Source organism: Oryzias latipes, chromosome 8, assembly GCF_002234675.1.
Source record: "Oryzias latipes chromosome 8, ASM223467v1".
NCBI lineage: Eukaryota > Metazoa > Chordata > Actinopteri > Beloniformes > Adrianichthyidae > Oryzias > Oryzias latipes.
The window spans coordinates 2,972,846-3,027,966 of record NC_019866.2 but is presented as its reverse complement, the minus strand read 5'-3'; the positions used below and the strand labels follow the sequence as shown (position 1 = coordinate 3,027,966).

Genomic DNA, 55,121 nt, shown 5'->3' with positions numbered 1-55,121 from the left:
ACCATCAGTCCATCCACGCCGTTTAATGTCAAAGTTCAGACAAAGCCTGAAGGATTACGGTCAGGGAGAAACCTGTTTTCAAGCTCCATCTAAATCGACTACAAAACTTCTAACTTCTAGGTAAAATACTTTCTGACTCAAGAAAACAAAGTAGAGATTTACGCCTTAAGGCCCGTACACACCGGGACGAATATTCGCCAGCGTTTTTCGCCACGTTTTTTGTGTTCACACCCAGGCGATTTTCGCTGACGATGAGCCGAGCGAACATGCAATTTCATTCCCTGACATTAGATGGCGCTTAATGTAAAACAGAAATACTCCTGTACACAAGGTGGCGCTGCGCAAGTTTACGCTTCTTAAAGTCGCTTTTCACTCAGAAGAAGAGAACAAGTATTTACGCGATTGTCAGAATCAAACAAAGAAAACATGAATATTTCAAGCACCAGCTGCTCCAACTGGTGCTTGGTTCGGGGATATTTTAGAATGTCCGTCATTATTTCTTTGCGGCAGTGTAGACGCTACTTGCCGTCTATCTTCTTCGCTGGTATATGTGCTCAGCAAGGCAGTTTTCTGTTTGAGCGCCCCCAAGTTGTGTTTTACTGTAACTCCAGAAGCTCCAGACACCTGTGGAAAAGCGCAATTCTCATTGGTCGAATAGATTTCGACGCGACGCGTGAAAAAAAAAAACGAACCTGAGGCGTTTCTTTTTTTGACGCGTGGCGTTTTTTCGCGTTGGTGTGCACACTCTCATTGGTGCCCTTTGTTTAGTCATGAGGCGTTAAACGTCGGCGAATATCGTGCGCGAAATTCGTCTCGGTGTGTACGGGCCTTGAAGCTTCAATCTTGATATATTTCCACCTGCGTGCCACATACACGTTTGCCCATTTTGACCCCACAGACAGCCCGTAACCCCCTGTAGGGGCAGGTGTGATTACGACTTTAGGCAGGAATGCATTTTTTTAACTCTCAAGCACGGAGGTGGAAGGTTGATGATTCTAACTCATGTTGAAGCAAAAGGATGTTCAGCCAATCATTGAGTTCTGCAAATGAGCGTATATTTTGGAGAAATTTAAAGAGTCAGAATGGCATGAAAAAAGAGTTAGTGAACATAAGTAATGAAAGAATCCACATCAATTATCTATAGCGAAGTAGAGTTGGAGGACAGGAAGAGGAAAACTGGATCTTGTTGGGTCAAACTTGTTTTGCCTTGATTTTCTTTTTTTCACTGAATAAATAATGAGAAAGTTCCATTAGGTTGTTGGTTTGATGCATAATCAGGACCCACAACAGAATTTCATTTAGTTTGATAAACATCATCAAGGATTAAAAGAGGGGGCGCTAACTTGTCCATCATTTACTTTATAAATAACTTATCTCCAGCGAGGTGCTCTGCTCCGGATTTTCTTCAGGCAGATTCTTGGCGTTCCCATTTTTGGCTCCGTTGAGAAGCAGAGGAACCGTTGCCCCGGTGACGGGCTCTTTCCCTTTGCCGTCTCCAGCGTTCTCGTTGGCGGAGGACAGCTCGGTCACTCCCGGCGTCGCTCCTTTTTCGGCGAACAGCGGCTGAGAGCTTTGCGGCTGGAAACTCCCGTTTCCGTTTTGGGTGATTCTGTAGATCTCAGTCATTTCTGACACGTCCTCCTCATCTTCGTCCTCTTCGTCCCTGATGGCTCGCCGCAGGCTCTCTCTGGGCATGAGGGCCCTCCGCCTTTCCTCCTGCTGCTGGTGGTGCTCCACCGGCTCCTGGTTCTCCACCCTCCTGGTGGAGCGGCACAAGGCTTTCCGGAAACCCCTCTTGAAGTTGTCTGACAGGAAGCCGTAAACGATGGGGTTGGCGCAGCTGTTGGCGTAACCGAGCACGACAACAAAGTAGTAAAGGCCTTGGTATTCTGAGGGCAGCAGCACCAGCAGGTTGATGATGTTGAGGGCGTAGAACGGCAGCCAGCAGAAGACAAACACGGCGACCACGATCACAACCATTCGGGTCACTTTCCGCTCAGACTTCCGTCTCTTGGTGGAGGTGGCGTGGACTTTTTTGCCCGAGCTACGAATCTTGAAGACGATGAGCAGGTAGCAGAGGCAGATGATGAGGAGAGGGCAGAAAAACCCCACCGTGGACGTGTAGATGATGAAAGCAGCCCTCCAGATGTTGGCTGGCTGAGGCCAGGAGATGTTGCAGGTGCCTCCTGCCTTCTGGATGTTAGCGAAGATCACCACGGGGAGAACAACCAGAAAGGACAGCGCCCACACGGTCCCATTCACCACCTTGGCCACCTGAGGGCGCCTCCACTTCGAGGAGCGGATGGGGTGCACCACGGCGAGGTAGCGGTCGATGCTCATCACGGTCAGGCAGAAGATGCTGGTGAACTGGTTGATGGAGTCGACCGTCATCACCAGTCGGCACATGAAGGAGCCGAACGGCCACGACTGCAGGGTGTTCTGCACGGCCAGGAAGGGCAGGCCGAGCATGAAGAGCTCGTCTGCGATGGCCAAGTTCAGGATGTAGATGTTGGTGACCGACTCGATCTTTGAATAATGCAGCACAATATGAATGACCAGAGTGTTTCCACCCAGACCGATCACACAAACAACGATGTAAATGAGCGGGATGAGGACTCCCGCCACGCTGGGACCCGAGAAAAAGTCTGGGAAGGTGGAGTTGGTGGAGTTGAAGAGCGTCTCGTTCAGATCGCTTTCGTTGAAAAGCAGCAGGGCCAGAGAGAGACCAGGCGACGGGCCGGCCAAGCTGCCGTTCTCCCACGTCTCGGCCGACATCTCCACACCGGGAGGCGAGAAGTCACCCATGGATGTGAGCTTCCTGCTGCTTTGTCCTTCTGCTCCTTCAGCTCGCGCCCATCTGGTCTGTTGGAGGAAGAAAAAAGTTCTGTGATCCAACCGAACGGCTTCATCTCCAGAGTCTGCAATAAGAGAACAGGATTTCAAAGAGACTCAGTGAGCCTGAAAGTGTTTTGTTTTTCCGCGCCGCTCTGAAGCTTTTTGATCTCTGATGCAGCGGTGTTTTAAAAATGATTCTTTTTGATTCAGGGGCTGCAGTGAAAACACACGTCAAGTCATAATTTAAAAGTTTCGGGAGATTAAAAGCCTTTGTTTTTTGTGTTCATCAACTGAAGAGGACCAGGAGCGGCTTCTCTTTTTAAAAACATTTACAACCCAACTTTGTGAATAAAAATCCAGATTTTTATTCACAAAATTGTTCTTTGCAAAGAAACAAACAAAACATCTGCTTTTCATTTGTCCCTAAAGAATAAACTGCGTCCACTGCTGGATAGCTTAAATATTCAGTGAGTTAAAAGAAACAACTCTCCTGTTCCTCACAGCCAAAAACAATTTTTTAAAACATCGGAATGAATCAAGACGTTGTGGTTTTACTCTTTATGAGGAATGCAGCAGACTCACAAAAACAGGCCGTACCATCTCCCTCAGTCAAACTTGGACTTTCATAGCCGATAACTCCCCAACCCTAGAAGTTTGGAATGCCTTTGAATGAACCAGAGCACAAAAACTTAAAGACGTTTTAGTTTGAGCGAAGCGGCAGGCTGATCAAGCAGACAGGAGGTTTTGGTGAAGCTGATTCTTGTTTTGATGATCAGCTCATCTGAACTGATTAAGTAGCCTGAACTGGTAGAGAGCTGCGCTTAATCCTCCTGTTTAAGTTCTTCTCTGAGGAACAGCACTGATTTTCATGGGTAAAGTTGACCCGAGTCAAACAAAACCCATAAAAGCTCCCAAAATATTGCTTATGTCTTCATCAATACCTTCCTTATTAACCATTTTAACCAATATTTAGTTTGGTGATGTCCGTGTGGCTCGTACCATTTTTTATAGTATATGCTGATTACACCAAATGAGCGAAGCAGGAGACGCTTAATGGGGGAAAATACTTTTTTAAGTTGGGTCAATTTTACCCATGCCGTAGCTTTGTATTATAAACATGTGGGGCGGATTCGCAAATATATTAACTGAACCATTTTTATTATGTATGTTAATTACACTAAAAAAGGTAAGCAGGAGATGCTTCAAGGAGAAAAAAACGTTTTTACGGTGGGTCAATTTGACCCAAGCAGTAGCTTTGTAATATATACATGTGGGGCAGGTTTATAAATGTATCAACTAAAATATTTTTATTTCATAACATGATTACACTAAAGAAACCAAGGAGGAGACATTTCAAAGTGAAGAAATAATTTAAAGATTGTTTTAATTTTCATTTTAAAATGAGTCAATCGTTCAAGTTGAAACCGACTGAAATGTTGAAATATATTCTAAAACATATCTGGAATTCTTTTAAAATACATTCACATAAAATTGACGTTTCTCAGTCACATTTTCAGTGAATTCTAATCATTCCTATTTCATATTTGCACATTATTTCATTTTTTGACCCTCTCAAACGTGATGACACACTCTGCTTTATAATGAGCATGTATGACAGCCGCAGACAGACTCACGCTTACATTTCTGAAAACACAGTTTGATGATTTCTACCAAATGCAGCTGTCAAACACCGACTCAGAGGGAGGTTCTGGTGATGCAGAAACATCCATGTGCCCTCGTTGTTCTTGTGTCTCTAAAAGGTCGCTGATGCTTCTCACGTCACACAAACACAAGAGTCAATACTGCTAACAGCTTGTTTTACATGGATGATCAAACTGTATTTTGTAATCAATGACACCACAGCTTTTGACAGCATCCACATGTGATGACGTGCATCTCTGTGAGCACGCCATCATCCCCGCCGCCGCTCCTCATCAATATCATAGATTATATGACGTTATGGGAGAGGCTCACTTCACCACACAAAAAATTCACAGTTTTACCATAAAAAGTAGAACACGTGTAAATAATTTACAACTAGAAGATGGCATGAGAAAAAATAACCTTTGTATTACTAATTTCTATTTTAAAACGCAAAGAAAAATTATTCCTGGATTCACACAATACAGAATCAAACTTTGATTGTGTTAGGATCCCAAATTTGTCCTCAAACACAGTTTTATGAAGTTTTATTGTGAGCAAAACTCAAAGTACCAAATGCTGCAGTTCCTAAAATGACCAAAGCAGAGATTTTCCTTTAGACTTCTATGCTTCAAATCCTGTTTAGACCTTAGAGGTGGGCGTGGCTCCTTCCTTTCACCAGGAGGCTTAGAAATGGGTGGTGACATGAGTGCCATCGATGTAGAAGGAGGATTAGGCTCTATCATTTTCATAACTCTTTGCATTGCTAAAAAAACTATTTTAATAAATTGGAAAAGCAAGAAAAATATAAATATAAGTCAACACAGAAATCTGCTGCTTGATCAGATCAGCTTGGAAAAAATGTCAGCCCAAGGTTCAAGTAACTTTGAAAGAATTCGGTCTCTCTGGTCTCCCATAGCTGACTCCATGACTTAGGGGGTGGGGGGGGCCTGGTCGTCGCTGCTCCTTGCCCTTCTGCCGTGGGCTGGGGTGGGGGCCGGGGCCTCCGGTGCCTGGCGGGGGGTGGTGGGGGCTCCGTTGGTCGGGGGGTCGGGTCCGGCGCCGGGGTGGGGCGGGCTGGGGCGCTGCGTGGTCCTCTGGGCTTGGGTGTGGGGGTGCGTGGTGGGGGGGTGGGGTGGTGTTCCGGCTTGGCTTGGGGGGGTGGTCCCTTTGCCTGTGCTGGGGGGGGTTGGCGGGGGGCGCTGCTCGGGGGGGGGGCCCAGCGGCACTGGACGGGCTTCCCATCTACGCCTGGGGCTGGGATCAGCCCTTCCCTGGCTCTGGGGCGGGACGGGACAACCCTCTTGGGGCCCCCGGGCGCTCTGGGTGTCATCCGCTTCGGCTGCGGGGTCTGGGGTGGGGTGGGGTGGGGGGTCTTGTCGGCCCTGTCCTGTGGGGGGGCATTCTGGGGGAGGGGGGGGGGCGCTATTGGTACGGGGCAGGGGGGGTTGACGGGTCGGGGTCTCCGCTGAGGCCATCGGCGGTTTCCCCGGCCGGTTGGCTGCCTCGGTCCCGTCGAGGCCTGACCAGAGCTCTTCTAGGGCCGGCGTTTGGGGGTGGGGGCCTGGGCTTGCTCCGGGGGGGGCCGGCGCTTTCTGGCTCCTCTCCCTCTGTGTGGGGTGGGTGGTGCTGGGCCTGGGGTGTCGGCGCCTCCGGGGGTGGGGCCCCTGGGCTGGGTGGGCCTGGCCCCCTTGCTGGGGGGGGGGGCGGGGGACGGCTGTTTGACCACCGGGGGACAGTCTACCAGCTGTCCCCAACTTACCCCCTTCCTCATATAACCTCATAATAGGGTGAGGGGGTGGGGGGCTTAGCCTGCGATGAGCCTTGGGGGGGGGGGTTTACTAGGCAGTGGCCCCCCCTCCTATGGTTGCCGTATGGAGTGGGCCCCCCCTCTTTCGGTTTTATTTGCACCTTAGACATGTAGGGCCCTTGGTAGGGGGGGTGCTTGGACATCACTGCCAGCAAGCAGCAGATGTCCTCCTAGCACCCTACCCGCCAATTTTAACCGCACCTTAGACATTTAGGGCCCCTTGGTGGGGAGGGTGAGGGGACATCACTGTGAGTAATCAGGAGATGTCCCCTTAGTGCCCTACCCGCCAATTTTAACTGCACCCCCCTTAGTACACACACCCCTCCCCCCTCAATATATACATCCCAACATAAACACACACACATGCACACACACACCCTCTTAAACACATATACGCACACACATTTTGCAAGGAAGGTGGGACCTAGGACCATCTGTCCCCTGCCTCTTCCCTGGTGGGGGGTACGGGCCCCTTTGCAGCGGCGGCCGTGTCCCCGGGGTGCCGGCTTCCTGGGCCCGGCGGTGCTCTCTCCGCGCGGTGGGGGGGTTCACATTACATCTGAGCCGGGGGTGTTGGTGTCCCTGGGGGGTGGGTTCTGGTCCTTGCTCCTGAGCGCTGGGCCCCGCCAAACTTCCAACTGTGGCCGAGCCTGGTCGGGCCATATTTACAACACCCCTTGTGGGCCCTCTTTTTTCCCCGGGGTTCCCCCCTCCTGGGCGGGGGCGGCGGGCCCCTGCCTTGCTCCTCCCTGGACCAACCGTGGGCCGGGCGGATGGCCGCCTGGAGTGCGGGGCGGGTCTCCCTTGGGGGGGTCCTGGCTCGTACCTGGGGTTGGGGCGGGGGGATGCCCGGAACTCCTGGGTGGTGGTGGGGTGCTCGTCTGGGGCTGTGGGCGTCCCTCTCCGGTGGGGCCCTGCGTTGGGCTCTCCCGGCGCGGCGGGGGGCTGTTCTCCTGGTTGGGCTGGGGCGGCCCTCTCTTTCCCTCTGTGCCTCCCTGCTCTCTGGCTCTGGGGGGCCTTGCGGCGGTCCTGCTGGCCCTGGCCTGGGTGGCGGGCTTGGTCGCCCGGGCGGCGGTTGTTCCCTGCCGGTTTCCGTGTGGCGTGGGGGGGATTCCGGCTGCCGCTGCGTGTGAGCACTATCTGTTTTGTGTACATGTCGACAGATGGACATTTTTGCAGCTAGCAGGTGTGTTTGACACTTGGGTGTGTGTGTGGACAGGCTCCGCCCTTTTTGTACTGCATTTGAGCCTTACCATAGTGATTAACAACCAGTAAACTTGTTGCTCTATGCTGCTTCATGGTCTTATCCCCCTTCCCCTCCTACTATCACCCTCCTTCCCCCCCTCTTTCTAACGTCCCTCTCTCTTCTTCCCCTCTTTCCTTTTCCGTCCGGTCCAACACCAAAGATCTTCAAACATGTTTGAAATTAATAAAGTTTGGCCTCAATTACAAAAGGGGTTTATTCAGACATACCTTTGGTTTGTCTGAAGATTAATAACCCCTCTTGTTAAAGTAAAATATGTCCAACACAAGAGGCCCTCAGCTCTCATCTGTTTGCCCAGCTGTTGGACAGGACAAGGTAAAAAAAAAAAAAAAAAAAAAAAAAGAAATGGGTGGTGAATGGGTCTTCCAACAGGATCATGATCCAAAACATCCAGCCAAGACAACCAAAGAATGACTGAAGAAGAAGAAGCAGATCAAGGTCATGGGGCGGCCCAACTAGTCTCTGGACCTCGCCCCTATAGAAAACCTATTTAGAGAGCTGAAGCTCAGAGTTGCTAAGCAACAGCCACCAAACTGTGTGATTCAGAAGTCATTTGAAGGAAAGGGGGGAGCAAAATTCCTCCTGATATGTGCAGGAACCTACTCATGAACTACAAGAAACCTCTGACCCTTTCTATGGGTTTATCCACATAGAGGAAAGAGAGTTCAAATACTTATTTCCCTCAACGAAATGCTTGAAATTCTTTAAAGTTGATTTTTTAAATCACTCATCGTTCCAATGAACGTACCAGTAGGATGAAAGACCCCAATGATGAAGCCCCCTTGAGATGACTATTGTTGTAGTATCGGGCTATATGAATAAAATTGAATTTAAATTGAAAGACTGTCAGTTTCTTTTTAAGTGGGCAAACATACAGAATCAGCCGGGGATCAAAAACTTATTTCCACCTCCATAACCCCAATGTGTGTCAGGCTGACGTCTGACATAAAGAGTTAGAAGTGAGTTCTGGACAGAAAAGAAATTGCAACATATCTGCAGAAAGATCTCCAAGGGTTCCGTGTTTTTAAATCTTCAAAGTAAGACCGACTTGTCTTTCCTCAGATCGATTTCCTGACCAGCGTTGTGTTTTAGGATGTCATGCTGGAAGCATCAATAGCAGCTGCGCTTTCACAGCCCTCCTCTGCTGCTGATGGATTTATATTTCTGGGAATCATTTTTTATCTCAGGTTTTCCAGGATCTGACAAAACACTGAGGCAGAAGAAACAAACTCCAAGTTGAAGTCATGACAAACCTGCAGTGTGAAGGCATACAGAGACTTCTCATTCAATTTCACTCCTGGCTGCACAGCCGTCCAGCTGAGTTCAGGCTCTCTTTAAAACAGAGGGGAGCATTCTTACACAACTCAGAAGGTGCTTCTGTCCTCGTTTCTTTTCAGAAAATCAACAGTGAGAGCAGCACAGATGTGCAGCCGAGCTTGTTAACCAGAGTTGAACCAACAAACGCAGTGAGAAATGATTTTCACATCCAAGCTGACAGCGGCAGAGTCGATAACCGAAGCCTTTCAGTGTTTTCTCTGCGAAGGAAGCACAGAGACACTAAAAATGTCTATTCTTCAAGCATTTGCAGTTGTTCTTATTGCAAAACATTGTCACATTAATCATATTTCAATATCCCAAATTTGATCAGGAGCATTTTATGTTAAACTCAGCAGCTGCCATGGAAACCAGAGAAAGAGAAGACCCAGAGATTGGCATCGTAAATCAAACAGGCAAATTAAATTTAGATGGATTTCTCTTATTTTCCCCAGTCGAAGTGGTTCAGAGAGAAGAAGAAGGGGCTTCTGGTTGGGCCTGATGAGGGGGGGGGACATCTCACGTCCCGTTTACAGCCCAGGTCGCAGCTCCACCTGCGGGTTTGATCCAACGCCAAGGAGGGGGGATGCTGAGATTTAAGCAGCTCAGATGAAGACTGAGCCCCTCACGCCTCACTTTTGACCACTTTTCTCTGCAGATCACGGCGCTGTCAGACGAGTGGCTTGTGTCGCTTCACCTGCCGGCAGGTTGTAGCCGTGGGCATCGCTCTGTAATTAAATCTGAGGCGTTGACTTGATGCAGCAACTTAGAAATCAGAAAATCTGGTCTCATCACCTCGCTCCCGCGGGACCGAATTGATTCACCCTGATATCTGCTGGGGTGTCTTCTGCCTCATGTCTGCTCATCAGATCCTCATTATCTGCCCAGGAAGACAAACAGTTTTAATATGTCTGAGCAGGTTTGTCTGTGGCTTCAGGGGCACAGAGGTGCATTCCCAGACCGCTGAAACCACAGACTAAACCATAAACAGGATTTTCCCACACTCACTGCAGAAATGAATCTGTTGGTCTCTTTCTGTGTTTGAAGCCTCATTTGGAGTGAGCTTGTTGAATTCCAAAAATAAACCTCTGTGAGGCTTTCTTTCTTTTCTGCCCTGTCACATCAGCTCTTTCTGCCTGAGCATAAACCGTCTTTAAATTGGCATGCAGGCGGCTGCGTTTTTCTGCAATTATACCCTGGTTTTGCAGGAGGCGAGGGTGGAAGGTGTCACCTTATCAGAATTTCATCCTGAGTTTGCAACGCTGAATCACGGCTGAAAGGGAGCCAATTAGCAGCCTGAGGGCCTCGGCGTGAGGATTAATGGAGCCTGATCTACAAAAGGCCTGTTAGTTGAGTCTGGTTGATTGATGAGAGGGAAAATGATTGATATGCTCAGAGCACAGCAGGTTTGAACCTTTGGTGGAGTGCTACCAGGACGTCTATGTGTGAAGATGTCAACGCCCGTCCCAAAGGAAGTCGCGCTAACAATTCACAGAGGAAGGGGAGTCATAGCACTCAAATTCGTTTTTACGTCAAACTCTTGATGATCAACATCCAGCAATCCCACATCATGATACTACCCCCACAGTGTGCACCAGACACGATGGACTTCATCTGCCTCTCGCTAAGCTGACGTTCCGTCACTCTTGACTGATTAGAACATCTGGTCTCACTGCTGTAGCAGCTATCTGAATAAACAAAATGTGTCACCGGAAGGAAATGGAATGGCATGTTAGATACAGTAAGAGGCCCATGTCATGCGAGATCCACTTTTTTAGCTTTTAGGTGTATTATAAAGTTAATTTCTCACAAAAAACAACAACATTCATTCATTCATCTCCGAGCATTCCTTTAAAGACCTGCGCTCTGAACACCAGCCCCTCCCAACCCACGAAAACGAGCGGGTTCTCACAAGCTGTCGTGGACCAATGAGAACAGCCCCTTCCAGGAAGAGTCTACGCTGCCAGCACCGCCCCCCAGGCTAACAGACACACCCACTTTCTCTGAGGTGCTAACTGTGACGCTTTCCTTTTCTATGCACAAAATGCACATCCATCTTTGCAAAAACTTGGATGTTGTTTGTTTTCATGGGAGACCTGCAGACACGCTGCAGAGGCCGACTCTGAGATGATGTCATGAAATGGGCGGCACCCACAAGGAGCAAAAAGGCGGAGCCTTAGAGATTGAGTTGTATTATTTCTAAGTAAAGAACTGGGAAAATAACTCCTACTTGATTAAAACAATGTGCTCATTATTGTGAATACATTATCAAATATATATGTATGGATATAGTTTACTCTGAAAGGCGTAAGAAAAGAATGATACAGACCCTTTAAATCAGAGGTGTGTTGCTGTGAGGGGCAAATGGTTTTCAACCGTTGCCACAAAGAAAACATAAATGTTTTTTTCAAGTTACAGATCCTCTGTACAGAAATGAGGAAATAAATATTGGCTTTTACCTGCAGCAACGGACGGAGCTGTGATCATTTTGTTACGAAGCGTTTTATCTGAGGAACACGGCGTCCAGGACGTCGGGCCAACGCCAACAGCATGGTCGATCAGACATGAGAGTCAGCTAGAACAACTGACAAGTGCTTTTCATAGTTGAAAATTATGAGACTGAAGATGAGTTTACTGAAGTAAGTTAAAAAAAAAAAAGTTTTTTTTTTTAAAATATAGTGGACAATTTGAATAAAACATAACGGATTATGAAAATATTCATCTAAAGTTTTGGGAGTTTTAAAGTATTTCTACTAAAGATGAAAAACGTTTTTCTGTTGTTTGTCAGTGTGGAGAAAAGGAATGTGAGTTAACCAGGAAGTTGATAGGAAAACTTTAGTGTGACATTGTTTAAAGTATATATACTTTTTCAAAAATCTTTGCGTTTTTATCAGTTTTGTTGATCTCCTGTTGTAAATAAAGGTATACATGATGCTGCTTGAATACATTGTATTTTGATAAATCCAGTGAAAAGACTTGCATATAGCAGACATAATAGATTAAACAGTAAGATTTGTGGTTTGATCTGTGAATCTTTAACTTGTGAATTGAATCCGATCGCAGACCTGCTCTATGCTGGGCTCATGTCATGTCCATAGTTCAGCTGACGTGCGCACCATGAGGATTGATAACACGTTGGTTTCATTATAACCAATAACAGCTTTGTTTTGTGTGACATTTGTCTCTTTTCCGTCGTCTTTCAAACTGTTCTGAAATCCTAAATGAACGGCGAACCAAAGCTGACTGAAGCCGACTCTGATCAAAGCGTCGGATTTATAAAACATGAAAGCTGCTGAATGAGATTCTTGATAAAAGCCTGAGTTTTACCCAGAATCCCCTGAGGTCTGTGAATTCTCAGCAGCAGATCGGAGGAAAAACCTTTGAAAGCTGGATCCTCTACCTGCAGCTCAGGTATGTGCGCATCTATTTGTCAGTGTTCCTCTTCTTAACCTTCAGCGGGTCATTTTCAAAGAAAGTTTCTCACGTGTTGCCATAGAAACTCACAAACCCTGCTTTTCTTCCCACAGACATCAGAGACAACACGGCGGAGTGTGACGCACACAGCTGGAGGTTTCTGCTGCGAATGCTCCCATCTCCCTTTTAAAGCAGTAACGTCATTTGGCTATTGTGCCGGAAAAGTGCGAACAAGTTGTGCTTTCAGCCCCAATTACTTGATGTCTGGAGTGCAGATTAGGAGCAGCAGATTAGACATCAGGCTCAAAGGAAAAGCAGCAGGCAGGTGATGGAGCGCTGGTTCCTGCAGAGTCAGCAGAGACCAAGGAAGGCTGCACAAAGAGACACAAACCTTCAAAAATAAAAATGTCTTCATCCTCAAACAACCTTTAAGATGTGAGCTCTGATTGGACGGTTTTCCAACATCTACAGTCATTTTAAGACCCATTCCACTGAAAATTTGTTTTTTTTTTGGTGCTTTTAACTTGTTCTTGTGGCCTCTTTCTGACAATGGCAGTCATATGTATATAGAATATCAAGCTTATAATTGAATTTTTGAGTATTTCTTCATGCAAATTGTTGTGACTCAGATGTAAAGTGTTTGAAAAGGCTTGTAGCACTGATGGAGGGACTACAGTTGGTTGGCAGCTCCTTGCTCCGCTCCATTCCGATGCGCTAGAGTGGGGGCGTGAGGGGCTGTAAGATAGCAGGAGAGAGCATAAAGAAAGGGATTATAGGAAGTCTGGTGGGTTTTCAACGTTTCTTTGGTAAAAAAAAAAAAAAAAAGTTGTCAATTTGAGAATTTCCTGTTCAAATACACGAGAAAGCGGCAGGTGAGGCACCAGCTGCCCATGTCTCCCCTGCAGCCAGCCTGCCCCTCACACACTGACTGGAGCTGCAGCTGACACATGTGCTTTAATGTTTTCTAACCCTTTTTCTTTAATTATTTCCTTTTTCTATTCCTCGCCAACTATCTGATTACATTGGTGCCAGTTTGTGACCCACTTAGTCTTTTTTATCCACTAAAAATGCGCATTAGAAATACACTAAGTGATGCCGGCAGTACATGTGCCTCAAGGCAGGGGGCGCTGGTGATCCCAGAGAATACAACACCACAGCTACAGAATAATGGTATTAGTGGAAGCCAGTCAAGTGCAGCCATCTAGTTATTCTCCACTATTGTTCAGCGTCATTTTCAAAACGTGTCTAAACTCAGGAAACTGTTGAGAGCCATGTGTTTCTTCAGAAGGAGCCGCGCACGGACTTCATTTATAAGTATAAAACAGTTGTGATCCCCGAAGGAGGATCCGCCTTCGGCCCTGGAGAAAGTCTCCCCCACGCTTCTGACCACGGTCGGAAAGGAAAACAAGTCATCGCGGGAAAGGTTAAACACCACCCTCAGCCATTTCGCTGGAAATTTTTTCAAAAACCGCCCGGTTGCGATAAGAGCCCTGGAGTTTGGCTTGAATAGAGCTGTCACCCCAAATATTAATCAGTCGGTGACCTCGTTTCCCTTCCACTGACTGGTCTCAGCAGCATCGTCCGCCATGGTTGATGTTTATGTTCTCGTTCTCGCCTACTTCAACGCAGAATTATGACGTTTGAAGTGTATCAATGACGTACGGGTCGGATACATGTGGCCTGGCCGTTCAGACGGAGGTCGCATTTCAAAAGATCGGATCTGTGTCGTTCAGACTGTCATGAAAAGATCAGATACAAGTGGTGTAGGGACAAAAAAATCAGAATTGGGTTGTTTCAGCCTGCAGTGTGAACGTAGCCTAAGCTACTCTGTAGAGTTCATTTGTTTGTAAATCTGACTGATGACATCAGTGCCTCACCAGCCGAACATTCCTGCACGCCACTATAGAGAGTTCTCTGTTTACACTCTCTCGCTAGCTAAGAGCCTCTAACACTCAGAAATACAATTTAAAGTTTAATTTTCTTTACATTTGTCTGTTATCATCAGAAAAATGCCACAAAAAATATTAAAAACAAGATTTTCCTCAGAGTGGGTCCTTAAGCTACTCAGATATTGAGTTAAATTAATCTGTCCTGGGGGAGGATCCCTCCTTCATGTGGGCACCCCTGAGGTTTCTTCGTTTTTTCCGGAATCCGGTTTTTCAGGAGTTTTTCCTTACCGCGAAGGGGGGTCTAAGGGCAGGGATGCCAGTATAGCTTGGTCAGTTTGTTAGTTCATTTTAGTATTTTTCTATTGAACTCTTTGTATTCGTGATCCTTTTGAGTTCATGTTTTACTTCGAAGCCCATCGAGACGACTGTTGTTGTGATTTTGGGCTATACAAATAAAATTGAATTGAATTGAATTAATATGTAAGATGAATAAACTGTTATGAATAACTTAGGTTGAGCTGCCACCTTATAAATAACTGATTGAAACATTGTTTCAAAGCGGCGAGCTTCAAAGACGGTCCTTTTGTTAAAGAAAATAAGTAAAAGCCATTCGGTTTTCGTGACTTCCTTCATCCAGATAGAAACTTTTCAAACTAAATCTGAAAAAAAGTCAGAGAACAAACTCTTCTACTGCCTATGATGGTTCGTCCAAAAGGAGGCGTTTAAAAACGAGACTCTTTGATTGCATATTTGCAATGCAAGTCTGACAGTTTCAAATAATCAGCAGTTTGCAGAATACCTCAAAACAAAACCTTTCAAAGATGAGAGTTTATGAAAATCAGCTCCTGGTCACATCTGTCGGCTGACGCGGCTGAAATCTGTCCGATATCTGAATTATAGTTGTCACATTCCATTCTGACTCATTGATCTTCGACTAAACCTCCCACAAACCCTTCAGGCTTCTCAAAACTCCTGAAATGACTCCATTCATGCTTTAAAATGAAGTTCAGCTCTGCTGCCACATCCTCTTTTCTTTAGGCGACATTAAAGGAGGCGCCACTCCTCACACACACAACCACAACTCATGTGATCTGATGTTTCTGAGGCGGTAGAAAGCTTTGTAATATAGGACATGGTCCTGAAAGGATCTATATTTCCGTCATTTGATGTCCATGGCGTGATGAGGCTGGGACAGAATCGAGGACACGTCTGCTGAAGCCACAAAGTGCTTGAAATGGATGCAGTTTTTTTGCTTCTGTGGAGATAACTGCTCATGTTTAATTCTTAAGTTAGACTATGATCACATATCCCAAAATGCCACCGCGGGGCGATCGAAATACTAGTTTTGCAGCAAATTTATCCAATTCTTTGTAGTTTTATTTAACAAGCTTTCCAATTCGATTTTTTTCTTCTCTTTTCGGTGTAAAAGAAGAGCTGTTGGCAGTCCGATGTGAAGCACAAATTATTTTCACTCTTCTTTATCAGCTTGTGGAACAGTGGACCGGCTCTACACCCTCTTCAGGGTGCTGGAGGGCTTTTGGGACTTTGCTCAACCAGTCCATATGTGTTTTGTGAAGTTGGAGAAGGCGTTCGACTGTGTCCCCTGTAGTACACTGTGGTTTGGTTTGGGGACCACAGGATTTGCTCTCTGCTTTTTGCAGATGATGTCCTGTTGGCTTCATCGAGCCAGGACCTCAAGCATGCATTGGGGCGGTTGGCGACTGGGATGAGGGTCAGCAGTGCTAAATCTGAGGCCATGTTTCTTGACCGGAGAAAGGTAGTTTGTCCTCTCTGGGTGGGTGGAGTATTCCTGCCCCAGGTAGAAGAGTTTAAAAATCCTGGGGTCTTGTTCACGAGTGAGCAAAGACCAGATTGACAGGTGGATCGGAGCGTCGCCCTCTGTTTTGCATTGCTGTACCGATCCGTTGTGGTGAAGAGAGAGCTGATCCAGAAAGCAAAGCTCTCAATTTATCGGTGGATCTTCGTTCCAATACTCACCTATGGTCGTGAGCTCTGGGTCGTGATCCAAAGAACGAGGTCCTGTGAACACCTCAGGGTCTCACCAGAGGAGCTGGAAGAAGTGGGCGGGGGAAGTGTGCCCATCTTTGCTTAGACCCGGTCGAGGACAAGTGGAAGAAGATGGATGGATATTTATCAAAAGGAGAGCTGTGGATTGTTACTTAGGCAGTGATCTGATTGGATTAAGGAATCGTGGTAATTGATTCACTGATCGAACAATGATTCCTACTATTTAATTGATTTAATGGTTGATATATGGATATAATCAGTTTGTTGGGTTTATATACTTAAAATACAAAACTATTCTGTATTTTAGAGCGAGAATCAAATTCCCTTAATTGTAGTTTGACTGTACTCCACTGTATTTATAAAAACTGGCAATCAGCTATTTTGACTGTTACAACTATTCGTACTCAAAATGTTGAGAACATATCGCAAATATCCGAGTATTCGTGTATTTGTTACAGACCTCATCAGCAATGGGCTGATGCTGCAGCCAGTGACTCAGCCCCTCCCACAGACCAATTCAGCTTAACCCTTGTGCTATCCTGGGCACTTTAACATTGGGAGTGGGGTCATCTGGACCCCACTAGACAGTGCGCTGAACCTTTTTTCTTCAACGATTCTTGATCTTCACTGGTGTCCATGGATTACATGAAATCCTCTTCACCTTTATCCACCTGTGTCATGATAGGGATAACATGTCAATGTTAGGATCGGGTCATCTGGACCCCATAGGGTTAAAACTGCAGCAAGGAAAGACAGACGTTCTTTCTAACAAACGGTTTCACTTGACCCAGCAAAATTAATGTACTTTCATGTAAAAACAGGTAAGCCTTAGAGGTAAATACAAACAAGCTGACATACACACCTCTGCTCTCCGCCTTTGTTTGTGAATCTGCGCAAAAACAATTTTACTCGACTGGAGTCACTTTTACCAACAGGAAAACAAAAGAAGGTGAAGTCTGCCTAAAGAGCACATCCATCTGCTTCTCTTATCAGAGCAGAAACCTTTAGATCTTCATCCTCACTTTCCACGCGCTCCAGGGAACAATGACGCTCCAAGTGCCTCTTTTCAGAGATTTAACCTGCAGCACTTCTGTGTGGCAAACTCTCACCCGGGACTCATCCAGAATCACTAAAGCGCCTCTTTTCTTTATAGCACCCCCCTTCCTGACTGAGCTCTCCACCTGCTCCGACGGCCGAACGAGGCTGCTCTACAGAGGTTGATTTTCCCCACTCCTAATCTCATTCTCGGAGTCATTTTCTGAAGTTTGATCGATCTGCTGTCAAACAGCTTTGTCTCCATCTCAACAGACTCCTTTAGACTCCATTTGTCCAGAGATTAACAAACACGTAACTCAATTTCAGCCAAAGGAGAACGATGTGCCCGTTTCCTCCAAACATCCTCTGGTCTGAGGAGGCTTCAGGCCAGCACATCAAAGCTTTCCGTCTGGTTTTAGAGAGACCCAACGCTCCACAGCGGAAGTCTGGATAGATTTCATTTCCTAAAAATGAAAGATAAAAAAAACCTTCTCCAGGCTAATAAAAGAACAAGACATTCTTCCTCCTGAATCAGACTTATTCATTTGAAACTGACAGTAAAAGGAATATTTTGACAAGAGGATTAAAAAAACCTGCAGGTGTTATTAAAGTGTTTTCAGCAGCGATGTGAAGGAAAACAACGAAAGCATTTGTGTAAAAAAGGGAAAAAAAGACAGACATGTAATCTGACACACCTGAGCAGCTGTTTTAAGTGCATCAAAGAAATGACGTTTCTGTTGATTATAACTGTATCGGAGCCCCCTGCTTCTTCAGTGTTTGTAAAATATCATTCAGCAAACTGATCATGTTTGGTGAAGAAATATTCCGTCTTTTTCTTACTGGTATTGTACAAAAACAGCACCGCACATGCTCCCGGGAAGCTCTCACTGCGGGATCCAACTCAAACATCGTCAAGCTGAGCATCGGCGCTGAAGGTCAGAGCCTCTGACAGCTGCAGTATTTCTGAGGTTCAGGGTTTTTCAGAGGCGCGCTGTTCTGCTGACAGCTCACATCAGCAGGTTCAGATACATGAAGGACCTGTTTGACTTCACACACAGCTACAAACTCTCTCTTTATGCTCTCAGATCAAATGTTACGGATTCGCACTGCGGTAAAAAAGGAAATGGCGAGGAAGAGCACAAAGACCTGCGATGCCTCAGTTTTAGAAACTAAAAGGTTTTCCCCAAATGAAACCTGCTGAATCCACAACAGAGAAACACTGATCTGATTTAAAGCACTACACAGTAGTCTGGGGCATTTTAAGAGTTTTCTTTTATTCAGCATTTGCTCTGTCAACTTATCTATAAAGCCCCACTCCAATGAAAACTGTGTGGAGGACATATACCGTAATTTCCGGACTACAAGCCGCTACTTTTTTCCTGCGCTTACAGCCCTGCGGCTTATTCAGTGATGCGGCTAATTTATGGATTTAATTGGCGGCCGCCATGTACGTACTTTCGGACGCAGTGGATGGATTGAATTTTTTTCTAACACCAAGCACAAGGCATTTATTTTTCAACACACTAAGCAGCCAAACAGCATGGACCTCACTTCAGGTCTTAGACACTTCAGTCATGGTTCAACAGAACGAAACACGCATGCCCGGCCGCATCCCAGAATCCTTTGGTGCCATTAGACCCAACGTGCACGTGATCGCCATTACAGTATGATGCAGCTTTCAAGTTAAAAGCAATCGTTAAAAGCAGCGTGAAAAAATCCCCCATCACCAACGGGTTTGGAAAAGCCGGTCAGCTGCGTGACGGAGAGAACAGCGCATGTGGGAATAACATCAGCCTTTATTTTGTCGGGACACGACTGGAAACACAAATCGACGTGATCGTTTTAACGGTTTCTAAGAACTGAGCGGAATTTTGCATTGAAAAGCTCACAGCCTCTGTGTGAGCTGGAGACATGTCCTGCTGCTCATCACATAGAGCTGCGGGGCCGATGGCAGTCTGATGGCTCCCACAGGTTACAACGCATCCGCCCCTCATCCACAAAACTTACAGTATTAAGTCCGATTGCTCTGCACAGCCACGATTTGCTCCTCCCTGGAGCCGCCCTGGCCATAGGTGTCGGAGAAGATAGGAAGGGGAGCGCGCGGGGCACGCGCCGCGCTGAGGCGCTGGTATTGCGCTGAGGCGCGCTTTTTAGTCGCCGCTGCTTTATTTTACCGGTGTGTTTTTTTAACCAGGCCTGTTAACGCTGCCGCGACACAAGCGGAAGGAGAGCTGTTCCCGTTCACCCCTCCATGCACTGCTGATACTTGCTCATTCTTAAACATGTACAACAGTGTGGCGAGCTGGGCGTTGGCCCCACCTTTAGCCCCTAAGACTCATGGGAAATGGGGAATCGCGGATGTAAATTTCCTCATCATAACTGAGGGGTGTAATGTCGATTATATGGTTACTGTCTGTAATTTTATGTATGATACCTAGATTGTCAATAAGTAAAAAAAAATAAAATAAAATAAAAAAACCATAACTGAGGAACTTGTGAACAGAATAGAGGTCCATGCTGTTTGGCAGATGTGGGTATAGTCACATGTATGAGCCTGAGGCAAGGCTGATTCCTCCCACAGTGTGCTAATGCATCACACTTACTCTGGGAGTCAGGACGTGACTTTTCAGGTTCACCGTGTTGCCTACTACATGCGGCTTGTACTCTGACGCGGCTTGTATATGTTTAAAAGTAGTTAAATACATGAAAATGGGTGGGTGCGGCTTATAATTGGGTGCGCTTTGTAGTATATTAAAAAAATTAAGCTGGGCTTCTTAAGAAGCATTCCAAGCCAGAGTCTCCAGATCTCAACCCAATAGAAAATCTCTGGACGGAGTTGAAGGTCCATGTTACCCAGCGACAGCCCCAAAACATCACTGCTCTAGAGGAGATCTGCATGGAGGAATGGGCCAAACTACCAGCAACATTTAGTGGAAACCTTGTGAAGACTTACAGAAAACGTTTGAATGCTGACATTGCCAACAAAGTATTGACATGAACTTTTGTTATTGAACAAATACTTTTTTCCACCATAATTTACAAATAAATTCTTTAAAAATCAGACAAAGTGTTTTTTTTATCTCTGATAGTTGAGGTTTACCTATGATGAAAATTACAGGCCTCTCTTACCTTTTCAGGTGGGAGAACTTGCACAGTTGGTGGCTGACTGAATACTTTTTGCCCCACTGTATGAGTTTATTTGTTTTAAAACAGACATTCATTCATTCATCCATCTTCTGCCGTTTTATCCCTTTCGGGGTCACGGGGCTGCTGGAGCCTATCTTAGCCACTCGTGGGCGAAGGCAGTCGCAGAGCTAAAATAAACATTTCAAACGAATTTTTTTTTTTAAACCTTTCCGTTAAAATTTGAATGAAGACAACACTTATTGGGGGGGGGTCAGTGTCATTCCTGCATCACTGTAAATGGATGACCTGATTCCTGAATTTACTCAAAACATAAAGACTTTTTCTCTGTTCACTCTGATTATTTCTTCACTGTGAAAACAGAATAAACCACTTAAATCTGATTTTTTTATTTTTACTCAAAGCTCTGCAAAGATCACACAAAGCTGCGTTTATTCCTCCACTCATTAGTCGCCTTGGAGTCTTCACGCTGCTGCCTTTGACTTAAAGAGTAGACACACAATTTCTGTGACGTAGACTGAAGAAAAGCTAACAAAAGTAACACAAACCACAAGGCCATCTCATGCGTCTTCATACAGAAATGTCCATTGTGGTTTCACTCGTCCCTCCAAACCCTGTGAATTCAAATACGCAGCTTTGAAACGCCAGCGTTGACGACGGCTGCAGGTCAGGGGCGAGTTGAGGAGATGTTGGAGAAAAATCTGAAAAGACGGTTCTCTCCAAAGTCCACAAAGGATTGCGACAGCAGCATCTATTAAATCCAGATCCAACAAAGTTTTGTTTCCCTGGCAGCAGATAGGCTCAGCAGACTGAGAACATGAAGTCAAAGAGACGCTGCTCCTCAGCAGCCTGAGCTCCCTCCAGATAACATAAGATTTATGATTTCTGACTGAAATCAGGGCCCAACGGGACTCCTGCCTGCAGAGGAACGGAGCAGTTTTACAGAGAAATCGTTCATGTTTGCTTCTACTTAAAACAGAACCGACTTCTGTAAAGAAGCTGAGCTGTCAGCTTTAAACCAACCAATCACCCGGCAGCATCTCAATGTCAGCCCTCTCAAAAGAGAAACCTCCCGTCTTCGACGTGTTGACGCCAAACTGCTGGATTTCTATCCTCTTCAGGGGTGAAGAATCTTGTTAAACAGTCACTCGAACCCTGACGGCACGAAAGCGTCTGCCTTCTGCAGCAGACTTCTCCATTCTCCTGTCAGATAGACCCCCCCCCCCCCCTCCATGCTTCAAAGTGCAGCTCTCGTGACTGCAGTTTGCAAAGACCGCATGCACTCCAACACCAACCTGACACTCCAACGGCTTCTGCTCCCCGATCTCAAAATAGGATGAGCAGCGCCCTGAGCGGCGGCCTGACCTTTACCGCGCTTTCTGACATCCTTCCAAATCTCTGCAACAATAAAGGTTAAAATATGTCCACGTATGATATAAGCTTCCTCACAAATGACTATCGTGTTTGGTTTTAGATCCTTCAATTCCTATTCTGATCATCTTCTGATCTATTTAGTCGTCTTTTCGTTATGATTTTAGCATTTTGCCGTCTGCTGCTAATTCACGATTCAAATACTCAGAAATGGAATTTGAATCATATTTTTCTTTATATATGTCCTCCATCATCAAAAAAATGCCACCAAAAACACAATTTACCTCAGTGTGTCTTCAAAACACAGATCATTTTGTTCTTAAATGCTTTAACATCATTTTTACACAGATAGTTAACCACATTTATTCGTTAACCATCACTAATTCTGATAGATTTCAGCTATTAACAGTATGGAGACCTTCTATGACATATTTACGACAGAGAAAACAGATTTTAATAAGCGCACCAATGCAGCAGTGAAAATCAAGTCTGGAGAGAAATATCTGTGTAGGTTATGACCTTCCTGCAGTTCTTCTTCTTGTTGGACACCGATGGATTAATATTGCATCAACATCTGCAGGTATTCCTCCCAACCTCCGGTCTGCTCAGCTACATCCACCTCTGTGTTCATGGCCTGTTGGATCCTTGTCCAAAAATACATTTTTCATGCCAACACGGCCAACAACAAACTCTTTCCAGTCCTCAAAACTTGTGAAACTACGTCACAACGTTAGGAAGCTTTGGGGCTGCTGGACCACACACAGACAGGCACACATTTTTGAATAATAATCATCTATTCCTTGAAAAAAAAAATGAAGGATTATGAAGCCTGCGAGGCAAAAGAAACCTAATAAAAACCAATTTTCATTCAGGAAGAACTGGATGAAATTACAACACAATAGTGAGGAGGACGTCTTTTCTCAGAAAAAACCCAGAGGACATTGTTCCTCACAGAGAAAAGGTGAAGAAACAAAAAAAGCTTGATTTCTAAAGGCCGAAAGAATGTTTCCTCCAACCGACGAATCTTATCAGCAAAAAGCGTTACGTTTGGGGATCCTTTCTTAAGTTGAAAATTGAAATCTGTTCAAGTGAAAAAAAAAAAGTAACTCTTACACAAAAGAAAACCAAACAAAAGCCGGTTTTCAACAGATTTAATCGTTAACATACGGATGTAACGTCTGTCCTCCTTCATTCTCATGAAAATGTAATTTAGACCAAAAGGGACTTAATTCTGGTTCTGGTCTTTTGTTGACTGTTTACCCAGCTGATTACAGGGCAGCCGGCTGTGGGAACGTCTCCTGATGCCGCTGAACTAAAGGCGCCGTGATGAAGACGGCCCCAAACTGAGCCTGCAGGTCCAAGCATCGTCTGTACCTGAGAAGTGGGCCGAGTGAGTGTGACGCCATCCAAAGAAAATGGTTTTACTTCCAGCTACAACCAAACTACGTTTTTTCTTTTTAATTAAAGACGTCGCCATGTTGGGGTCAGACGATATCGGTGAGTAATGATTGGTGTCGCGGCCTGATCTGTAACGGCCTTGGGATCCGTCCAACCATGCAGCAATGATCCCCCACTGTTAATAACAGTAATAACCTCTGAAAAGGTTTATAACATTGAAAACGTTTATTGTATGTTAACATTTATTTTATTATCGAATAATGATGTATAAAAAATGAAACGTGTACGCGCCTTCATCATGATAAAACAATTTTTTGAGCTTTTAAGTGTATTTTAATGTTATTTCCTCACTAAAACAACCCCACTCTACTCTCTAAAAATATTTCATATTTGATTTAAAAATTGTTATTTAGTGCACCAAAGGTAATAACTTATCACATATATGGATATAGTTTACTCTTAAAGACTTAAGAAAATCAGGCCCTTTAATCAATCAATCAAGTTATCCATCCCTCCATCCGTCCGTCCGTCCGTCCTTATTTCAGTCAGACAACTCTTGCAGTAAGAAATATTTATTTGACATTTTTCCACATTCTTTAAGTTGGCATTCACATATTTCCGTTTGGCATAAGGCTCCGTTCAATTCCATAAAACTTCCATAAAATTCCATAAAACTTTCGGGTAACAAAACCCCCCTTTACGGAGCCCACAGGTGGAAGCCGGGGAGGAGGGTGGGGCGAAGAATGAGCGCTGAAGGTAAGAAGAATGAACAACTGCGCACCTGGCTTAAATAGGACGCTGAGCAGGTGAGTTAATTAACTGAACCGCCCTAGGGTATTTACCTGAAAAAACACTGCAGCGAGTATCTGCCCGAAATACGATAAATCGTCATTTCAGTCAGACAACTCTTGCAGTAAGAAATATTTGACATTTTTCCACATTCTTTAAGTTGGCATTCACATATTTCCGTTTGGCATAAGGCTCCGTTCAATTCCATAAAACTTCCATAAAATTCCATAAAACTTTCGGGTAACAAAACCCCCAACACTAAAATCATCCAGAAGAAGAGAAAATGTGAATGTAAAATCAGTGTGTAATAAAATGGGGTGTGTTTTCGGCAGCATTCCATTTTCATTTCATTTCCCAGTATGACTGCTATGTGTGACCCGGCACCATTGACCGTTTGGGCCGCCCCCGTTCGAGTACAGCGCCACGAAGGGAACATGCTATCTAGTGGATCTGCTATGTGTGACCCGGCACCATTGACCGTTTGGGCCGCCCCCGTTCGAGTACAGCGCCACGAAGGGAACATGCTATCTAGTGGATCTGCTATGTGTGACCCGGCACCATTGACCGTTTGGGCCGCCCCCATTCGAGTACAGCGCCACGAAGGGAACATGCTAACTAGTGGATCTACTATGTGTGACCCGGCACCATTGACCGTTGGGCCGCCCCCATTCGAGTACAGCGCCACGAAGGGAACATGCTATCTAGTGGATTTGCTATGTGTGACCCGGCACCATTGACCGTTGGGCCGCCCCCGTTCGAGTACAGCGCCACGAAGGGGACATGCTATCTAGTGGATCTGCTATGTGTGACCCGGCACCATTGACCGTTGGGCCGCCCCCGTTCGAGTACAGCGCCACGAAGGGGACATGCTATCTAGTGGATCTGCTATGTGTGACCCGGCACCATTGACCGTAGGGTCGCTCCTGTTCGTGGAAACCACTAGAGGAACATACTATCTGAAAGAGAGAGGGAAAGAAATAAAAGGGGAGCCAACATAAACTGATCTTAGAACGTAAGCTCACTTCCGCAAAACGCTGTGCTAAACTATAATTTAAACCGCCAAACAACCCGTATGATACACTAACTTAACATCCAATCCAAAGCTTCCGATGGCGTATGACATGCTTAACAGCCATTATTCAAACTTCTATTAAACTAAGAACAAGTTTGATGACCATAAACTCTACCATTTTGGCAACTATATATACACGCGCTTAAGTAACATCCGTTATTTCGAAGCTCCCAACGACAGTACCACGAACGAGCTTAATAGCCATAATTTTCTCCATTTGGCATACCAATTATAAGCGCTCAAGGAACATCCATATAAATGAGGTTCCATCCCAATATTAAGAACGAGTTCAACGCCCATATTTACTATGCTTCATTGGCATACTACAAACAAATGAGCTTAAGAACCAGATCCGAGCACCGCGCAAACTATGATACAACTTAGAGCAACCTAAATTTTTTGAGGCTTCCACCTGGCTATAATTTTCTTTTAACATCTATAATCGAAGAATTTACATTCATTCTGCGGTTGACATTGATTAATTAATTCAGTCAGAAGTGTCATTGGAATGCAGAGGAGGTCCAACGCCCCGTCACTTTCAGTGCAGCAATAGGTACGTCGAGCAGTCATCGTTGCAGCACCAGATCAAGGAATGCATGGGTGACATCATTTCCTGGAAACGGAGAAGCTGATCGGGGCGTAGGGGTTCGCAGGCTCAGGATGCGATGCATAGATAAAAACAAAGCAGTATTAGTCTTGACAAGAATATATAAATAACCCAGAAACTGATCAGTTTCAAAAATGATTGAGATAAATTAAATAACAGTGCTTTTAAAAAGAAACAACAAATCTGAGAAAGTGAAATTTAGTAGATAGTAAAGGTAAAGACCCATTGTGGATTTATCGCACCCTAGAAACCCCCATAATCACAAATTCCAACAGTGAAATGATAGTGAAATATATAACCTGCACGAAATCTTAACACCAATTTTTATATACTCCAATGATGAGAAAAGTAACCTTTGACAGTTTCAGAGGGACGCACCTTCAGGAGGCCATCAAGGAGCAGGTGATGGGAAGAGTAGCCAAGGAGATTTGTAGATGAGGAAGGTCAACATCCCACGTAGCAAAGGATTACAGCTCGGCTGGATTTGATGCTTTGATTTGATATTAGTGATTCTCAAATTTTTTAATTAGCCAATGGCGTCTGGATACTGCAAAAGAGAACTTGAGAGCCATGAGGGATCATAGGTTTTGATAGTATTTTTTGCTAGACTGAACCTTAAGCATTTAGAGGCGGAGTATAACAAGCCTCTAAATGGGGATGCATCTAGCAGAGTGTCATCTGCTTAAACAAGGCAGATGGAAGACTGACTTGTGGACACAAGATTTAACTCTTGAACTAAGCTTGAGAGCGCAAGTGATATATTTCCTACGGTCAGGGTAGAAGTTGCTCAAGGTGTTATTTAAACATTAACCAAGTCAACCGATGACAATACTATCATTCAATATTGAATCAGCTTTAATATAATCTCCAAGGATTTAATAACCGGACAACCCTTAAAAACCAACAGAGCTGTAGATTCCGGCGGCCGGACAAACACAAACCACTCTTCTTAAATCCTTTTCCCCCAAACCAGAAGGCGCAGACTCAGGAGAACAAGTGGAGGGAGCCTGAAGACACAACAGGTATCACAAAACCACTTCAGGCATAGAGAGGGAAAGATCAAACGCAAAACACGAAAATCCAGAACAGGAACACGTGGCCCAGGATCGAACTACCCAGAACAAGAACACAAAATGAACGGATGACCATAGGACCAAAGCTACAGCAAACGTCAGGTGGCCCAATCATTGACGAATCATATCCAACCAAAATTCGAAGAAACGACATGCTGCACAAGCTAGAGATGACATAATGGGGAGAGACAAGCATCAATGAACCACCCAAATCTACAGAAGAAAAATAAATCCGGACGGGTGGAGGACCATACATTATAGATAACGTGGAAACCCAATTTTGAAATAAAGTTTTTTCACAGAGATTCAAAAGACCAGGGATACAGAGTAAAGTTGGCCACCAAGAAATAATCAATAACATGCAAAATGAAGGGCACCCATCGCCTACAAATATCCAGTACAGGGCGATAAAGTCGATTTTATGAGGACTGCCACGACAACGGAAAGGTAAACCGACAAACACCTCGAGCGCCAACTGAAGGCCAAGAGACGCCACTGAGAGGCATAGAGGCAGAACAGTGAGACCATCAGTGACAGTCATCCTCAGCCTTACATCGCGTTCGGAGGAAATTCGTGGAGACAGCATGGGGAGCTGAAGAAAATATATACCAATCCTGAAGGCGCATGGGGAACCAGGCCACTGACGCCCAGAAGATTAACTGCGAGGCGCTAGCAGGTCCAGATCAAGTCACATCAACCTGAACACTTCCTAGGGGCCACCCTTAGTGGCAGCTTGAAAACGATGCCCCGGAAGAATCCATCACATAGCCCCCACAAACCTCCAACCAAACTAGAGAGAGAATAACAAATTAACTGTCCAGCCGAGAAAACGAGGCCGCGACGAGACTGACACACTCACTAATGCGGCCGACGCAAGTCCCTGAAGCCAGGGCATGACCCACTGGGGTACACAGAGCGGGGAAAAACAGGTGGAGCAGAACGTGCGGGGGCAATGAATGAGGATCGCAGAGTGAATAAAATGAGCCATAGACGCTGCATAAGAGAGACCAATCATAAGGGAAAATGTCCATAGAGCAGAGACGGGTCCAAGAGACACTGATTCACATTCCAACTAACCAGCAGCTACAACAACGAAGAAAGCAAACAGAAGAACCGCCATAATAATAAAGCCAGCATCAAATTAAAGACAATCAAGATTTACACACAGCTCCCAAAGAACAAAACAGCAATAGAAAACAAATGCTAAAAGCCACGATAAATTCAGCCAGCATGAGAAACCTGTCCAAACGAGGCCTGCCAGCCTTCACAACCACAGAAAGGACCCCACAACCCCTGAAAAAAAATAAATAAAATAAAACAACCGGACGACGCAGAACTACGCAGCAGAAAAAGAATCAGAAGTGCATCATGAAGGACCCGGAGAAAAGAAAAAAAAACTACAATTCCCAGGGTCCTTAGGGGCGTGACGTCACCGAAGTAAACAGGAAGTGAGACGCAGCCATAGAAAACTATATGGGAAAAGTACCGCGTGACGCTCACCGTGGATAATTGGGGCGACCACGGCAGACGAGAAGACCCGACTACTCCTGATCGGGGGGCACGGACATCCCGAACATTGCGGAAAGCACACCCCCAGCAGATGCACGCGACCGCGGCGAAACGAACGCGCTGTGCGCCGGCAGCCGCCCGCGGATCGTCAGCCGCCCGCGGATCGTCAGCCGCCCGCGGATCGGAGGAGAAATTAAGGAGAGTAGACGCGGCGAAACCAAAACCCCACATCAGAAAGATGGGGATCATCCTTCCCAAGGACGGGGGAACACGGCAAGACGCCGAAAGAGAAGGAGACCCGCGGGCTCGGAGACCGGCGAAGAATGAGCGCTGAAGGTAAGAAGAATGAACAACTGCGCACCTGGCTTAAATAGGACGCTGAGCAGGTGAGTTAATTAACTGAACCGCCCTAGGGTATTTACCTGAAAAAACACTGCAGCGAGTATCTGCCCGAAATACGATAAATCGTCATTTCATGCAGTGGATTGAGAACGTGGAACATCCAGGAGATTATTTGAACTTTTTTCAGCCGAGACATAAACTTTGCTCACAGAATCACCACCGCAGACCAGGTTCTGTTCAGCAGAACTCCAGCAGGAGTTTACAAAACGCAGCAGCAGAAAACAACAAAGTAAAATCTTCTTTTTTTTAAATTGCAATTAATGAAAGACCCATTTCATACATTTATTCCGCGTTCAAAATTATTTCCAAACATGTTTTTCTTTACATAGTCAAACTGACTATTTGTGCTTAATCTTATTTGGGTTTACCACATCTGGCTCATCGTACTGTACTGAAAAATCTATTTTTTTCTGTATTTAAATGGGTGTTTACAATTTTTATTTAACATAATGAAACTAGTTAAGTTTTTAAATAAAAGTTAAACTCACAGATTAATTAAGAAATGTTGTCAACAGCCCCTAAAACCACGAATCTGCTCACCATAACGTCAAGCTCCAGAATTCTGTTCATCTGATGAAGACATAAGTCAGGATCAAACTTCAGCTGCTGCCACACAAACGTGCATTCTCCTGCAGGCGTGCACGTGGGAACACAGACTTCACGCCTGCGTGGGAGGAGGCTGTCATCACGTGAAGGAGTTGAACGCAGACTTTTGCTGTCTTGCGTGGGTTTCAGTGCTGCAGGTCACCGGTTCTTGGACTCCGCAGCTTTGCTACTATTAAGAAACAGCAGCTCCTGGATAAACGGGGAGCTTGTGCTTCTGCACGTTCATCCATATGTCTGAAACTGATTTGGAGGATCGCCTTTCTACCTGGAGTCAGCGGGGAGTCTGTTGACCTGAGGGAGCAGCTGTGGTCGCCACTCTCAGGCTTAGAGCAAGCTTTCTCCGGGGGGCTCAGTGAGTCAGACCTTCTTAATAAACCCAGAAAACAAGGCTGCATGCGATTCGGCCTTCACTCCTAAGCTCTGACCTTTTACTGGCTGATCCAGCACCTGAGAAAAGGGCCAATTTGAGACAGAAAAAAGATCCTCAAAATCTTTCAGAGAATTAAAATGATTAAATATTGCAGAATGCACTGATGTGTTGACTAATTTTAGTGTCCATTTAGTTTTTATCCTGTGACTCTAAAAAGTCTATTTTCCTTTCAAATTCTTCTGGTTTTTGCTCCTTTTTGTTTCGGAGGTTCTGTGTTCCGTTAGTTGATGAGTTGGGCTTTTTGGCCTCTGTTTTGTGCTGCTGCTGCTTCAGACACAACTTATGTTTTTAGTTTTCAGGTTTCGGGGTTCAGGTTTGCTTTACTCGCATCAATTTTTTGTTGGCTCCTGATTCATAACCATTTAAATACAGGAATACTCAGAAAAACGACTTCAATCTTAATTCATTTTGTGTATGTCATCCATCATGTTAAAAACAACATAAACTCCACCTTCCTTGGAGGCTCTTTAGGTTTTAATCGCATCTTTCCTCTTTTTGTGAAAAAGCTCAGTGGCCAACTAAGCGGCTTTGATTGGTCAACGGCTCAAATTAAAACCTACATATCCACAAATCTACTTATTGGTGATAGAATATTGTCTGAAATGATCAAAAACAATGCATTTGGGGGGAAGCTGGAGTAAATGTTCCAAAGCAGAAGATTCGTTTAAAATCCAGAAACCACAGTTTGGGTTTAGTGAATTCCTGTATTTCTTCTGTGAGTGTTTTGCCTTTAGGTTCTGTCAGTTATATTCCTTAGTTTTCGCCATGTTCCGATTTGAGTCGTCACCTGTCAGTCACACAAGGGTAAGGTTGATGATGTTCCACAGCTGTCCACAGGTCAGTTGGGTCTCTGGTCACATCGTCTGTTTTTGTCGGCTTTAAGTTTATTTAATAACCTTCAGTCATAACTGTCCTTACAGGCGGATATGGGCTGTCTGGGGGGGCGATGGTCAAACCTCAGGTGGTAAACCAGGGCGGTAGACGGCTCAGTGAACCCGTAGAGGGAAAATGTTCATGCACATTTTTCTACGGGCATGCTGTGGGCCACAGGTCAAAGGGAACACGTTTTGGGATAATGGCAGACGAAGTTTGCAGTGTAAGAAGTCAACGCCGTGGAAGCCTTGACCATCCGACGCTTCCGCAAAGTGCCTCCATTCTGATGATGCACACTTATACTCAGCTAGCTGAGCGGGGACGGACCCCGACTGCAGCGGTAAAGGTAAGCGATGTATATGTTGATGGGTTAAACAAAGCATCAGTACAGAGAGAAAGTTCAGAAAGTTTTTTTTGAAGAAACCAGCGCTGTGATACAGAACATTTAAGCTATGTGACCGGAACTACTTTTTTAGGCCTGTGCATTTCATGCACACCCAGCAGCCAATCAGGATCAAGTATTTACCCAGACCATGGTATAAGTAAGGGTAAGTCAGGGTAAAGTATGAGAGACGCAGGCGGGTCGTACAGATTTTTTTTAAATTTTTCTTCCCCCCAAATCCTGTGGACTGCGTTGGAATCCCGTTAGTGCTGTTCACGTGACACGAGCGCGCTCCTCGCTGCAGCCTGACTGTTAGAAATGACTAAAGTACACAATCAGAGTGTAGTTTGTGAGGACATCCTACGGGCACTTGTGTATCACTTGGACGCTCGTGTGTGCAGCTTTTGTGTGTCATCAATAGGGAGCCAGTACTTCCACCCTACTAATGAGTAAAGTGAGGTGTAAGGACACCATACGACAGCATTACCCATACGTCTTATGCATGCATCATCCTCATGAATACTTAATGATGCACTAACCACACACATGAACAATGGTACGTTCCGTTATTGTGAAAAAAAACACACCTGTGCCCCCCTTAAAATGCTGCCGCTCCTTCACGAGCCCAGACAACCCAAAAGCCCACATCACCCATTTGGGTCAACCCGTGTACGGGTGCATGTGACTGCAGCTCCAAACATTGGAATTTCCACCACTGAGCCTGCATGGTCTCCTTTCATTTGGGACCTTCACCACCGGTTCCTCACATCCTTGATGATTATTTGATTCAAAAAGAGAAAGAAAAGGAAAAAAAGAAAAAATCCACCTAAAAAAACAAACACATCTAAAATGCCTCTGCTCTTAAGAAGAAAATTCAACACACTGATTCAAGCAATAAAATATCAGAACAGAATACATATATAAAAGTATTATAGTAAATTAATTATACTTAAGATTTAGAAAAGACCCAAGTGTGTCAGAACTAAAAAAGTCACAATTGTGAAAGGGCCTCAAGTATCATCTTTTACTTTTAAAGTTCTGATTTAAAAAAACCTCATGTGGAAAAAGAACTAAACAGACCTGAATGTATGACAGACAGCGCGGTTCAAACACTGTGAAGCACCAAAGAGGCAAAAGCAGACACACAAATAATGCTCTAATGAGGCGATGGAAATCCAAACTCTTTAAAAAACAGGACTGCAGTTCGTAAAAAATACATGATGAGAAGTATCCCCCGCTGTGCACCTTAACTTTAAAGTTACAGACTTTCTGTCTATGAAAGTTAATTAGATTGAAATTAAGATTAGAAAGCCGTAGTTTAATGATTGAAAGGAAAATTGAGCTGTGTAGAGTTTTTCTGCAGGCGAGGGTTCAAAATCGACCCAATTTGTGCACAAAAGCCCAAGCGGTAAATTTGAACAACGAGCAAAGATGCCAACAGGCTGAACAGCAGATCACCAGAGGCCTGCAGTTCAGATACACCGAGTCTGCATGAACCCAAAGAGCGGCGGTTCTGTAAGATGGTTTATGAAAACAAACTAAACACAAACACGCAGTCCTGCAAAACTTTGATAGGATTCTCATTTCTGTGAAAAGTTAGCGCTTTTCCATTTAGGTGGATCCAAACCTGGTTTGTCAGCCAGGCGACGTCATTTGACTTTGATTAAAATAAAGAAATTTTTTTTTAAAAAAAGGAGGAGAAAACTAAGAAAGGATTTTTTTTTTTTTGCTTGTGTGTTTCCTTTTTTTGTCGAAGAAATATAATTTCTATGACTGTCGTATCGTCATGACCAAATACTTGATAAAGCAGTGATGAAAGTCTTCCGGGAATTCCCGGAAATCCGGGTTTTTGAGCAAACCGAACGTACTTTCCGGGAAATAAAGACCTGATCTCTACGGACAAATCGCTTTCCGGATTAGAAAATGGTCTGAAATCAGCTAATTTTAGCTTTATTTTCTATATTTCTCCGCAGATCGCTTCCTCTATGGTCGTGGCCATCTTTCGTCTTCCCGGCCTAATTGACCAATGACGGGACGTTTTAGTTGCTTTCGGATGCGTCGACGGGTCTGATTGGCTCTGTCTGCACCACGTGGTCAGCGTGACTTGCTTCCCTAGAGACCAAAACTGGCGGACCCACGCTAAACTTTCACAAACACATCTGAAGAGTTTGCGATCAAATTTGTGTTAAAATAATGGCAGGCATCGTCATTATTGAGCGTGGTCACGACCTCAGTTGTGAGAAGACGATAAAAAACAAATTGAAGTGGTCTTGGCTGGAAAAAAAAAAGATTTTTAAGGTAGTGTAGGTCAAATACTTTTTTGTGTAAAATAATCTCAAAACCACATTTTGAAATAATTTCAATTTTAGTTTTGAGTTTCAGTTTTTATTTTGAATACATTTCTCTATCTAATTTATTTGTATTTCCTAATTACCATGATTTAGTTCAGTATAGTTAACATTAATTATAAGTATTTGATGGTTTGGACCCGCACTCCCTTAAAAAATAATGTTTACAATGTTTAGTTTAGTTTGTATGTTTGTTTTGATATTTCCCAGATTACTTAGTATTGGTGTTAAAGAATTGATGTATTATGTTATAGAATTATAGTTTAAAGCAGATCCCATATTTTGATGTAATTATAGTTTGAGAAAACAGTGCAAGTGGATGTTGTACATCAGTCATTTCTAAAGCAGAAATAATGTATAAATAACTGAGGTATTTTCATAGAATATCATAGTTACTGGTGTTCTTTTTGCCATTTGGGGCTTTGATGTTACTATATTTTAGCAATTGTATGTTTTGCAGCTTTAAGGAAAAGCGTAGATTGTAGGATTGTGTTACTTTGAGCAATTTTCCAAATTCTTTTTTAGGACCAGCAAGTCCTTAATGGAGAGTCAAACTAGGGGTTTGAATGACAAATCATGATGCTCCAATTAGTCTTAGTTTCTTGATAAAGAAGTGAATAACTAGCTGCCAGAATGCACCAGAATGCATCTAAGACCACGTATTTTTCCAAAATTTCGCTCTGTGCCCGCCATATCGCTCAAAGAAAAGTTCAGGGATTTTTTCCTTGCCTGACTTTCATCACTGATAAAGGTTGTGGGGGAGAAGAATCCCTCCACTTTATGATACTTGATGCAACATAATCTATTAGAACTTCATCTTCATTATTTGATATTACTTATGGATTTAATAAATACTTATTATTCTAAGGTATGAACTGTTAAATACGTTAATAACAGCCGTGAGATTATATAAACTTGCTTCCTTCCACTGCTTTAAAAGAAATTAATTCATCTTTGTGATAAAATAGATGAATTTACTGTACATGTAATTGCAAATCATTCTTTTTATTGTACACGTTTACATGTATAAGGGGATAAACTTGTAAATGTTTATGCTTTTTAATTTTCGAATCAAATCATGAAGTTTGATATGTTTACGTATAGATATACATTGATTGTTTTTCTTTTATAGTATTATGTTGTTTTGATAGAAATAAACAAATTCCAAACCAAATCCAGTCCAAACGTGAACCTGGAGGCATCATGATGGACCAGCAGCTTTTTTAGTGAAAACCTTCCAGCACCTGAACGGGAATGAATCACATTGTTTTATTTCTTTGAGCAATAAATCCCATCTACTAAGCAGTTTGACAAAGTGATGTACGCCATCAGAATTATAAAAAAAAAGGATCCTCAGGCTGTCATCTACAGAACTCAGTAGAAAATGAGACCCAGACTGAGAAGACTGCTAGAGTTCCATCCAGGAGGTCAAAAAAGAAAAAGAATGTGGACAAAGCGGCAGGATTGCTCCTCGAAATTCAACCGTCAGAGAGAAAGAAAATCAAGATCCCGCTGAGCAAAATGAACAGATCTTTCTTTAAAAAAACAAACATCTGGATATGTTTGGACTAATAAAACAGATGTGGAATTTTCTGCCCAAAACTATCAGTATACAACAAGAACATGAGAGCAACCGTTAAGCACGGTGGAGGTAGTGTGATGGTTTGCATCTGCAGTTATTGGCCAATGCAAACATGGAACCATGAATTCTGAACTCTTCTTGAACATTTGGAAGCAGGATGTCCTCAGGCTCGAGAGCACTAGGGTTCTCTGATGCAACATCAGCAGGTTCACCTCTGAATGAATTTTTAAAAAGATGAATTGGGGTTCTGGGGGGATCGAGCTCCTCAAATCCAAGGAATAATCAATGTTTCAGGAAAAAACAGAGATAAAGAGTAGCGCTATTATCCTCCAAAAAAAGGGTTCAATTCCTTTCTCTTCTGAGGCACAAAAGGTTGGCTTTTATTTTATTTAAAAAAATATTTTCTTCTGAGAAACTTAAACCTTTGGTAGCAAATAAATTCCCCTGGGTCTGTAGCGGAAGGAAGATGGAAGAAGATTTGAATCCAGAGGAGAGGAGATCAAGGAAGTAGACCCACCCCCCCTGCTTCACTGCCAGCCTCTACATCCTGGATCATGTGAGGCACGATGGCCTCCGACGGTTTACCAAATTCAGCCCAGAGAAAATGACCTAAAAACTTTCAGCATTAAAAGATGCTGGTTTCACAGATTAACCTCCAACCTGTGACTAGACTGTGTGGTTTAGACTGGACCGTCTCCTGCTGCAGGGAGGATACATAATGGCATCACTTACCGTGAAAGAGGGAGTCCATTGCAGTTAACTTACTCACAGTCTGCCGCTCGCTCCTCTAAATGTCAAATGTTTACGAAAAACAAAGAGAAAAAAGGAGCTTCTGTCTGATCCAGAGACGCTGTGCGGTGGAGATGTGGTTTTCTCCTCTGAACTGAATGAATCCCATCATGTCAGCTGTTCCTCACACTGAGGCGGACACTAGCTGCATTTCCATGGACAAAGGGGATCGGAATGAACGCCTGATCAGTACAAAAATGTTTATTTCCGATGTAGATGGGTGGGTTGTGCCGATTGTTGATCCAATCGTGGTGCATTGTGGGTCACTACTGCACTGGCTTTGCATCATAGACGGTGTTGCGCTCCAAAGAACGCTTTGGGGCGCAAACAGAACCGCTCTCCTGTTCCACCCGAGCGAAGCATGTTTCTGAGCAGAGCAGCCGGACTTGTAGCTCTGGTTTACGGGCATAGGAGAGTGCTTTGTTACGGTGTGCACTCCAGAGGAGGCTTCAGACCGCAGTCCGTCCGGCCGCTCTGCGAGAGCAAGCTGCAGGACTCAGGAGAACCGCGTCTCCGAGCGGAGGAGCGGCTCTGGGACGGTTTGTGAGCTGACGGAAGTGGCTTTTCAAAGCAGAAATGCAGAAAACCCTGAAAACCCTCACGTGAATTCATGTTTCCTATCGTGTCCAGACAAAATAAAGGCTGATGTTATTCCCACATATGCAGGTTGTGGCATTGACTGCATGGATTGTAACTGCATCCACTGCTAAATGTTGTTGTTAGCACGTGTTAGCCAAATCCTAAACCTTCTTCTGGCTCCGTTCAACTAAGAAAAAAAGGACGGATAGCGAGCATGCACTTAATAATAATCATAACAATAATAAAATCACATTTAGAAGATCTTCTCACTCTATGCTGCAGCTTGTGTGTTTACAACGGAACTCAATATTTCTACTTCTACGGCCGTTTCTGGTATTTTTGAGAGTTCTGCGCATTTACGGACGATTTGTTCCGACCGAAAGTGAGGCGTATGTAAACGTTTGTTATAATCAGATAGAGCTTTTGCTGGGCCCGTGCAAACAGTTAAAGTCTAATACGACCTTTGATCCGATCAGACATATTTTGCACGTGTAACGGCGGCTACTCAGAGGGAGACGTCCAAACTCAGAGGAAGAGATCTCTGCAGAGAGCAGTGAGGACAGTCCTGAGGACTCTTGATCAGGAAGGCAGAGAAAAGGCCCACCCCGATCGATTTGGTTTGTGTTCACACACAGCAAACTGAAAAAAAAAATCTGCATCAACAGCTGTTTTAGGAACTACAAGTCACTTTTTTGTGCTTCTTTTTTACAAATTGGAGCTTTTTCCCCCAATTTCCTTGTTTTCAATGTTGTTTACTCCTGTTTTTTAGTATCTCAGTTTACACATGATCCCTTTAAAACAAGGAGTGAACTTCAGCGATTCTGTTGAACTATTCAGAATTAAGAACAGAGTCACATGCAAAGAAGGAAGCTGTGGCTTTTTCACCTTTAACTTCACTCTGACTAATGTACCAAGTTCATCAGTGGACCCATATCCCTCTTCAGATCCAGCTGTGATGAAGAAGGCTGGAACCTTTTTCATGTACCGGTAGAGGTCACAGAGTCTCTCCATCACCGCTGTCTGCCATGTTTGAACCCAGGCTCATCTACAGAAACAGATCGCATTCAACCCTCATGCTATCCTAGGCACTTTACCATTGGGAGTTGGGTCATCTAGACCCACTAGACAGTGCGCTGTACCTTTTATCTTTACTGATTTGTGATCTTCACTGGTGTCCATGGATTACATGAAATCTTTCCACCTTTATCCACCTTTGTCATGGTAAGGAGAACACGACAATGTAAGGATCGGGTCATCTGGACCCCTTAGACTGGCACAAGGGAGGATTAAAAACACTTTCCATGCAAAAACCCTTCACTAAAAACATCCTGTTCAGATGTTGAACCACAAGTGGACATGGTCCACAGACATCCAGAGGAACCTTCGGACCCAAAAGGGCTGAAACAAAGCCACGTGAGCATCTGATTGTGCCGGAATCTACCACAAGTTTAACAAGCTCAACATCAGGAGGCAAATAATTTGTCAGGCTTCATGGATTAAAACAGCATGTTATCAGTAAAACAGTCACAGTAAACTATTCTTAAAAGGGAGTCTTTAAATGGAGATCTAAAGAGACTCCAGTCAAGATCCCTGAGGAACGCCGACCACATATAATTAACTACACGAGGAGGACAGTTTGTAAATTACTCTCACTTATACTGCCACTTTTACTGAGCCCGTGTCCTGACATTAAGATATAAAATATATCTTGTTCCCACAGATTAATATGTTGTTCCCACAGGTTATTATGTCGTTCGCACGAAATACTATTCCGTTCCCACAAGATACTATTGCGTTCCCTCAAAATACTATTCCGTTCCCTCGAAATGATTAACTCGTGCGAACGCAATAATTATGTCGTTCGAACGCAATAATTAATCCGTTCGAATGCAGTAATTATTCACGTCATAAGTCATACACGCGGATATGCTCTCTGTACGCCGGCAAAACTAAGCCGCTTTCAGCGGTAACTTCCGTGTCTCTGTGACCCATATTCGTTCAAAAAGGAACATGAAAAACAAAAATGATCACTTTATTACCGTCTCAATGAATATAAGAAAAATATCAAAAGATTTATGATAACTAGGCTGCTTTGTCATACGATAGCTCCTGCTAGGCTACTACTAGCGCCGCCGCAGAGCTCTCTGATCATGTATGCCGGCATTTGGGCAACTGGCTGGTCGGTTGACAGACAGCTGATATTGTAGTTTAGGGTCGAATAGGAATAATAATATTCAGGACTTGTCTTTTATTAACTTTAGCAGTCAGTCGCTTTACATTCGAAGGCTATTAGGCTACATGCTAACTGACTAGCCGATCATTGATCCTGTTATTAATTTACGTCATAGATTTACAGCAGATACCTTCACATTTCTGTCTGTGTGTGTCTCATTACATTGCATTTAAGACACTGAGGATGTTTAGAGAACAGATTTATTTATTTCAAAAAGCACAAAAGCATCCATCGTATTCACGTTCATTCACATGGTGATATGATCTGGTACGCCCTCAGTCATCTTGCTGCAAAAGCCGTTTCCTGCCGCTACTTCCGTGTCTCTGTCAGCATTCAATAGGGGTAAAAATAAAAGCAAGAATGGACGATCTGTAATTTTCTTGATGAAAATCTAAAAAATATCATATTAAGCTGGCTGCTTCGCCTAAAGCACTTACCTTTAGCTCGTAGCATAACAACAATTGCACTACGTCACGTTTCCCAGAATGCTTTGCTGCCAATCATTGGTCTTGTTGTTAGACCTTGGTCACAGGGACACGGTGATTGGCCAATGATTGGCAGCAAAGTATGCTGGGAAACGTGACGTACTGCTATTGTTGTTATGCTACAAGCTAAAGGTAAGTGCTTAGGCGAAGCAGCCAGCTTAATATGATATTTTTCAGATTTTCATCGAGACAATAACAGATCGACCATTCTTGCTTTTATTTTTACCCCTATTGAATGCTCACAGAGACACGGAAGTAGCGGCAGGGAGCGGCTTTTGCAGCAAGATGACCAGAGGGCGTACAAGATGATGTGAACGTGAATATGATGGATGCTTCTGTGCTTTTTAAAATAAATAAATCTGTTCTCTAAACATCCTCCGTGTCTTCAATGCAATGTAATAAGACACACACAGACAGAAATGTGAAGGTATCTGCTGTAAATCTATGACGTAAATTAATAACAGGATCAATGATCGGCTAGTCAGTTAGCATGTAGCCTAATAGCCTTCGAATGTAAAGCAACTGACTGCTAAAGTTAATAAAATACAAGTCCTGAATATTATTATTCCTATTCGACCCTAAACTACAATATCAGCTGTCTGACAACAGACCAGCCAGTTGCCCAAATGCCGGCAAACATCAAAGAGCACAGAGTATTTTGAGGGAACGCAATAGTATCTTGTGGGAACGGAATAGTATCTTGTGGGAACGGAATAGTATCTTGTGGGAACAGAATAGTATTTCGTGCGAACGACATAATAACCTGTGGGAACAAGATATTAATCTGTGGGAACAAGATATATTTTTATATCTTAATGTCAGGACACGGGCTCCGTACACTTTAAATTGTGAAAGAAAATAAAAACTAGAATAATATCATTTTTGGTGGCCAGCAGGGGGCGACAGGAGCAAAAAAGACAACAAACATTAATCAGCAGAGTTTTAGCTCCTCCCTCTTCAAAAAAAGGAAAATAACGACAAACTCGAGGCTTTAAAGTAAATTTCCATATAGAGCAGCAAATCCTTCCAAACAGTAAACTGGCAGAATGCTTCAAAAAAATGTGCAACACCTTCAGTTTAGAAATCAGCTTCTATTTCAGAGGTTCTGCTGGAACCAATAAGAACCAACAGGTGGACGTAAAACCTGGACAGATATCAAAGACAAACCCATGATTATTTCTGTGCACATTTTTCAGGCTGCTTTTCAAAAATGACAATCTCTCTCTAAGAACATTTCACAAAGCTAAGCCTGTCAAACGACAAGAATTTAAATGAAATACATGCACGTGCACATGATGGAAGACAGATTTTCTCATGTGTTCAGAAACTTAAACCATTTCGTTTGCTTTCCTGCTCAAAGGCTCTAGATATTCTGTTGATCATCTTTCTAAAACTCTTGACACATTTAGGGCTCCAGCATTAAAAAAAATATGAATTCTGATGTTAGAATATCCATATTCTTTTCTGCGCAATGTCATTTTCTGAGACAACTTCAATCAGCCAGCTTTTGGGAACCCAGAGCAGAAACAGGACTAAAAAACGCGCAATTTAAAATATTTTTTTCAAGGAAATTGTCAAAAAGAAAAATAGCAGCAGAAAAAAGGATGATAGAAACGAATAAACTTACGAAAATGTTTAGGAAAAATGTTTGTTTTCAGTGTCTGGCTGCGCGTCAGGAAACCTGTTGTCCATATTTCTATCTCTCCATTGCAGGATTGTAGAATAGTTTATATTAAATTAAATTAATTCTTCTCACAGAGTTTACTCTAAAAAAAACAATAATCATTTGATCCATTTTCTAAATTTAGCTCATTTGCGACACTTTTCTTGCGAGTCTGCGCCTTCAGAAGTTTCCAAACCTGCGTGGATGGGAACCTCAACATCCCCGCAACTTTTCCTTCATTCTGCGTAAAAAAAGAAGCTAAACCAGGAGATTCAAACGCAGCTTCCAGAGGGACAGTCCTCCTCCTCACCTGCGTGGTTCCGAAGGGTTTAAGGGTGAAGCGGCTCCGCAGACGCAGCTGCTCCGTCCGCTCTCCGCATCCTGCGCCCCCGGCCTCTCCCTCCGTCTGCCGCCGGAGTGAGTGATGCTCTCAGCGTCGCAGCATCACAGCAGAATCCGGCTTGTATCTAGGTAACAGCTCTGCTGTAGGAGGTGTGAGGGGAAGGCTTTGGTGCGTGAGGGAAGCGTCCCGGCGCACAGATCAGTGACTCACAGCTTTACATTCCCATAGAAGCACCGAGGCTCCTGTGCGCCCAAAGCCGCAGATTGAGAGGAATTTTACTGTTGGAACTCCTAAAAGCTCAGAACATAAATATAGACCTTCCCTCCATGCAGGGAGCAGAGCACCATGCTTGGATCCCTCATCTGATGGAAAGACTTGAAATAAAACATGAATTTTCTCACCTCCCAGATGGTGTTTTGTTTGGCTGCCACTGAAAGATGTGGTAAAATCCAACTCTGAAAAATACAAACAAACAGAAAAATCTGTTTTTTAAAGCAACACTAACTCCGCCCTCAGCAACTCAAGCAGCACCTTTAATGAAAAGTCAATGTAAACGCGCCTAAATAGGTGTTTTGGGCTTTTCCACATTCTAAACTAAACTCTGTCTTCTTCTTTTTTCTTTACTAGCACTCGTCTCAGGCCTACTGATGAAACTTGATGTGAAAAGTCAAAGCGGTGCAAATCCCACAAATCTAGCTTTAGGCTTTTTGTTTTCACAGCTATGGTCCTAGAAATGTTCATCTTGGCGTAATATTAATCTGTATGCGCACAAATTTCTTCTTCGTGATCAGGTTTACAAAGGTCAGTACTTGCGTGTTTTGAAGGCTACAATACATACACTTCACTATTGAATCCGAGTCCCCGATTGGTCACAGCGCTGTGTTGCCGTGATTCAGTGTGATCATTTTTCACGGGTTGAATTTTCAACGCCCGATTTGTACATAGAGACGGACTTAAAACCTTGCGTAGCAACATGTGATCACGCGCCTTCCAAACGTGGAAGCTTGATACTCTGGTCTGCGGGCGTTTGCATAAACTTTTTAATTAAGGTGGCCACTTGAACGCGAGTCGACGCAGCCGGTCAGAACGCACCTTAAGTGAAAAGAATATGTAAATCCATGTCAACCTGAATTTTGTGCTTCCGTATTCTTGTGACTTTATATATTTTTTGATCTGGTCGCAGGTTCTATGGACAAAGCAGGCATTCAACCGGTTGGACTTCTTGAATCTATTGCTGGACTATGACCAATTAGGGATTAAGATTTGATAGAGACGTGTGGGTCGCGTCTATTTCCGATCATGGAAGTACCGACCGTTGTAAACATGATGGCAAAGTACAAACTAATATTTGCCTTTTTCTGTCCGGCCGGAATTTTATGACACCAAGTCATATATGCTAACAGAGCTGTGAGAGAAAAAACCTAGAGCAAGATTTATGAGATTTGCACTGCTTGGACTTTGTGCACCAAGCCTCTACCGACTGTAAGTGACGGACGAGCGCGGGTAAACAATAAAAAAAATCAAAAGAAGAAGAAGCCCCTCCCTGCTGCTCTCTGCTTGTCTACTGTGTAAACCACACCAGCAGAATGCTCATGAAACCACGTGTGGCATCTTCTTTTATGCACCGCACGTGGACGGTGGGAGCCTAGCATCCTGTTTACGCGTAGCTACGCAAGTTTCTAAGACCATTCTTTGTCTTTCCTTACAAAACGTGCCCATTGAATTCACGGTGAAAGTTAAACCAGGTTGAACTTTGACCAATCAGGGACTCACATTTGGTAGTGACGTTTGGATGGCGTCCCTTTTCATTCACAGAAATACCAACCGTTTGAAAATTGATCATGAAGGAGAAATTAATATCTGTGGTTTGTTCCTGGCTGGAATTCTATGACACCATGTCTTTCACATGTTCAAATAGAGCTGTGTCGATATGCACACACTGGGTATTCAGCATTTAGCCCATTCAAGAATGTTCTAAACAAGCATTTTTGAATGCGCTTTCAGTGTACGATGTTCACACTGGACCGTCGCTACCCGTCACTAGTGCATGTCGCTACAGTACAGTTAGAAGAGGCGTGGCGCGAATTATCATAGCGGCTCAAATCTTGTTCCAAACTTTTTCTTTCATAGTTGTATTTCAATGAAAGACTCTGTCTCACAAACTGCAGCTATTAATTTGTCCTCCCTGATCAGCTTTTCAATGATTGGCACTTCCGTGAATCAAAAAAGTAAGCTACCCATGCGTCACTACCAAATCAGAGTCCCTGATTGGTCAATGTTAAACCTGGTTTAACTTTCAATGCAAGTTCAATAGTCGTGCATTTTGTACGTGGAGCCTGAAAGGGTTGGAAAAACTTGCACAGCAATGCCTGAACTTGGGAGTTTTGAAATCCGACAAGCATGGCAGGCTACCATAGAATTTACATTAAAAAGTGGTGGCTTGAACGTCCATTGCCATTGCGGGTGTGAAAATAGCTTATGAGGAAAAGCCGGGGGCGAGATTTGCACCGCTTCAAAATTTTGCACCAGGCCTCTTCCAACTGCAGGTGGTTGATGTGTGCTAGTAAACATCAGGAAATGAAAAAGAAGAAGCCCCTCCCTGCTTGTACAGTGTGAACACCATGGGCTAAGCGCTAGTTGAAGAGACCAGTGTGTCACATGTTCGGTATGAGCGTAGCTTAACATTTCTAGTGAAGCAAACTGGAGGGGTTTGGACCAAAAGCAGAAAACCACTTTCATACAGACAGGCTGACTGAAAAAAAAGGCTTCAGTTGGAACTGAAGAGGTCTGAGGAGTTTCCGCAGCTGCAGAATGATGGACGCTTTAGGATGAGAACAGAAATGGATGACACCATTACAAGCCCAAAGAATAAGGTCTGTTACCCGACTCCTCCATGACTGCATCACGGGAATGACACGGATGCAGGATGACACCGACCTGATGGATGGAGAAGGTGCTTACGAGGATCCATCGGAGCCAACGGCTGGGCAGACAGATGAGAACTGAGGGCCTCTTGTGTTGGACATATTTTACTTTAACAACAGGGGTTATAAATCTTCAGACAGACCAGAGGTATATCTGAATAAACCCCTTTTGTAATTGAGGCCAAACTTAATTCATTTCAATCATTTTTGAAAATCTTTTGTGTTGGACCGGACGGAAAAGGAAAGGAGGGAAGAAGAGAGAGAGATGTGAGAGAGAGGGGGGGGGGATAGGAGGGTGATAATAGGAGGGGGGGGGGGGGTAAAACCATGAAGCAGCATAAAGCAACAAGCTACTGGATGTTTATCATTACGGTAAGGTTCAGATGTAATACAAGTCTCAAAGGGCGGGGCCTGTCCACACACACACTCAAATGTTATAAACACACCTGCTAGCTGCAAAAATGTCCACATGTCAACATGTACACAAACAGATAGTGTTCACACACGCATACTTATGCCTTTAAACCAACTAGTGGGAAATATTTCATTCAATCACGCAAACTATTAGTGCAAAGGTGAGCTAACACCTGTGCTCAATTGAGTGTTTATGTTCTTCCAAAATGGATGGTGGAATGTGAAAAGAAGGAGGGAGAGTGCCCATCCACCCCCACACCAAGACCACCGCAGCAGCAGCTGCGGCCGCCAGAACCAGAGGGGGGCATCCCGGGGAAAAGGGGGGCCCACGAGGGGTGTTGTAAACATGGCCCAACCAGGCTCGGCAAAACAGTTGGAAATTTGGTGAGGCCCAGCACTCATGGACAAGGACCAGAACCCACCCCACAGGGACACGACACACCCGGCTCAGGTGTGATGTGGCTTTGTTTAAATTTGAGAAATTAAAAATAAAACCAGAGCTGATGAAACAAACAAAGTTTCTACTTGAAGCCCAATGATCATTCTACCACCTCCATGCTTGACACTAAGAAACAAAAGTGTCTGGGGTCTAAAAAAACTGTCTGTTTGAAGCTTGATGCTTCAAATTTACTTTAGTATGTGTTGAGGAGGACAGATTTGCAGCACGGCCAACAAAGTGTATTGGATTTTTTTTTAAAAAGACACATTAAATAGTTTGCATTTCTGTAAAATAAAATGCTCTACACTTGTTGAAAACAAGCATTCATCCTCCTTTCAGCACAATTTAGCCTCAGAGGTTACTAAGAGTGAGTTCAGGAGTGCCTCTCCTGCCAGGGAACATAAAAAAAAAGAAAAACCTCTGGTCTGATGGCTCTCCAAATACATTTTCCAGTAATCAAGGAAGTAAATGTGCCGTCTTGATTGCTTGTTTGTGTTTCCTCCACTCAAGCAGCAGCAGTAAGAGGCTGCTCTGAGAACGACGGGAGCTTTTTCCAAGAAAGAAATCCTGCAGATATGGACGCCTGCACATCACACGCCAACATGAAAGCCAGGACTGACCACAATCAATCTATGCTATGAAATCTTTCAAATCAAAAAGTTTCGTTAAGCGATGTCAATACCTGCCTTCTGGTTTTCATAGTTCTTAATAATCCAGGGGTTTTATGCACAGAAAAAGGCAGGTTTCCATTTAATGAGAGCTAATTTCATGAAGAGTCGTTTTCTTTTGCATTAAGGCAAAATCCAGGCTGCATGTAGCAAATAGAACACGAGGAACCGGATCTCTGTACTGGATCTTTAGTCTGTCCTTTTCTGCTGCCGCCGGAAAAACAGAAAATCTTCCTTCTGTGGCTCTTTAAGATTTCAGCTCATGCTGCTTCTTCCAGTTCATTTCACTCAGCGTGGAGTCCTTCAAGCAAACACAGGTATGAAGACAGAGACAGCAGGAGCTGGCTGCATTTCCCTTCATTAGCTGCACCTGTCAGTGTGTGCAAATGAAAGAGCCTGCAGCCCAGCACGAGCACCTCTGACTCCTCAGCTGTCGCTCCCTCATGCCCTCACGTTCTTGGTTATTGGGAATTTAAACAACCTAAAGTAGGAATCCTTAAAAGCCTGCCGAAGCAGGAGTTCCCGCCTGCGTCCCGGTAAACGGCCTGAAGCTTGAGTGCATGTTTCTGGAGTCTGCCGTTTAAAAGGTTCAGATGCTCATCAAAGTGTCAGAGAATCTCATCTGCAATCAGATCTCTCCGACACGGCGCTCCTCTTGAATCCGGCGAGCTGCAGCTTCTGACAGAAACAACAAATCGATGTGTTTTTGAAGGTTTTATCAGCTGAACTGTGGAGCATCTGTCACCAGAAAACTGGGAGTCAAATGAAAAACCCATCTCACTACAAGTGAGGTACTATCAAATAATACACTATAATATAATAGAATACTTTTACTACATTTGGATGAGCCCTGGACTGAGTGACTCCTCCCCCCTTGCGTTCCAAACAAGAAGAAGCCAAACTCCCAAAGACATCTATTGAGAAATAAACAGCTATTATTCAATCATTCTATTGGTCAGAATAAACATTCTTTCTCTGATACCTTTTTGTTTTTATTTTGAATTCTATTTTTTTCATGATATTTATGCTGTCGTGCAATTTGAATAAGTTATGGCCAATCAGATCTCTCAATAAAAGTAGGTCTAGCGTTTGAACGTCAACAGATTCTTCAGAGCCCGCTTTCTGTGGAACGGGGTTGAGGTCTGCCAACAAGCTCGCTCCTAACTGGCAAAAGCGGTTACCATGGAAACGAAGACTCAGACTGGCACGGACCAATCACTGCTCACTGACGATTTCTGGTTCCAACGTGGTGACGGCCACCGGCTCCTTTCATAAAATTGTTAACATGCAGCCACCAGCATTTTCTTAATAAACCACATGTTCGTTTTCCTGATTGTAGTTGGCACAATAACATTTATAGCCTTTGTAAACTCGTCTGTGAGGCTTTCCAGCTCATTTCTAAAATGTAAAATGTTGATGAAAAAAGAGGGTTGCCAGTAAGGGCCACTGCTTCCAGGACAAGTGGGAATGGGTACATTTTTTTCTGTGATCTGTGTTCTGATTTTGACCATGAATTGTGTTGTCAACCACAAATTGTGATATGAATCGAATCGTTGTCAAAATGAGCTCTCGGGGCTTCTCGCCCGAAGGCGTTTGGATAAATTCTGCTCTTTAACTGCTGCGTTGGCCGTAAAAACTCATCTGAGCTCCTCATTTGAAGCCCTTCAGGAAACTTAAAGTCTGCTGAGCGCCCAGACAGTCCGCTGCTGCCAAATGGAAAAGAACTCCGTGTTTTTCCAAACATTTATTGTTGCCAACAGGAGAAAGATAACAGACAGCAAAGTGCATAAATTATTTTGTCATTTTTAATGTTTGGCACTGGCAGATTCAGGGAGGCAGGATTTAGAAATATTTCTACCGCCTGAGACATAGATACAATACTTCTAATTTGAATCAACTTAAGCAGAGATGTGTGTCCAAAGTGCATTAATGTTGCAAACCAACATCCCTAACTGCTTTGTATTTAAAGTACAAAGCTTGCTTCGGGTTCACAGTTGAAACAGTTCCATCTGCAGTAGTTTTGAATTTAAAACATGAAAAATCTTAATAGTTTAATTTACAAGATATTTTAGGCACATTTTGAGATTTTATTAAACAAAAATCTTCAGTGGTAAAAAGGTTCAAATGCAGCAAAAAGCTTAGATTAACGTCTTTTTCAAAGCTGTTTGAAAAAAACTTTGGAGTTGATTTTTAAATTTAAACGTCCACTTCATGCCCCCTCCATAACTTCCTAAGAGGAATGAGCCACCCTCACTGGTCAGAGCTGCATGTGACAAATTCACATTAAAAAGAAAAAAACACTTTTTTCAAAATGGCTGCCTTTCTGTTGGTTTTATCTCCATAGCAACCATTCTATTTATTGGTCGCATGGAGGTAACAAACAGGTCTATATAATTTTTAGAAGAATCTGCAAAAGTAAATTTTAGGATTTTGTTAGCAACACGTTTTTTCGTTAACTACGCCCATATTTTTACTATAGCCACATAATCTGTCATATTGTTTCATTCAGCGTGAGCCAGAGATTTATGGATTACATTTTTACAATATTCAAGTGGAAAAATGTGCGAGCAACAGGGGAACTCCACTTATGTGAGCTCGCCACTCCAACGCCGTTCAAAATCTACAATGTCTAGTCAGCATTTTTTCCACCAAGTAGCTTCCCAATGAGGGTCAAACAGTCCGGAGGGGATAGATCCAAATCCCAATGGGAGGAGTTTAAATGTTTTCTTTTTTTTATTTCAAGATGGCAATCTCTTCCCAAGGTCAAAGGTCACTGAAACTTTGATTTTAGCCTCATCCATTTTTTCTCAATGGTTTTGTTTCAGTGGACTGCTGGTCCTTGCTGCTGCAGGACAGAATGATGAGTAAAACAGATGCATTGTCTTCTGTTGCAGGTTCCTGCAGCCGCAGAAACCTCATCTCTGGAACATCACCGGCACAGCTGCTGGGTCTTTTGAGCCCATCTGGTTGCACGTCTGTGGCCAGAAAGACGAGGATTCATCTCATGATTCATGTTCCACAATGAGGGCCTGAAAACGGGGGAGAAACCTGCAGGAGAACGGGGCACAAAAGACAAATCATCATTATCCTTTTCTGCAGAACTTCTCCATTCAGCTCCTGACACATGCAGCACACAGAATCCATTCCTTCATTCATTCATTATACATACCTGCCCCATCCTGAGTAAAATCATGGGGGGTGGGATTGGTGAAAAGGTCTTCAGCTCATCACTGCATCCCAAAGACAGTCTGACACTCACTTCCAACCACAAAAAACCATGAAACGGCTTTCTGGACAATGAGAGCCAGGAAGAAAACTCAGAAACAACCAGGATTCAAACCAGGAACATTTTTGCTTCGGTTGTGCTGTAAAAAAACAAACAAAAATGATCATTTGTCACGTAAAGATGAGGTTTTTCTGTTGTCAAGTCTCTCAAGTCTCCAGCAGCAGATTTGGACCATCAGGAGATTTGACATCAGATCCTGACCTGGCAGCCGGATCCAGGCTGAACCCGGCCTCAAAACGGAAAACAAGCCAACAATATTTTTCAATCTAAACCAAAATAAAAAGAAATGTTCCTGTAAAGGTACAAATTCACCCAAAGCACTTTGATGAGCAGCTGTTCTTGTTTCAGGTTTTGGGTGAAAATCTCTCCCTACAGGATCGTATATTTGTACAATTTATTATTAATATTAAACTTTATTTACGATATTATTCCCATAAAGATTACAAACCTCTTTTTTCATTTTTATTTTATTTTTAGAAATTTACGTCTAAAATTGCATTTCTTTGCCGTTCACGCCACAGGTGATTAAAAAAAAGAGTGTACGATGTCATAAACTCTGCTGTGTACAAAACAATGAACATTTTTTTAATCTGCAACAGAAAAGCATCATTGAGAACAAAGGTCAACAGCAAGCAAGCGTGTCGTTGGACCAAAACCTTTCAGAACTGTCAACAAAAAGACAAGAAAATGAGGAATAATGTTGACTCAACGTCCGCTTGACAGGCGTCAACATCCACTGATTCCACAGCCATTTGCTGTGTGAAGCTGTCAGTGTTTAGTGTTCTGGAGACGTTCTTCAGCCTATCTTCTCCTCATCATCACCACTTCATGTTCATCAGTCTGCAGATAGAAGTTAAAAAGTCCCACTCCGATCATCTTTTCATCTATTTTCAAAGCGTTCTTTCCAAAAGAAAAAAAAAACAGCATCGTTTTCTAGGACATGGTTTCTGCAGAGCGGCAGGAGTTCATTAGAAAGTCACCTCTGAGATGTGGGCGGTCCTGTTGGCGCAGAGTAAGACTGACCAAATCTCCCATCATCCATCTGTTTGCACGCTCTCCCGCTAGCTTACAGCCCCTCACAACCCCAACCTAACAGAAGAAGCAGAATAAAAATGAGGAGGAAAACAAAGACGTTCATGGATCTGTTTTTCTACGAGTGGATCCAAAAGAATGGAGCGGAGCAGGAAGCTTGAGGCCCCGCCCAGCATATTTTATATTCAAACGACATTTCCCTGTCTGCTCTAGATTCCTTTGAATAGATAAATACGTTTTCTTTAAAAATGTCCTCCATCATCACAAAAATGACTCAAAAACATGTCAAAAACACCAAAAGCACCGGGGGTGGGGGGGGGGGGTCTAAAGCGGAAGGAAAGAGAGAAAACGTACCCACTGGAAAACCCTGAAAAGGCAGAGAAAAGTTAAAAATGAAGCAAAAAGCCTGAGAGTGTTACTAAAAAATCTAATGGCATTCAACATAACCTCATTTGACAATCCATGTCGTCGCAGGACGTGAGAGCCCACCTGTGGGTGTGTCGTTTGGGATGAGGGACGGCTGCAGGAAGGTTGTTCCCCCAGAGGGATCAGGGAGGGTCATGGGCCATCCACCTCACTCCTCTTTGCTGTTCTTTACTTAATCTTAAACTTTACACAAAAAAGGCAGAGTCCTGCAATGAAACATCTCTGAATGTCTCAAACAAAGCAGCTGCGAGCGTTTTATGTTGAAAAACACACAGAGTGTACATTTTTAGTGGAGTTGTCATTCAGAGAACCTTATTGTGAGCTGAAGGTCATTCGTTTATTTATTCATGTTACAGTCAGCTGAATAAAAAAGAAGTTTTTCATAATTCAGAGTGCTGTGAGTGTGGTTTTTTTTTTTTTTTTGGTCATACACTTAGGTTACAGCGCCTCTGGGAGCCGACTCCCACGGCGCCGGAAAGGTCACCCCCATTTCCCGCATCCCTGCTGCTGAAAGCACCTCTGCTCCTCCATGAAGAGCAGTTTAACTGTGAGTGGAGTCTACAGCGGGTTTAGCATCCGTTTAGTGTCGGACACAGAAGCTGGGGAGGCAAACCGGGATCCTGCACACGGGTGGGGGAGGCAGACGTTTTGATGATCCACCACTTAGTTGTGGAAAGACTGTGAGTCAGACGTGGAAAACAAGGTGTGGGTGAGTGATGTTTGGCCTTCAAGGCTGCACAAAACTCAGCTTTATTTTGGTATTTTTGCAAATTGGTGAGCAAAGGAAGACAGAAAGGGCAAAGCCTCTTCATGTTGATGACAAAGCTGCTGGAGAAGACCAAAACAAAAAGCATTTTACAATTCATAAAATGTTAAATTTTCATATTTGAACTACATGAAATGTTAAAGTCTTTGGATCTATTGTAAAAGTGTTCTCAGCGATCTTTTCATTATGAGTACACCTTTTTTTTGCCAAAATGTAAAAAGCTGTGCTGTTTTCTATGGGACAGAGGTTCTGCTGAGAAAACCTGCCCCCACATCCCGTCACCCATCTGTTTATTTGCTCCCCCACCCGCTTACAGCTCCCAAAAAGCTCACAAAAATGGCGAGAAAACAGCATACAGTTTGGTGTCGGAAACCATCGGATTTCCACATAACAAATACTTACTTTCCCAGACTACGGTCACTCATCCCAAAATGCCACCGCAAGGCGACCGAAAGGCAACGGCATTTGAATTCGGGGGGCAACAGTCGTATTTTTACGCACATCTCTAGTGGTTGTTTTAGAAACTGCGACTGGACAATTTTTTGCCATCGGTCGGTGACCGCCAGAGCACATTTGGAGGTCCGGCGGTCGCAGTTCAGTGACAGGCGGGTGGCAGGAAGGCAGCAGAGTGATAATTGACTTATGGGAGGGTCTCCAAGGTCCCCAAAGTCGCCCCCTGCCCCCGTGCCACCGTCCCACCCACTGTAGGTCCAAATGTGTAGACGGCATTGATGCTGCATTAAGGCTCTTCCTCCAGTGATGGTTGGACCACTTGTACCTTTGTTTAGTTGGGCGCTGGGGCTTTGTCCCCGTTGGGTTTCTCAGGAGGCCCCCAAGCTACCGGGTAGCTGGCGGCCAGTGGCGCTTGATATGGACGCCCGCCGTCGGGAGACATTGACACATGGTCCAATCAAAGCTGCTGCCGGGCGACGATCTGGCGCCACCGCCCTGTGGCCACCCGGTTTTAGAATGGCGTCATCCCCACCTGACTGACGGCCGCCTGCTTTCACGAACACGCCAATGATTTTTTTTTTAAAATGGGCGGCGCCGTGAAGTCTTGAAGATTCTGTCAATGCCTCCCCACTGCGTGGTGGCAGGGGTCTTTGAGACCGTGAGCATTTTTTCATCTGCTCCTGATTCACAACTATTTGAATAAAGAAATACCCAGAAATGTAATTTTAAGCGTCTGAATGTCTTTTATCATCAGATAAATGCCACAAGAACATGATTTTCATCGAAACTGCTTTCAGGTTGTTCTCCTTTTCCAGCCTCAGTCTGACATCTGGGCTCTAAACGGTGTCTGGACAGGGGGGGGGGGGTCCAGCTTCCCCGAGCAATCAGCCAAAGTGTGTGCTCGATCACGACGCACCTCGGCGACAGCCCAGCCAGGAAAATGCGTGTTTTCCAGGGTTGAGGCTTTTACTATCTGCCTTAAAGAGCGCCATTTAAAAATTGGAAAAAGGATGAAGGCGGATTACGGTTGAGGCCAGCCGAGATCCTGACCCCTGTGACCTGCTGTCACTTCAGCGAAAATGTCAAAAACATTCGCTGAAAGGATAAATGTCGGCATCAGAGGAGGCATTCCCAGATAGCATCGGCCTTGCCATTTCTGAAAATTAGAGTCCTAATCCTGATGGAATTGATTCATTTGGAATCGCCTTTATGTTAACATTTTTACGATGAGAGTAAAGCTCTTTTGAAACCTCTTGTGTGAAGTTTGGATTCAATTAAAGAGTGAAAGAGATAAATTAAGCCCATTGAAACCAGGCCTGTTCATGACACGACCACAAGGGGGCGTGTTTACACAAGCAATTCAGTTCCCTTCAGTTTATACTCCTTTAAACTGCTTTGGGAGTTTTTTTTGTTTAGATTTGTCATGAAATGTATTGGGAAAGGGGGCGTGGCCTTTTGAAGCGACAATTTTGCTGTGAAATATGTTCATTTTTAAAAAGTCTGATGATATATTTTTTTTGTCAAGATGACAACAACGTCCAAACTGTATATCTGCTCAGTGGATAAAAACAAACATTTTACAATAAAACCAAAGATTAAGAAGTTTAATGACTGAAGTAAAAGGAAATGACATGAGAAGATGGCGAGGAGAACGCAGAACGCCACGGACCAGCTGATGGGAACCTCATTGACCTCACAAATAAAGGGAACCATGACTCGACAAGAATCCAACAAGGATGAAACTCAAACCACAGAGATGGAAACACCAGCTTAATGAATGAAATCCATCGACCTGAAGAGACGCTACAGACGCAAAACCACAGAACTGTAACTAAACATGACTTAGCAGACGAGGAACAGGAAGCCAAACTACAAGAAACAAACAAACTAAGCAGAACCGAAGAACTAAAGCTCAAAAACTAGAACAAAAGTCTTCAATTTTCACACCTGTTTTTTGCGCTTCAGGTTTTTTCTTAATCTTAGAAAGAACCTAAAGTCCCACTCCAACTATATGTTCGTCTATTTTCAAAGCATTCCCAGTGGTTTTTAGTCCTGACTGTGCCAATTCTAGTCAAAATCAAAAAACCTGTGTCATTCTCTGGGACATAGTTTATGCAAACAGTCAGGAAGGAGTTCATCACCAATTCAACTCTGAGTTGTGGGCGGAGCTAGCAGGAGAAATGCCACAAGAACATGTTAACAACACCAAAAACTCCCTTTTCATTGGGGTGGGTCTTTAAGCTGATTTAAAAGTAAGGACATCTACAATTTGGATTTATGATTACATGTGTTTACATGTAAGACAAAAACTGGCTCTTCTCTTTAGGGATAATGCCCGGCGAGGTGCCAATTATCAGAAACTAATGGACATTATCCCACTTACACCATGGACACTTCAGAAAGAAATACATACACTGACCAAAATTATAAACGCAACACTTTTGTTATTGCTCCCATTTTTTATGGTATGAACTCAAAGATGTGAAACATTTTCCACATACACAAAATAACCAGTTCTCTGAAATATTGTTGACAAATCTGTCTAAATCTGTGATAGTGAGCACTTCTCCTTTGCCAAGACAATCCATCCCACCTCACAGGTGTGCCATTTCAAGATGCTGATTAGACAGCATGATTATTGCACAGGTGTGCCTTAAACTGGCCACAAATTCATATTTTTGGTCAGTGTATAAAATTAAATTACTTACCCTGGTATATTTTACAGTTTTAACAGTTTTTCACAAGAAGCAGTCTGAAGCCTCAAGAAGCAGTCTATTTGATATGCGGCGCGACACGTTGCCGTGGTAACGGCTGCTGAGCATGCACCGACCTCACTCTGCCGCGGTGGAGGAAAAGTGGTAAACACGCTAAAGGTCGGATTAAGTGATGCAAAGCGTCATTTCAGAGAGAAAGTAATGTATGTGTTATGGCGTTAATGAGAAATTCAAGCTCAATATTTTTGCTACGAAAAGTGTTTCTACTGTTTTTCATGTGTTAACTTACAAAACTCTGAACCTAATGTTTCTAATGTCTTATTTTTTTTCTTATGCTTTGTAAACCATTGAGATATGTATTGGAGCGGTCATTTGCTGCGTTGAACTGAAAATCAACGAGTAATCTGAATTTTTGTCTTGAACCGGAGGAGTCATGTGACTGAAAGAAATCTGTGAATATGTGAATCTGAGAATTTTGAAATGTTAATAAACGGGGAAAAACACTGCAATAAAGCCACTTTTTTGTTCTGCCACAATGTCACAAATTTAAATAGAAATAGCTCAAAACAAGGCTTTTCACTGCAATTATTCAAAATAAATCACTTAGATTTATTAATTAATTGTAATGGAATAAAAAATGAATGGCATGCCAGCAGTACATCTGTTCCAAGTTTCTGTTTTTCTAGTTACTAATGTGGTATTCAGCCGGAACATGGAATGGAAAATAATCGATTTCAAGTTTCGGAAGACACAACAATGTCAATAAAAACAGTCAAAAGTGAAGAAATGCACAAATTTTAGTTTGAATCTCTGAAGCAAAGGCGCCAAAGAGACTTTTGCTGCACTGGAAAACTCAAAAACAGACCTGTTTTCTACGGCGAGGAGGGAAACGGAGGAGCGACCACCAGTGTGTGACTGTGTGTGTGAATGTGTGTGTGACTGGGTGAATGGGTCTGTGACTGTAAAGCGTTTTGTCCTTGTAGGAAGAAAGGCGCTATATAAGTATACGCCATTTACCATTTACCAAACTGTTCCGCAGAGCGACGATCTGATGCTGCAGAGAACCGGCAGGGAAAAGGGGTTTTCTCACT

The 55,121-nt window shown here is 43.8% G+C and overlaps 1 protein-coding gene across 1 annotated transcript; it reads right to left on the bottom strand.

Annotated features, from left to right (window-relative positions):
* Positions 1–733: 733 nt before the first annotated feature.
* On the bottom strand, positions 734–41,185 carry LOC101165888 (somatostatin receptor type 5). The gene is made up of 2 exons (XM_004071155.4): positions 40,876–41,185; positions 734–2,862 (listed from the first exon to the last, which is right to left on the bottom strand). Exon 2 carries the CDS (start codon positions 2,803–2,805, stop codon positions 1,360–1,362), a length of 1,446 nt encoding a protein of 481 aa, XP_004071203.1. The 5' UTR covers positions 2,806–2,862; positions 40,876–41,185; the 3' UTR covers positions 734–1,359.
* Positions 41,186–55,121: the final 13,936 nt, after the last annotated feature.

Excerpts from the sequence above, each read along its gene's own strand:
- LOC101165888 (XM_004071155.4), bottom strand. The coding sequence starts at position 2,805 with ATGGGTGACTTCTCGCCTCCCGGTGTGGAGATGTCGGCCGAGACGTGG.